This window comes from Diadema antillarum, unplaced genomic scaffold (genome assembly GCF_040938485.1).
Source record: "Diadema antillarum isolate AM-2024a unplaced genomic scaffold, OU_Dant_1.0 scf00000029, whole genome shotgun sequence".
NCBI lineage: Eukaryota > Metazoa > Echinodermata > Echinoidea > Diadematoida > Diadematidae > Diadema > Diadema antillarum.
The window spans coordinates 4112904-4184992 of NW_027270918.1; the positions used below are offsets into that span (position 1 = coordinate 4112904).

The window sequence follows — 72089 nt, forward strand, 5'->3', positions numbered from 1 at the left end:
TTTATTCCTGTCATACTTGTAATGAACTACGGCTTTGAGTTGAAGAAAGGGCTACATCTTTTCTGGAAACTTTCAGAAGTGCTCACTCGGCCGTGTAACTGCTTGAATTCATACAATTTTCCAAAGCACATTGGCTGGAATTCATGAAGGTAGTCCATGGTTTCTGCAAATTTCTTCCGAGTTAATGTGATTTATAGATCATGTACGCCAACAGACATCCAATAATAATGTTGATACTCGTGTGTAAAAGGTACACACACCTATTTTACACCTTTTTTTTTTAGTCGGTGGTGATCTTTGTGAAGAGGCATGATGCTAAGTTGACAATGATGTGATACATTATTACTACGTGTACATATTTTTATGTTCCAATTTGTCATGAACGGTGACATATGACAAAATTCTGCAAATTTAAATTCAATCATACATTATTGCTTCTGTAAACAAGACCCTGAGTAAAATGTCAGAAACCCTGTAATGTGTGGCTTTCATTAAAAAATATAAGCAAACTACCTGGTACCAAACTCTCAAAGCAATCTCAACCACACACATGCATTCTATACCACCGAAATCATGATTTACAGTTGGGGGAAAAAAAAAAAAGAACAGGTTCAGATTTAAAAACATTTGACAGCACACAAATTCAGAAAATAAGTCTCTATCTTAGCTACCCAAGAGTCATAATATATATCTTTTGGCAGATTCTACTGGAGTCTTATTGATGCAGAATTAGTTCCATGAGAACTTGTAGACAGTTGTGTGCTCATATGTTTCTCCTGGCTTCAGGATGCTGTTTGGGAAGTTGGGCTGCACCACAAAAGAAAGCAAGAAAAAGAGAAAGAAATAGCTTTGACAATTTTTTTTTTTTTTTTTTTTTTTGCATGTGGAGGTCAAGTTGGTGTAGTGTAGAAGTGAATCTTCTAACCACATTGACTTGTATATTGACTCGTGACAATCTGCTTCCATATTAACATAAATTTTCTTTGATTTGCACATTCAATATGCCCACTAATTCTTCATTTATATCATTTCAAAAAACAATAAAGGAAACAACGATACATGATGACACGGGAGCACATAAACAAATAGAATGTGACTCTCTCCGATTGTCATAACATATTCTGGGGTCTGGGCCATCATAAAATTGGTATTGCTCTAAAGCAACCTTCAGTCTAAAACAAATCCATCAGCACGTTATATGATTATAAAGTACTGTTTATGCTGTTATTTTCACATACAGATATTTTTGCGAATGAGGATGTCACAGACTTTTTCGCCAGATGTTGTTTTCGCGAATTTACACCTATGCCAATTTAAATGTACTATTACTCTAGCATCTGGCGACATTTTCGTGTGTTGCTAAATTCGCGATCCAACTGTGATTTGCGAAATTCACGAAAATAAAACCCTTGCGAAAATAACAGCTTATATAGTATATGATTATAAAGTAGTACTGGATCCAGTGAAAGGGACATCCCCCACTGAAAGTAGCCTAAATCATTGCCGTATATATAAAAGAGAGTCTGGCCAACTCGGTTTTTCGGTCTATGAGTTCTGAAGCCTGTGATTGGTCAAAACCAGTCCCGTGATCTTCATGGGGAGCCATGTTGTTACCAAAGTGTGCTCATATTATGCAGTGCCCATTGTTCACTACCCCTTATTTGGCTTGCTTTCATTATTACGTCCGAGTGTACATGCTAACCCTCTAATGTGTAATACACTGAGTAACGACATGGCGTCCAATTTAGCAGTTGTCCAGACTCTCTTTATATACGGCACCGGCCTAAATCCCCTTGCTCACCTGATTGACGGCATTGGGATAGTACTGTGATTCCAGACAGAGGGCGCCATGCTTCGGGTACGTGATCCCCTGCTTGCCCCTCGCGGTGTCGTCGAGGTAGTTTGCCGAGTAGAACTGGATGCCTGGCTTGGTGGTGAACATCTCCATGCACCGTCCACTCTCGGGATGAGTCACTCTGTCCAGTGAGGAGAACATAGATTTCATTCATTTTTTTTTTGGGGGGGGGGGGGGGGGGAGTGGAGCTTCAAGCAAATGGACATATTATATGCTCCTATATACAAACTGACTTTCTTCCCCATTTTACCAATATCCTCCAGAGCAATCAAGTGGATAATAAGATAGATTCATCGTCACATTCACCCTGCACTAAACACTATCTCAAAATACCTTGAGTGTGTATGTGTGTGTATCTGTATAAAGTGGACTCCCATTATAACGAAGTCCTCGGGACCGGCAGTTTTCTTTCGTTATATCGAAATTTCATCATAACCGAATGAATAAACAGTAAAAATACATAGAGTTGATAATGTTGCAGCCCTAAATTTTACTTCGTTGTAACCGGAATTTCATTATAACCGTGTTCGTTATAACGGGAGTGCACTGTACTCCTACAAGGTACTTCATTTTTCCAGATGTTTGAATGATCAAGAAAATTGTCTCTAAAACAATGAAGTTAATGATGATATTAACAACAATCATTAACAGCAATACCACTGGCGTATGGCCACCAATAATACCAAAGCAAATAACATACTACATGTACCGTGCAATAAAAGTAAAAACACTTTACGGCAGAAAACCATATATTTCGTTGATACAATGAAAACTTGTACAAATTATGCGAACTATAACAAAGTTCAGAAAATAATCACATATTTTTCAGTTTAATGACATATTTCTAATATACGATGAAGAAAATACAACCCAAAGATGAAAAACATACCGGTACTAGTCAACAGTCATGCCATTGACACAGTGACTGCAAGCCAAGTCATTACAGTGTACATTGCAACCCCACATTTCTAACTGCCATCTGAGCTAGTGGAATCATAGAATCACAACCCTCATGAGTGAGAAGAATATCCTGCAAACCTCGCACATGGCTCCTCCAGCGATGACTTTACGCAGAAATTGTTGTCAAATCCAAGCCCTGGTGCATCATGGATCCTATCACCGACCCTTGTGGGCTCCCTGAGGTCAAACACTGTGTCCTTTACTGGAGCTATCTCTCCTGACAAAACAGAGCAAACCAAAACTTATCATTTCAAGCTTTCAATGAGGTTAAATAGAGCAACATCATCCACAGATCAGTCTCAGAAAAATTGAAGGGGGAAAAGAAATACTTGGCAATCCTCATTATTTCAAAAATACCAGGAATTAACATTAGATAATTGGAGAGCTAGTTCCAATGCAATATTGACATATGTTCACAGCATACAGACAGCCAATGTCAAGTGCAGTGCACTACCGTTAAAACGAACACGATTATAACGAAATTCCAGTTACAATGAAGTAAAAATTCAGACTGCAACACTATCCGCTCTATGTTTTTTTATTGTTTATTTGTTCAGTTATACCGAAATTTCGATATAACGAAAGAAAACTCCTGGTCCCGAGAACGATTGTTATAACAGGAGTCCAATGTATACAAGCTATGTTCGTATTCTGAAATTCTGCATAACCCAGTATGCAGAGCACAAGCATAGTTACATATCAAACACAGATGTGCATTTTGCTGGACTTGCGTTTCACTGGACTTGCTAACCATACTCGTACTTGGTTCCAACCCACTGCCTAAAGCCTTGTGCAAGGATATCTTGCTTGGAAACCAGCACATAAGCTATTACAAGGGACTGTGACATCATCATTTCAGTACCGTTTTAGGCAATGATGGCAAAATACTGAGCTCCCAAGGATCGGAATGTGTGCCTTGAATACCAATACACAGTACACTAATATCACCAGAACAGCCATCCAAAATGATGAATACCTCACTCCCAAACTTAAATTTGCACAGCTGTTTTGACATCTAGCCTAACTTGGTAAACATTGCAAAGATCACAGACCCAGCATGAAGGTGCTTTGCCTTATGCATAAAACCAAAAGACTTCCCCCCCCCCCCCCCTTCTTTGTCAATAGTACATCCGGCATGGCTAAAACATGCAGTATTTAAGTCATATTTTCAGTAACATAGGAAGGATATCATCATGAAGGACGTAGAGAGCTCAAAGGTGCAAATGAATTACTGGATGCACTGGCAGGTTTTGTGGAGATTTTAAAAGAACTCTCATAGGGGAAAAAAAAAATCATAAAGATACCATAACTCAACAATAATTCTGCAACATTTCAATGCCATATACTTGATTTTTGTAAATTTCAATGATCTTTAAAGGCATATCAAAAGTTGCAACAGGTGTCTAGGGTCTACTGTCATACATGGCTGGACAAGAATGCTATAACTGGTACCGGTAAACTAATAATAAATAAAAATATTACAAAGTCAGATGTGTCTATATGTTTGTTTACTAATGAAAAGGTTATCAATTTGCTCATCCTAATATCTCATCATATATGTGTTTCATATCTTCCTGGACCAAAATGGAAATGTAAGAGGAGGCAGCATTGCCTTCATACCTGTTGGCACGCTGGTGTCATCCAATGGAGTATACTGCTCCGCATTGATCTGTATTATGTGGTCCAGTATGGTGCCTCCATTCTATCAGATAAAATAAAAAAACATAATATATAGTTAATGTGGGTATTAATCAGTTCCCATAACTATTTCAATACATATATGCTGTGCTTGAATAGGGACCTAATGCATATTTTTGTCAAACTCATAAAAAGGGAAGTCTGAGAAAATCAAAAGAAAATGGCATCTCAGTTTCTCAGTTAGACTTGTGAGGTCAGTAAAGGGGAATACTCTTTCCAAACCCTTCTACACCATATAGACATGTAAAGAGAAAAATAAAGAGAAGAACATAATGACCAAATATGATCAGTTTTACTCACTTGAGGAAAGTTTCCAAGAAAAAGATACCAGTACTGGCAAGGAAGAAGCTGTCATGCACATGTATAGAGAATTCCCCAACTATATATAATAGCAATATATAGGAGTGTTACAGGCCATGCAGTACAACTGCATGGATTCTCTGTATTGCATTGCAGGACTACTACAAATTCCTATGCTGAAAGGTATGGACAGAAATTGAACAGACTTTATTTAAAATGTAAATGCACATTAGACAGAAACAAAGAAGTGTACATCACAACAACAAATAAAACCAAAGCATGAATTTACATGGCCTGCCAGGTTGAAGTACGAGTGGTTGGTGAGGTTGATAGGAGTTGATTTGGTCGTTGTAGCGACAAATGAGATCACAAGCCTGTTGTCGTCAGTGAGTTGGTACGTTGCGGAGGTCGTTACCTCACCTGGGAAGCCCTCTTCCCCATCGGCACTGATGTAGGTGAACTTAACGGAGTTCTCTCCCTGGACGGATCCTGCCCACAGTTTCTACAGATTGAATCAATTGGCAGAGCTGGAATTAAATACCGGTATTTGTCATGATGTCATAGTATAGATGTAAAAGATAGACATTATAGTACAAAGGAGGATATCTTTATGATGTTCATATCCATCTAATACCACATATATTTGAAGAGCTATATGAAATCTGAATAGGATTACCTCAAAGTGTAGTGCACTTAAACACAAATGTAACTAAGAAGGCAAGGAATGAATGGCTATTGCATAAATCAGCAGCAGCATAATTGCATGAATATTACAGAGATCTACTAGCACTAACAAAGGCTCTCTACCAGCATATTACATTACTTTTTCTACTTTTGAATGACCAAGTGCTGTGTTGCATTACTACTGGACACTGCAATTGGCGAGACACTGTAACAGGGTACATACACCACTCACACACATAAACATACATGAAATTGTAAGTCATGCATGATATGTTGGACAAACAACTTTATTACTATTTAATATAATATTTACACACCACTTGCAAACAACACTTAACTACCAGATACACAGAAAACTGGGTGACGTTTGTTATTCTAAGTTTTGATCAAACCAAAAATGAAATAAGGTTAATCGTTTTAAAAGTGTATTACTCTGAAAAATTAAATAAGGTTCCCTACTCTGAAGATTTATTTATTAATCCAAAATTAAATGAGGTTCGTCATTCCATATAGGTTCATTAATCTGAAAATGAAATAAGGTCTGTTGATCCAGAAATAAAAAGGCAGTGCGTACTAACAAACTTTCGGAATCACAAACCTTATTTCATTTTTGGATTAATGAACTTTTAAAATGACAATCCTTATTTTATTTTTGGATTAACGAACCTTTGGAATGACAAACTTTATTTCATTTTCGGATCATCAAACCTTTGGGAAAATGAACCTTCTGTATAATGAACCTCATTTCATTTTCGGATTGACAAATTTTCAGAATTACAAACTCTAGCCCAGATAATTAATGGTCTCGACTCACATGGAAGAAGCCATCAATCCCACCGTGGTTGGTGTTAGGGCCATTGTTTATAGCCAGCTGATATTTGATGCCATCTACTGTAAAGCTGCCCTTGGCAATCCTATTGGCAACCCGGCCAACCACAGAGGCAAAGTAGAAGGAGTTCTTCTCGTAACCTGATGTAGAATAATGAATACATTGAATATGAATAAACAGATAACAGGCAAAGTCATAGTGATGAACATGTTAAGTTATCACTCATTCTAGATAAAAATGTTGAAGTTGCGATAAATTTTGACCTTGTGCCTATTGCACCACACAGAACAATAATAAATAACACCCCCTTGTTCATTTTATCAGCTCATGAAAGGAGTAAAACAAAACAGTTTACGAGCTACCTCCTAAAGACTTCAAATCATGTCCGACAGTCAAATTTACTGAGCTGGCACACTGGTCAAACTGCATGGCACTACACACGATCAGGCCCTACACAATTGTCTAATTTACTGATCAACATGCTACTTCACTTTTGGTGAGAGTCATTTATGACATGCTATGTTAAAGCTGAGCTTAGCTACATTGTCAGCTTTGTTGTAAATGACTTCTTCAACAAATATCTCTCTTCTCACTAAATAATTTCTGAGGCCATAAGGTCTCTGACTTCTGGATGACATGATCACAGTGAATGGAGACGAATCCATGGTGCATGATTCACGTTTGAATCATAGTTTTAATTCCATACATCTCTTGATATCTACAAATACACATTGAATCTTCACAAAACACAAATATCATTCAATCATTTGACAGCACAATCCCCACATTTGATCATGAGCAAAGAAAAACAAAGAGATCTCATTGAATTCTAATGACATACCCTTCAAGTCTGGCCAGCCGAGAACAACATCGGCTGTCTGGTTGTTCTTGTCTGGCACCCAGAGTTCCGTCAGGGAGGCACCAAAGTTGATTAATCTTGCAGTCACGCCATTCTTATTTGTGATGGTGTACTTTTCAACCAGTTGGTTGTTCTTGGTGCGGCCATATTCTTCCACAGTAACAGGCATGGTTGCGTTTTCTGTCTCTGTGTATAAAGCGTCAGGCTGCAAAGGGGAAACAGTTTCTTTAGAAATGTTTATCACCACACTACATTGTAACCAGAAATGAAATCATGCATTTTTTTTTTCTGTATCGGTGTGAAAATTTTGAATTTCATACTGTTTATTTAACATTTAACTTGGTGTTAAAGTAATTACCAAAATCTTGATCTGCAAGAGTGCTGAATGAACCATTATTGACAGACTATAATACAAATTACACACTGGTATGCTAATTTCAATTCAAGCAAAACGACATGCATCTGAAGTCTACTTCCCTAGCCCATTTCATAGCTGTAAATTATAGCACAATCATAATGTCAAAATGTCAACTGCAGCACAATTTACATTTATGAATAAATCATTGTACAGTCTTTACTGGTGCTGCATGCACAGGGGGATCTAGACCTATACAATAAAGACTGCTTTGCTTGAAGTCAACTTTTTCAATGAAAGTATGTGAATTAGGCCATGGGGTGAAGCTGAAAAAGAGGCTTAGAAAATGGGTTTCGTTCCAGCAACACTGGCACTACTTTCTGAATGCGGAAATGTGATGTTTTGTACATCCTAAATATACTGTAAAAAGTTCTCCTCGAAATATCCTGCAGTTTTTGCGAAAATCCATATTTTATAAACTGCGACCAGCAGCCCAATACACATATCGTAATGGGGCTGCGGATTGTAGCATTTAAAATTATGACAGAATAGTATCGCGGACAAATGTCAACCTTAAATCGAACAAAAATTCTTCAATTTGAAGACTAACAAGTAAGGTTGAAGTATTGACAACAGGATTCGTGCAAGGTTTGGTTCTACAAATAGTCATTTTCTGTTCGAATTGATGACTTAATATGACTAGGTCGAGAGGAATCTGGGAGAGCTACGCAGAATTGACGGTCCGCGCAGGCGCACACATCACTGCGCACAAATTTCGAATCCATTGACTGGATGTAGATGTCTGTGTGTGCATGCGCTGGCCGTCAATTCAGTGTAGCTCTGCCAGTTTCCTCTCGACCGAGTCACATTTAGTCATCAATTTGAACAGAAAGGAACTATTTGCAGAAGCAAACCTTGCACGAACTCTGTTATCAATACTTCAAATTTGTTAATAAGTTTTCAAATTTAAGATTTTTTCCCGATTTTAAGTTGATATTTGTCCGCGATAAAACATCCGTCATGATCCTGTATGCTACAGTTCACAGCCCCATGACGCTATGCGTATGGGGCTGCTGGCCGCAGTTATGCGTATGGGGCTGCTAGCCGCAGTATAGTTCCCATAGTGTTTCTAAGCTGAAATACATATGCACATTTGTAAAGCACTGCTTTTAGCCATATACCTAGAAAAAAAGTGAAGTTTTGGTTTAATTACTTGCATTATATCTCATGTTTCAGTTTTTCCTGATGCTGGCTATGCAAAGGAGGACAAGAGCAAAGTGGTTCGAGACCGTATGACAGAGAGCACTGACTGACCGTCAGAGGTCAAGGCAAATGCCTTATATTCTGTTCAAAGACATGTTAATCAAATGACTAATCATTCAAGGCAAAAAAGAAAGAAAAAAAATCAGTGCGTTTGTTTGTGTGTGTGTCCGCGTGCATGTGGGAGAATCTTATTGTACACACACACACACACACACACACACACACCCTCACATGCACACACACATACGCACATACATAGTTATGAAGATTCAATATACCCAAGTGTATTAAAATATTATTCTACATGCCTTTGCCATTTATCACATCAGCATCATAAAAAAGATTATCATAAACATGAACACACACAATGATATAATACATGTATTGATCAGTGCATTACACATACACAGGTGCATAAAAACGCTGACATATTATATACACTCACACGCACACATACAAACTCATTTACACACATGAGACATTACTATTAAACAGATCATATTGTTTATCAGTAAACATGTTTTTATTTTCTTCTTCTTCTTCTTCTTAAGAAGCTTTAATATACTTAGATCACATAGCAATCACGTTGTTCATGAAATATTATACAGTACTTTAGAAAATTTAATCTTCATAAAATTTCCTGAAGTTTTCATTGCTATTATTAGGTTACAACATGGTGGGACACTACCTCCTTTCATGTAAGATAGCTCAAAATGATAATCAGTCAAATTTTCTAGTTTTAATAAATTTCCTGGAACATTCCATGGTCCAAATATCCTTGAAAGGGTGTAAAAGTTTTGAAAAATGCCAATATATAAAATAAAGGCAAAATTATAGTTTACCCATTCATGAGTGAAACCTGTTGGATTCTGTATTGGAGGCCATGTGTACCTGAAAATCTTGGAGAGAATAAAACAGGTTTGGCATTAAAAATTATGATAACATTGCAATTAACTTCCAATATCAGAGGATCTGTGCAAACCTGACTCAACTTATGCACAATTTTCATTTGGCTGGTATTAGTTTTAGCAAACTGATTTTGTACTCACACCTACATTGTACTGACCTTTCTACATGAACATTCTGTTTCAGTATTAATAATAGTTACATTTTTTTTCCCCCAGAGTGGGAGAAACAAATTTTAATCGTAGTCATTCAGTTTTATGAAAAAACCACACTTAGGAAAACATCTTTGTTCTTAGAATAATTCAACCCTAGTCAAATCATAATAGTGGGCAGAAATGTTTGCTAAAGGGCGAACAATCACATACTGAGGCAAGGAGTCAAAACATGTTGCATAAACATTGGCATTCAAAATACAGGAAGCAATCTGTATTACAAAGACATGTTATCATGCACAACTTTGGTAAGATGTCAATTCTTGAATATCAATCACATTGACCAAAGCATTGGTGCATATACAGTACATTCTGTTGTTTCTGAACTTTGCACTGAAGTTCTTTGTGTATGTGTGTGAATGTTTCAGTGGTGTATATATATATTGCTCCATTTTATCAAGGACAACTTATAGTAACATGACAATGTTTTCATGCTTCAATATCAATCATATTAACCTATTTCCCTTGGCAAGTACCGGTAATGAGCAGGTTGACTCTGTTGCAAATGATGCATTTTACAGGCAACACAGCAGAACCTGAACAGCTTCCAGAAGAAAATCTTGATCTTGCTGTGAGCGTCTTAGGGGAGGAAACAGATGCTCCTGCTGACGGACCAGGCTCCTCCTTCAGCTTTCGTTTCCTAGCGAGATTCAGGCGTTTGCTATCTATAAACCTCTTGTAGCACGTTTCATGGAATCCTATTTAATACATAATACAATGGAGAAATGAACAGCAATGATTAGCCGTTGGATTTTGTTAGGGGGAAAAAAGGGCTAAACGCTAGAGGGAGGGGTTGAACATTACACTCAATATATCATTAAATGTACAGTAGACTATTGACTGCAAATATTATTTGAATCTTGTAATTACCAATAAGCCCTAGTACTATGCCAGGTAATCATTAACACCTCATGATCATTGTCATCATCAACTACTTCAACTTGTACTTGCAGTGCAATTACTGATTTTAAATTACATCTACAGCTTTCAGCACCTGATCACATGCAATATCAATTATCATAATTATGAATACAACTGCCTTATCATCATTAATACTAGTTAATCCTTGGCCTTTCACTATCACCACCACCCACTGCTTTATAGTTTGGCACAACATAATGGTAATCATATGTTTTAGGGAGTTTAATTGTTGAAATTTAAATGTTATTGTCATTGTTGGTTTTTTAGACCTATTTATATCAAATATTAATAAGTTAATTTAATGAGATGCTAAATGTGTGTTTTGAGGGGAGATTCGCCAATTTCGGGGTGAGAGAAACAGGATGGATATTTAATATTATTATCCATACAGAGGATTTTTAGAGCCCAAATACAAGTGTTATTTTGTCGACGCACCTCATAACCTCCGACCCACTTAGGTTTGTTGTACTCGACCAATAATTTTGGCCGAGGCGACCAATATTTAAAATATTGGAGGGCAAGAGGGGATTCCCCAAAGTTTTTTATAAACTGCACCGTGATTGGTTGAGATATATACGAGATGACCTGAAATATGAAGTAAAAACGTCTGTGATTGGTCAATCATGAATTAACTAGAATATCGTTTCTTCTAAAATTCTGTGTTTATACAAACAAATTTCCTATATCAATTAGTTGAAATTGTTTTTCACACAATTTTTCAAAATATCACTTTCATAACAGGAAGTTAAATTTAGGTTTGATGAAAACAAGTTGCATTTTTTTTTTTTGTGCATGCAGGCGCAAGGCGACGATTGATCTGCAGCTCTGCATGCTCAGCGCTACTGCTAGATAGCCCGCGCGCGATATAATGTAGCCGGTCGCCGCCGCTGCGCTTGCATTTGCATGCGCGATATGCATATTACAGTTACTGTACATTTACGTACGTGTGTACAAGTACGTTATATACAGCACAGTAGGACTAGTTGTGGTAGTAGTAGCCTAATTCGATCTTTCACGATCTACGGTAGATGTGACGTGAATTGTTTCTCAGATCTCAGATACAAATACATCTAATTCTGGTCTAAATTAGCTAGATATCGGTCTAACAGTAACATGACAGCTACCTTGGATAATAGATCACTGTTTTATCAGAGACTGAAGTGGATTAATTTGCACTGAAGAGTGTACATGTACCATACCCCATGTCAGGATCACTACACAGTAGGAACAGCACTCGGAGTCGGAGACAGAAAGGGTAGGCCTAAGTGAAAACTTCCTTTGCTAAAATCCTCTGTAGGATAATAATGATGATATTGAATGTCCTATTTTCGATTAATACAAGGAAATATTGGACTCGCTAAGCAAAATATTGGACTCGTCTTCGACTCGTCCAATATTTGTGCATAGCTCGTCCAATATTTCCTTGTATTAATCTCAAGGCCATCCAATATCATATAATTAATACTCCATGGCCATGATTATGAAAATATAAATTTACATGCAGTTTAGACCTTTTTCAATCCAGTCCTGTTAGTCAAGGTTTTTACAAAACAATATCACCGATCAGCTACATCAACCTACAACCTGGGCTGTACATAGAACAACATGTAAAATTACATCTAGGCTACATTATAACGGGGCTATGCCATGCCAAGGTGAAATTCAAGATAATTTATCTAAAATGTAACAGACACGCTAACGGCTAAGCTACTGCATTAGCGCCCATTATAACATACACAAGCAACGTTCATAACATAGCTAACGTTGTACTTGTACTGTAGTCATCATGGTCATTAACATTATGCATATGAGAGAGACTGCACTGCAGTGTCGACTGCTACGACTGTACGCACGTAAACTAACCTGTAAATTATCCTACGTAGGTTGCAGTCAGTCCCCCTGAGCAGCTGAATCACTTCGTTCTGGTCTGCGATTTCACGGTCTCCCCCACTCAATTTGATCCACTCTTTGGCACACAAAATAGGTTTCGTCTATCTTAGGTTTGTCATAGCCGTGAAATTTTCAAACTTCATCGATGTTACATGCATAATAACGCATCTTAAAAGTTTCGGCAGAGCAGACGACGTAGACGCGTCGACAGGCTCACAGGGGGCGGCCATTTTGACTCGTAAACAATAATTCTCGATTCGGATTGGATAACATACATCACATGATCGTTCGCGAATGAATATCGTACGCGGCAAAGTGTACATATTCAGCTCCTCAGTGACAAAAAAGTTCACTGTTTCCCCCTAAATTACCAAAATACTGCAGGAGGGTTTGTGTCGAACTTTTTCCTGTAGCCTTTTTGGTTATTTGTTTACATGTAGCTGTGGAGAAATTTTAGTGCCGCAGTTGTCGGAACGAAACAAGCGAAAAAACCAGCTCACCCCATGGCCTAAATGATTTCGGTGAATTTCCGCATTATTGTGGTTTCTGTCACCACTCCAGCTCGATCCATTCGCTGTCATTCAGTTCGTCAGTGCGTGCAAATGTGTGCCAACATCCCTGGCCTACATCTATGCGTATAAATCTAGGGATCCCAAACCTAGCTAGCCTAAAGCCTATTCCACACAAGCCCTCACGCATGTGTTGTTCAAGTTAGCTGCAATATCCCTCATTAACTATGGAACTATAAATTACACAGCCCAGTCGCACAGCGTCTGGTCGGGCTAGTCCCGCATTAGACAGAAAGATCCGTCTGTCCGGAGGACTCTTTTATATTTTGCCATTGACGCTGTCCTCCACGGAGGGGATCCGTGAAGCCAGACGCAGTCTCCGCGGAACATTCCCCGACGGACAGATACAGATCGATCTTTCGGTCAAGTCCCACATATGACTTGAGACGTGACATGGAGACTTGGTTCTATTCAGTAACACAGTATTCAAACTCAAAGAGCAGCAGAAAGAGAGGAAGATTTAGCATATTTTATAGTTAAGCAGGAGTTTTATCATAATACGTGTCTTTGTTGGGAACAAGGTACACATATCAATTGAAAAAATCCAAAATAGAGCTGCACGATTTGTAACCAGCAATTACAACAGAGAGACCAGCTCGTCTTCCCTGGTCCAAAGACTTGGATGGGAGACCCTTGAAGACCGTCGTATTAGAGCCAGACTTACAACCATCTACAAAGAAACCCATGGACTGATCCCAAGCAATGTAGAGAAATTCACCCACAAAGGAAACTATCATACTCGTCGACTTCATGGAGAATTTTCCTATGAGAGGCCTAAATTCAGCAAGGATTGTTTTAAGTATTCCCTCTACACTCGCACTATTCCAGAGTGGAATCTACTACCAGATAGTGTGAAAACGGCCCACAACCTTGACAAGTTTAAAGCAGATCTATTAAATATCAGTTCGGGAAACCCACTCACAAGGGGGGCCCCTCCTTACAAGTAACCCTTCCCCCTTATAAGTAACCCCGTCCCCCTTTAAGTAACCCCCGGGGCACCCCTTATAAGGAGTCTCCACGCTTTTTTGTAATGCAACGCGAAAATGAAAGGACTGCGGCAATTCGCTTGATTATGTCCATAAAGCTTCACAAGTTTCCTAGTTACTCACGAAATTTGAGCAAAATCGGTTTGAGGCATCATATCTAAAATCATGGATTTAAATGCGATGTCAAACGACCCATGCGAATGCTGAAATGCGAGCGATTACTGGCGTGAGTGTCGCCAGGCGCGGCGGCGCGGCAATGCTTGAGTGCAGACGTGGCGACGGAGTACGGAGACTTTCGTACTCAGTCGCCACGTCTGCACTCAAGCATTGCCGCGCCGCCGCGCCTGGCGACACTCACGCCAGTAATCGCTCGCATTTCAGCATTCGCATGGGTCGTTTGACATCGCATTTAAATCCATGATTTTAGATATGATGCCTCAAACCGATTTTGCTCAAATTTCATGAGTAACTAGGAAACTTGTGAAGCTTTATGGACATAATCAAGCGAATTGCCGCAGTCCTTTCATTTTCGCGTTGCATTGCAAAAAAGCGTGGAGACTCATTATAAGGGGTGCCCCGGGGGTTACTTATAAGGGGGACGGGGTTACTTATAAGGAGGACGGGTTACTTATAAGGAGGGGCCCCCCTTGTGAGTGGGTTTCCCGAACTGATAATTAGATGTGTTTAGCATAACCCAAAAAGCACACTTCAAGATTTAATTGTTGCTGCTGCAAATGACCTCGACCACTGTACCGTGATAGCCCACCAGGGCGTTGTGTGCAGTATACAACCAGAACCAGAACCAGAACCAGAACTGATACAGCATAACAACATGGCACACTCGCACTCGTCAACCAGTTGAGACACACCTCCAACACGCCCACACACTGCAGTTGCACGTGTCGGTTCGGTTACGGTCAATTCAGGTTTCCCATCCGGGGCCGAGCAGGCGTGCATCACGAGCATCGATCGGTATGTTTGCATGACCTGCCATTGCAACTCTACGCTAGTAGTACCATTGCTTTTCAAGTACAGAAATCTACTAATTACATGTACTTCCTTGCTCTTCTGACGCTGACTGAAGTATCGAAGTAGAAAGAAACATATTAAAGCAACCACTGACCTGTATCAGCTAGACCGGCCTCGAGAGATGTTCTTCGTGTTGGGAAGATCAAGGGATGGCTACGTCTCTATCGTGCACTCTCCTTAGTTGTGTCTATCACTAACAAGTGGTGGCGCAATTGTTGTTACACGTAAGCTAAACAAGAGCCTCGAGCTCGCTTTCACTGTGACACGCGTTTGATTTGCTAGCATGTCATGGGAGAATAGATAATTCTTATCTCAAAACGTCACCAAAAGTCATACATTGTGAAAATCACCAAAACTGCCTGAATCAGGCCAAGACAAGAATATGAAGATACTAGATCACTGCCAAACATATTTCATGTCCATAAATCTTATTTATTCAGATGTTCGGAAAATTGTTCTGGTACCGGTACTCACAAATTTCATGAAGAAGACTTTAGGGAAGCAATAAGATCAGAAATTGCAACTTATACCAGATTGTCTACCTCTATAGTGGTACAAGTAGCATAGTGAGCAATGTCACATGACTTCTTACCGGTACATGATTCACTCTTTATTTTTAATCATAAATGAAATTTCTACACTTGCACACACACTCTCTTTCTCTTCTCCATACCTTTACATATATGTATGTACAAAGGGATAAGTAGTCTATTTGACACAAGCATATCTCTCACCTGCAGGTTGGGGCCTAAAAGAGAATGACACACAAATACATGTGTGGATTGAGTGAGTGTAGCTATATTAGTAAAGCACATCAGTGAAAGTTTGAGGAAAGTCAGACAATCCATTGAAAAGTTATATAAAACCTTCTTTTTTTTTTTAAGTTTCAGTGCAGCCATCACTGGATAAAAAGATGACTACAGTATTGGCATCATGTATGTACAATGATAGAAAGAAAATATAACGAGGATACCACGAAATTCCATCTTTTAATGAAAATTATACATTTTTTATAGGCCTATTTTCATTACACCATTGTTCAAACTTGATCTCACAGTCCCCTCATCAGGTGATGATTGCACCAAATTTAAAGATGTATAACTTTTGAATGAATTGTCTGATATTTCTCAAACTGTACTCATGTGTTCTACTAATTTTGCTGAATGTCCTTAATTTACACACTACTAGGGCCAAGGCCCTATACTGTACTTGGGTTTCATTCCCCTTTAATGTGTCACGGCCATATCTGTCTTCCTTCATGCGCTTAATGTAGCCAGCACGGTGCAAGGGGGGGGGGGGGGGGGGGTTTGCCGGAGGGGCTCAGCCCACCTTTTTTTGTGTGCATAATACATAGGGTTTGACCTTTTTGGGCTCCCACTTTTTTTTTCCTTTTTTTACCCCAGAAGTGGCACCAGAAAAATGTGGTAAAGCTTTTTTTTTTTTTTTTTTTTTTTTTTGCTCGTCAGCTGATGAAACCTGGAAGAGGCACTCCAGAAATATTGAACTAGGACCCCCACTTTTAAAAACACAGCGCTGGCCGCGGTAGCAGCCTGCGGGTGTCCATTTTGATTGTGACAAGGTTTTATCACAACAAGAAATTTCTTACAGTCCTGACTACCTAATGCGAGAGTCGCCTGTATCTCTTACCAGTGTTATGAATTCATGTTCCATCATTACTTCAGACACATTACTGAAATTGGAGATCCTTTGTTTGTCGGTTTCTATTTCTGTTAAGACAATGAAGATTGAAGTTAAAATGTGCAACTTCCATGATGGCCCTGCCCATAAAAATTTTGTGCTGAACATACCCCCCAAAAAAATTTACAGACTCTTTCTGACACTGTGACCCAAGAAGTCGATCACTTCATCACTAGAAAATTAAAGATACTACATTTGACAAAAACATGATCAAGCAAGAATCCATGTTTATTCTTTCAAAATGTTCCAAAATGATGACTTCTTTTTGCAACAAGTGGATGCAGTATATATCTCATGAACACTTTTTTGTTTAATATGACACCAATTACTTAACTTCATGGGGAACACATAATCTTAAATTGATATTATGAATACATTTACAAATCTTTTCAGTCACAAAAAGCAATCACATAACAAAGACATTAACAAATATGCCCTACAGATACAAAATAAGGATAAAGAAACAGTGTGCAAAATTTGCTCTTGAAATAGTATCAATTATGTTCTCATTGTAATACAGGAGATGTTGATGTAAATAGGTAGACATCAGTATAGATGTGACACAATTTGCATTAACATGCCCAAGAAAATGCATTTCATTATACAGTATAGAACAATTTCAGTTTTCTGTTTCTATAATCCTAATGTAGTTTGACAAGGCATTGCTTCCATGTTGACTCTGAACGGAAATTTACAATCTTAAGGGCAACTCAAATTTCACACAAACGAACGAAACTAAAAATTCATTACAGTACTCTCATTTGTCACATGCTTGGATACCTGTATAGCATGATACACAGTATCTTCCAGAAATGGTTTGAGTATGAAAATCTGGTAACTTGGCATGAAGAGGGGAGAAAAAATTGTGGATTGACCAGTGGCATATGATAAGCTGAAATTTTTTGATTGATGAGCACTGTGGGCAAGCTATACCAGGCAAATTACGTGTATATCAATGATGGGTAAATACAAGCCTCACATACAAAACTTCTTAATTTTCATGAAATGTCTTGCTTTGTGACATGGGGAATCAGGACACAACCTACCAATATGAGGTCATAAAGACTTGTATGACAGTAAGATTAACATTATGATTAATTTCTGTGAGCTTTTAAAGAGCATTACCACTTCACCATAGGCGAACCCATGTTTACTGCAACATCGGTGTATTCATTGAATTCATGTATTGTATTCATTCAAAAAATATGAATTACAAATTTTGTGGAGTCATTGTGGCATATAAGAATCTGCAAATTATGGAAGTGGGAAATTTTAAAAAATCTTTGAATTTTTAACAAGCGACAGGTCTAGCGCTCACCCGAGTATTGCACTTAACCTGCATGGCACTCAAGCTGAGGTAAACTCCCCCCCCCCCCCCCCCCCCCCCCCCCGATACCATAATTTGTTCAGATAATGATCACCCCCATCCATTGATGATTCCTGCCAAGTTTGTCCAAAATCCAGATCACTGTTTTCCACAAAAAGATAAAAATATATCAAAGATCATGAAATGTGCTAATCCGAGGCATTTGGGCCCTTCCTATGGGCACCATTACTTGTACAAACTATGATCCCTTGCCCCCCTTCCCCCACAATTTCAGCAAAATTTGGTGAAAATCAACTCACAACTTTTCAAGTAAAAGATGAAGACGTGAAAAAATTTATGATGGCAGATACCAAACAGTGAATGATTGTAACAGCACACTTAGCCACTCCACTCAAATGAGCTAAAAGATGCGTAGCTACTAATGGATTTGGTAGTGAGACAATAATGTGTAATTTTAACTTCCTTCTGCTTTTTATTTAAAAAGTTTAGATATTTTACAGTCATTCACAGGTACTGTCAAAATGAAAGCTTTCTCACAATAGATATTTCACAATTTCAGTAAAGATCATTTATTTATAATATCGCAGACAAGAATATTTCTGTACATATTTTGATTATTCATTCCAAGAATATTAGCATATTCTCTTCTTTTGTGCGAGTTCAAAAGATTGCTAAATATGTGAAAATTTCCACACCATGAAACATTCCATGTTTCCAGTAGAGGGATGAAACTTTTTGCTAAATGATGACAACTAGAAAGAAGTAAAACATTAACTTTTGAGTTGTCAATGCCATTTCGATAACTTAATTTCCATTACAGACATCACATCTACACCCTACAAGCAATGCTTCTATGTAGATTCCTCATATTTCACATGTTTTATTGTCTTATAAGCTGTACTTGACAATTCATCCATGCTTTTGTATTGTGATGTTTATGTTTTACGTATTTGTTGAAATGTGGAATATGGAACAATAAAAAACAAACAAAACAAACATCACCCATTGTGCCATGCACACAATGACTACCAAATGTTCTGAATATGCGCAAAACATGATTTCAATGTACTGATCTACATTCAAAAGGAAGTCGACAATGTTGGTAGCAAGCAGGATTTAATATAAAGAAAAAATAATAATTCTAATATCGACATGGTGGGCACAAACTCGATCATTCTTTCATTAATTGACCACATTAACATTCCCACTATGGATAAATAATTACTGGTGAGATGAAATAATTACAGGAGGAAGTTGGATTGAATTACCTTATCATATTCAGAACTAGCTTACAAGGAATACCATCAAAATCTCCACATGACACATTTTGACTGTCACTGCGCTATATGGATAATTCGTTCTGGAGCATCTTTGGCAAACGACATTCGATTGAAGCTTAAAGGAGATCTCCAGATAATTTTCAGATTTTCACATATGAACAATGATAAATTACTTATACTGAGTACAGATTTTCAGAATTTATAGTGATTGGGATGAAGAATAAGAATGTTTTCAAAATTTATAACAAATTGCAATGAACAAGGATGATGACATGGCAGCCTCACCAAAAGAATGCATGAGTTGGGGCTCAAGAAAATAGACTAAAAGAAGAAAGTATGCATACATTCTACACAGGTGAACTCAAGTGGTATTATATGGAATTGCACTGCTACATTTCTGAAATACATGAGGCTCCTATGTCATCAACACTGTTGAATGTAATTTGTGTGAGATTTTTCAGAGTATTGGTTTCTCTGCTCAAAGACCACAATAAATTCCACAAATCTATACATGGAGCTGTCGATTTATATACTACATGATGTGAAATTATGAAAATCATCTGGAATGCCCGTTTAATGCACATTGCCACGCCAACTGCAACACTGGTCTCCTGTTGACATACAATATGTTACCATTGACATTGTAAATTATAATTTTTCTTTTTAAATGTTCTGCTGGGTAAATTGCATGACCCATCCAAGGACTTCCATGTTGTGCAGAAACCTGATGTTAACAAGAGACCTGCGGGTCTAGCGCTCACCCGAGTATCGCAAGTTTACCTTTAACGCAGTCACTAATCTAAATTACACACAGCTCTCCCAAAACTTCACCAGGCACTCTCAAGTAGAAGATGAACATGTACAATTAGGGCCCAAATTGGGACCATCCCCCCCCCCCCCCCCCCCCACTCATAGTATCAATTTTAGCTCTATCACTTCTGGTTGTTGAGAAGAAAACTTTTCTTTTTAAGATTCCTTAATTTGGGGGGCTGGGGGGGGGGGGGGGGGGCAGGAGCATAGTGCCCATTCTAAAATATTGAGATCCTAACCCCCTAGGGATGCTATCTGCCAAGTTTGGTAAAAATCCATGAGGTTTTAAAGAAGATGAAAATGTACAATTTAGGCCCCAATTTGGACCTCCCCATCCCCCACAAGGGAGGCACCCCTGGATCTGCCATGAACAAACTTGGAACTCCAGTCACTAATGTACTAACTCATAGTATTCTGATACTTCTGATTCTAGAAAATTAGATTTTTAAAGATTTCTTAATTTTGGAAGGTTTGGGTCCCTTGGGGCTCTTCAGGTGGGACACAGTGCCCATTTGAACAAATTGAGATCCTACACCCCTAGGGATGCAACCTGCCAAGTTTGGTGAAAATCGGTCTTGGGGTTTTCAAGAAGAAGATGAAAATGTAAAAAGTTTACGCACAACACACGCCGGACGCCGGACGAGCCTTCGGCTCAGGTGAGCTAAAAATCTTAAACCTGGAAAATTTATATCAGCTTAGAGTTGAACAGAAATGAAGCGGATTTGTCTAAACTTGTATAAAAAAAACCAACCAAACATCTACAAAGACTTGTTCATTCATGCTACATTCCACAATGCTGGGTCTAATCGTACTGTGACAGTTTTTATCATTTCTGCTCCTCTTCCTTTTCTCGTCAAATTATCAAAGAACAACTATCTCTCTGCATTCTTCATATTCTACAAACCAATTTACAAATAATTCATAAATCAACACTTCTTGGTCCTCATAATTAGATTTTGATATGTTCTGGGCTCAATGTCTTAAAATTTCTTTAATCTCTTACATACATTTATATCAAACAAAGCCAAAGATTTTTACTCTATACAGAATGGCAAACATGATGCAAAAAGTTCGAAGATCAAGAGTCACAGAGCTGATTTTGGGCTAGCATTTTTCTTTCCTCAGCCTCGGTCAAGATTTCAATCTCTCAGCTGCCGGACACCAAAATGACCACATAACGAAATGCTACCAGCTAAATAAATATAAAACAGACTCTACTGAATAGTCTCTGGCTGTACAAATTTGATGAAAATATCGTCTCTGTTACATTTCATTTTAGCACTTCTTTGTTCTGGGACTCACAGTTCATCAATTATAAGGGTAGAAACATGTTGTTTCATCTCCTTGAGCTAGTCCTTGCATTCGTATTCTTCATGGCATTTGATGACAACACATTGCTGGTTCCAAGGGTGCTAAAATCAATGACCGCACTCCCTGCGTTAGTGGGCGGCGCCCGCTGAGGACCAAGATTTGCACTTGTAAACTGCAGACTGGGCCTCGCGGCTCCATAAGCACTGTTTGTGGTGGTCCGCAAGATGCCCTTTAATCGCGCGTCAGGCATGATGGGAGATGGAACGTCGTGGGAGGGGACGCTGTCGATGTCTGAGGCAAAGCTGACATCCCTGATGGGAGTTCCAAAGGGCGTGCTGTGGGCACGGACAGGCATCATGGGGAAATTGCTGCCGCCGCCCCCAAGGTAGCTGGGCAAGGCGGAGGCAACAGGTTTAATAGGTGGGATACTGGGTGTGAAGTCATCCAGGGAGGACCGCGTGGTTGCTATGGTAGCGGAGACTGGGTTGATGCGGGTCCACTCATCCTTGATGATTTGGATGGTGAGGATGGAGACGAGGTGGGAGAGCTTGTTGTAGACGTGGGCAAGGACCATCTGAAATGAGGAAATGATAGAAATACAAAGTAGTCCATTAGTCAGTGTAATTAACAATTTAACATTTTGCTGCTTTCAAGTGGTAAAGAGGAAACTTCACAAGCACTAAACTGCAGAGGGCTGGAGAGGGCTATATCAAAGAGAGGTTATCAGGCCTAATTTGCAGTCGAGGGATTTCTAATTTCTTAGGAAGTCAAATTCTGAGGAGAGGACACTTTATGAGATTCCGGATATTTTTTTGTTTTTTAGTGTCAGTCTTGGTCTGATGATCAAAGGTTCTTTTGTCTTCAATTTTTCGCTGCGATTAGGTGGCAAAGATGAGAAAAACTTCCCTGCTCTTTGTAAAGCAGTGAATATTTCCACAAAACTCATCAACCAGGGAACTCAAACTCAAATTTGAGTTGGTTCTTGACATTCATAAGGAACCAAATGCAAGCACTAGTCTTATTTCAATTCTCACCTGCTCATCTGCATCTCTTCTAACCCTGACATTCAGGGACCCAACAAGCTGGCCAAAAGACATCGTCCAGAAATGCTCGTTGCGGAATTCAAGCACGCCATCTAGTGTTGAAGCCTGCAACGTGAAACAGTGACACAGTTACGGGCTTTCACTTGACATTGAGAATCATACTGAGAAAACATATTCAACATACTCATATACAGAGTTAACGCTTGTCTTCCTCCCTGCATAAATACCTTAACAAAATAATTAACATGTAGTTCACTTTGAATAAGTGAGTTTTACAGTGCAAATGCCTTATGAACAAGCACTAGCTTGTACTAACACTTTGTGGACAAGCTGATTTTGCTGTAACACGTTTCCCATAGATGCCTGCCCAAGATTAATTGGAACAAGTCTTGAACGGGCTGAAGATACACACTGCTCTCCTCTTCCTGTGGTGTGCAATGTGCAATGAATGGTCACATCAGCCTTGGGCTGAAACTATTCCAATGTGGAGAAGAAAAAAAGAGCCTACAGAATGGTAGCTAAAAACCTACCTTTGCACCATGGAAAAAACCCCAACACTCTACAGTACACTCCTGTAATAACGAACATGGTTATATCGAAATTTTATTACAATGAAGTAAAAAATTCAGGTCCAGCTTGTTCTGCTATAAAATTTCACTATACCGGAAGAAAACTGCTGGTTCCAAGTACTTCATATGACGTAAGTCTCCTGTATCGAAATGCTGACTAAAATATGTAAAACATGTCCATCTTGAATAGCAATTATATTTCCTTCATACATGATGGACATCAGGAAGAGAGGACTCCGAGTGATTACCATTGTTGCTAAAATCACTGGGTGGGGGAAATTATTTTCTTACCTCTCGCAGACACTTGTCCAACTGCCCCAGTATGTGCGCTGGAGTTGTCTGCAGCAGTATGGTGCCAGAGTACACACTCATGGGAAACATTGTGCCAATGGTCATCATAGCTATACAGAACGCCGCCACTGCGTCTGCTGCGTGAAAATTGCTAGTGACAGAAATAAGGGGAAAATGGATACTCATAATAGCATGTTGTATCAACAGAATATCTTGTTCAGTAGCTTGAACTCCCAAGTTCATTGACCCTATTTGCCAAGAGATAAAGAAAACTCCTTAAAAATTCATAAAAATTCCCAAATTGCTATCAAAATGTAATCATCTGTTCCTTGTGTCATTATCAACTTTTCCTGTAAGTTTCATCCAAATCCTTAGAAACTTTTTGAGTATTTTGCAAATAGACAAACAAACAAACACCGGCAAAAAAACATACCCTCCGTGGCAGAGGTAATAATCTATTCATTTTCAGATGTCACATATGTACTTGGTTAAAGGGGATAGCATAGTTTTGGTTGAGATGGGGATTCAGACTTAATTTCTTGAGAAATAATCAGAACCACTTATGAAATATTAAAGAGCATACAATTCTAGGAGGTATTCAAAGTTTATTTGATGAAAATCGGTTATGAAATGGCTGAAATATCCAAAAACAAAGTAAAACAAAGCGATCCTAATAAAAAGTGGGTCCCATCTTTTATTAGGACGTCTCTGTTCCTGGATATCTCAGCCATTTCAAAAGCGATTTTCATCAAATAAACTTAGAATTCCTCTCAGAATTGTACGCTCTTTCTTATTTTATTACAGGTTTTTCATCATCTCAAAAAGGTTGAAAACCTGAAGCCCCATCTCAACCAAAACCACACCATTCCTTCAAATTTTATCCTTCAGAGTACTAACTTTTTCAAGCAAAACAAAAGCAAAAAAAAAAAAAGATATATATATATATATATATATATATATATATATATATATATATATATATATATCTGTTTTTGATGGGAAGGAGGTAAATGATAATGCGGAAAATATGAAAGGTTATGAAATGTCACTAAAGTTGTGAAAGAAAAAGAAGAATTCTTACTTCATATCGACCAGGAAGTCAGTGACACATAAGGAGAGCATACTGCAGAGACCGATCAGGACGAACGGATTCACTCGAGGAAGAAGAAGATGATCAAAGCCTGGCACAACTGTGCAGAAACTGAAGACAAAATAACCAAGAAGGAAACAAGAAGCTTATCTCCTATGCACTTGATAGACTCTCTTTGTATCATTTTCAATTTTTTAAGCGTGTTTCAAATGTGGATGACGAGAAACACAGACATCCAATTCACTACATTTCTTAATAGACTCCAGAACAGTTTAACATCCAAAAATGCTATGTTCATCCTTCCTCATGTATAGACTGTAGTGCATCTTTTGCAGGACATGAATGTGACATATTGAAAAGAATTAACCAAAGGCAAACACACATACCAACATATGAGCAAAGAAATTAGTGTATATCTCATGTGTAATTACAGCATTAGCAAACCAGGGTGAAACTTTCACCAGATACTTCCTTATAACCGACTGTTCATGATGAATTCATTCAATCGGAAACGTCCCAGAAACACATAGGTTGTGAAGAATGTGTATCAACATATAAAATCGGAATAATTGCCCTGCAGTTGAGTATGTTCACAGCTACAAGAAAGACAAACCAACTATAATTTGTTACCTATGGCACCGGGGGTGTTTAATAAAACTGTTCGTAAAGTTACGAACGACTTACGAGCGACTGGTGATCAGTTCTTGTGCTGAATTATGAAAATTCTGATAAGTATAGCACATCAGAACTTGAGTTAACTTAAGTTGTTTGTAACTTTACAAACAGCTTTATGAAACAGTTTTGAGGGGGTGAATAACAGAGAGAGAGTTGTCGCATCTCACCTCCGGCAGATATCGGCAAAGTGCTCCTGCAGCCAGCTGCTCTTGGAGGCAGAGCTGACGTGGCTGAAGGCCTGGTTGCTGGAGCCATAGAGGAGCACCAAGTGGCTGAAGAGACCCAGGATGGCCCCCAGCATTAGACGCCCTGTGTGGATCTCCGGGGGCTGCAGGATGCGCTCCGTGCTGCAGTTGCCACGGAAATAATGGAGGGTAGTTTTTAACCAAAATGCCCCTGAAATATTCATATCTTTGGATTTAGCAGTGAACTGGGTTTCAAAGGAAGAAACGTGACAACTCAAGTTTTCTGTCATTGGCATCAACAGCTTTTCTTACATATTGATTTTCAATTGCACTGATAATGACAATATGTTTATGTCCATGGCAAAGAACCTACCCTTTCATTAACTAGTTGATTCCCCCCCCCCCCATGTGCATTATTAATTCTTTGAATGTTAGTCCCAATCTTAAACAACATATTTTGGGTAATTACAATACTGTGTTTGGAGTCCATAAATTCCACTGTACATTAATAATTTGCAAAATTATACACCTGTACAAACATAATCATGCATTGATGGATTGTAGTAACACATTAAGGGACAACAATGTACGAACAAAAAAAAAAGATGACATTCTTTCAAGTTATGTCGTTGGTCACTGATGTGAAACTCACCTTTCTTTCATGATGAATATTGCACCAAAGATGGCAAGCATTGTGGTTGAAAATACTGCAAGAACTTCAAATCTCTCATACCTATCATAACAAGAACAGTATGATACGATTGACACCATGTCCATTCATAATTGAGAAGTGCAAAAATAAATATGCCAGCATATAGATAGATCTATATTATATACACAAACTCTGAAGGCATTTCAGAGTAGCTGCTGCTGATGGCAGTGATATCATTACTTTAACATCATAATTATAGCCTTTTTAATAAACTTTGGTTCTTCAGCTGTAATGTCCATAGCAGTTTCCCTTCACTTACGTTTTATCTTCACTGTATAGCAGTGTTTTCCAAAAATATCCTCTGGTATGTAATTGGCTCATGTTTCACTTCAATCTATGGAGCAGTAACTCCTCTAACTGTCATTGAACATCACACAATCTTCTTACATATCATGTTGGGCATGACAAATCTAAGCTGTGTTGTGGAGACTATTTAGGGAACTAACGAAACTGGTACCAAAGTTTCTTTGTTAACAGACACATGACTACATGAACTACCGGTATCAAAGTACTTACAAAGCTGTCTAACAGTCACACTATTCATGAAACCGAACAACCATTACCTAATGCATAAGAAACCTATCAGATTAATTTTCCGCAAGTATGTGTATGTGTAGGCTCTGTATCTAAGGTGACGATTTTGGTCTCCTTACCCATATGTATAGATGCTGGAAGGTTTTTGTTTTGTCACCCAGATTGTTATGAGACACACGATGAGTGACAGCACATCGAAGAAAATTATGTAGGTGAATGCCAGGAGGGCTGCAAAGAAAAGGAAAAGTACATCAAAGTGTCAAACACCCTATACACACATTAAATCTCAAGTTGTGAAGCACCTTCCAGAATATACAACACAAATATGTATATGCTGACATTTTATAAACATCATTATGTGAGCAACTCTAGTCACGATCAATTATGATGTTATGATGACAGTGTCACACTCAAGAACAAGTCATCTTTGTACTTAAAAGGCAGCACATTGATAAATGAAAAAAGGGAGATTTCATGAACATTCAAGGAAAGGAAATGATATCACTCTGAGGGTGAATTAACTACTTCTATATCATTACAGGATGATAGCCACATGTGACATCAGATGGTCTGCCAAAATGTTTCCGCTAGTCTATTACGATACTCAACATTAACACAGGTGAGAAATTTTGATTTTGGAAGTGCTGACAGTACAATGTCCTCTTCAACAGAGCGGTTTACCACAATATGCAAATCAGAGTTACTACAGTTTCCAGCCTAGCAACAAAAAGTACCCTCCCCCGGTTTTATTTGGCACTACTGTAGTTCACATTATTTTTCTCTTTTTTCTGTAAGTGAAAAATAGAATGCTACAGGCAAGCAGGATATGCTTACTATATACTAAGCACAATGTTGGCATCAAGGTACGGGTATCAGGGGCGGATCCAGGAATTCTGTAAAGGGGGGGGGGGCAACTAATATTTCTGGTGCCACTTCTGGGTTTCATTTCATTTTTTTTCTTTTTATTTCTTTTGTTTTTAACAAAAAATAAAGGGGGGGGGGTGCGCCGGTTGCGCCCCCCTCTGGATCCGCCACTGGGTATAGACATCAAAATATTGCCTTTGCATTTTTTGTTTCCTGATGTCCTTCCAAAGTCTTGGAGCAAATTCTTACCGATACTGTTTGTGGACTGGCACCATAGCAGCAGGACCAAGAAACATAACATTCCCATGATGCCAAGTGTAACAACTCTCTTTGCCTGAAATTAAAAAAAGAGGAAAATGACAACTTCCCAGTCAGATGATACTGCCGTGTAAAGATTCCATAGATTAAGTGGAAGTCAGACTCTGCAACATATTGATCACATGATTTTTTTTAAAAATGACATTTCAGCCATTCTAATTTCACAGCCTTAACAGACATTACAGAGACTATGTCTTCTACATGGTGTGTTACAGACAGCAGCAGTCAGGACCGTCCAAGCTTGTAAATTTTCTGCAGTTTGAAGAGAGCTTGTGCTGATGATTTTGTTGTTCATTGCCCAACTTTTAAAGCTCTAGGGATATATAAGTTGTTAACTTTGGAGATATATGTTTACTTTGGAGATTTGTGACATGTTCCTTCCTCTTGTTCATGTGATGTCTTTAATTTCCACTGTCACTGAGCACTGTCCTTTCTATTTCATCTGTCTTGCACATACATCGTATCAAATTCATTATTTCTTTGAAGGCATACCCTTGGTGCCCAACCTTTCTAAATACTCCATCATCAGTTGAAAAGAAACACATATTAGGATGAATGTAGCAGCGAAAAGACATTAAAAAAAAATCTGAAGATGACAGTCCTAAATAAGAATAAGAAATCCTTCCTCTGGACTCACCTGCTGCTCTTTAAGCACAGATCGCAGCTCAGTCATCAGTCTGGTCAGGAAGCTATGCTGAGGCCTGGCAAATGGCTGTATGGTCCCGTGGATGATGTCACCGAGGCCATTAGAAGCTGATCCATGAACACCTTGATATAAAAAACACCACATATACAGTTAGGAGTTAGTAACAGGAATGGTTTATCACATTCTAATCGCTTCATACTAGTTTTCATCAATCTTCCATGTAGGGCACGCAAGAGGGAATTACTTGATAAAAATTGACTATCACCTCATGTTCAACCTACCCATTCATTACTGAACAAGGACTCTTGGAAAGCACTTCAGAAAATTGTTCAGGAATGCAAATTTTATGCATTTATACACTGGATACATTCAAAATCATTGTAAATTACCCTTTTCTTTTGATCCCCAAACATTCTACTAAAAAACAACTCATTTAAATTCTATCATTCTGTCAGCCAGCCAATTTTCTTGTTAGACCCCTCCGCAGTCCGGTGCATTGTAATAAAAAAATTCAAAATGGTGGACCTTGGAAGATGAATTTTTGGGCCCTTCTGAGAACTATGTATTTCCTTAATTTAACGTTTAACCCTCCTATTAGTACGTTTATGTAGAATTTTAGATTGATCCTTTAACGAGTGTGGTATGGTAATCACTTCTCTGTTCTGGTATAGGCCTATAGTATTTGTGAATCCACACTGCTCTGCCACTGTGTCTGACTGTGTGCTCTACCAAGTCCAAGGGTATATTTACTCCCTCAGGCTCTACAACTAGCCTAGCTAGCCTAGTAGGCCAGGCTAGTGGAGTAAATTTTACGGAATCCTTGAATCCTTATCATTTAAACTGATGTTTAGGATGTCTAGGAACTGCTGTTTAAAACCTGACAGAATCTACAAGGATCCGAAACTCAAGAGACCTATAAATCAGCAGTGTTTCATACCATGTCCAACAGTCCCATGATACTTGTGATCAGCAGAGTTGTGTGCGTGTCCATGTCCGTGGGCATGACTGTGCCCAGAAGACGCGGCCGGAAGACTCTTCCCGAAGCCGTGCGTTCTACCTCCCACGTCCACGTCCATGGAAGTGTCGAATGCATCGATGTCGATAACTTGACTGCCGTATTGCATGACTACTCTCCAAATCTAGGCATTCCAGACAAGATCAAAGGCAGGCTTACGTTGTGAGTGGACATAAATGACCGCAAAATGTGTGTCACGACGGATTGAACAAAGGAATCTACAATGAAACGAACGTTAATCACTCGGAGATTACGCTTCACGAATACACATGCATGGGGGGTTGGACAACTCGACCGCGGGATAAGTCGTCCCTGGACAACTCGTCCCTACCCCTGGACAGCTCGACCGGGTCGAGCTGTCCAGGGTCGGGTTTGCGATTGGACAACTCGACCCGACTTATTTTGTTGCATTTTTCTTCGTGAAATCAATGATTTTAGTCGTGTCCATGCTTTGATTGAGAGGAGTGATATGTGAAAAAGTGTTTTAGTGAATTCATACAACATTTTCTCGATTTTTCTGCTAATACGGGGCAATAAATTTACGGTATTTTTCCAGTTGCGAAAATCTCGGTTACCAAGCTTTTTATCGTGGTGACAGCCAGTACGAAGTGATCAATCTGTTTGGAAATCTCCGTCAAATGATGAGAAAAGATGAGCAAAAGTTGATTTTCATGGTAGATACGCATTTCTTCTACCCTCGGAGACATTTTCATATGCAGCAAAACCGTTTTAGTGACAAAAAAATGAACAAAATCCTTGCCTGTCGAGTCGCCTTAGCTCGTGATCGTACGTACGTACGTCGCGCGGTGGGCGGGTGGAGCTGCACCTCGTCCGAGGCCTCAAACCAGTGCCACATGCGCCGGCGCGCTCCCCGTGCGTAACCACGTAGAATTGAGTTAAAAGAGCAACACACGTGCACTCGATCAATTTGTTTCGAAATTTTCCGTCAAACAATGAGAAAGATCAGCATAAGTTAATTTTCGAAGTAGATACACATTTCTCCTACCCTTGGCGACATTTTGGTATGCAGTAAAACAGTTTTAGTAACAAAAAATGAACAAAATCCCTGCCTGTCGAGTCACCGTCGTCGCACGCAGTGAGCGGTTCACTCCGCAGCCGGGTCGGCACGTCACATGTGGTGGGCAGGTACAGGTGGAGGCCTCAAGCCTGTGCCACATGCGCCGGGGCGCTCCCCGTGCGGAACGAACCAACCTCGAACTGAGACAAGTTGAAGATCGACACACTCGGCACAATACGGTGAGATACATTTTGTTTGAAAATTTCGATAAAATGTTGAAAATCAACAACCGTTGCCTATTCCATATTAGTATGTTTTATGTTCTACTTTTGGAAACATTTTTATAAGTAGTGGAAACAGTTCAGCTTGAAAAATGGAACAAATTTTGGGTAGGTCCTAGGTAGGGGTAGGCCAGGCCTACTCAGGCTACTGTCCCCAGGCCCATGCCCTGTCTGTGAGACGTCTGTCGCTCGAATCTGGTAAGGTTCCTTACGCATTCGTGAACAGGAGGGTGTATCACAAAGATTTTTAGTCGAAGTTGAAATTTAACTGAATTCAAGATTGTCTGAAATCATGGTATGCTGTGTGTGCCTTCACCAATGTTGCTCAACTTTCTAATAAAAATGAAAATTTTGGAGACATTTTTTTCATGTGGCCATCAATAATCAATAAATTTAATACAAAGTAAAAATGAATAACAATGTCTCAACGGAATTAGGCCTACTGATAATTTGAAGTGGATGATGATTAGCCTAATGAAATTAAATTAGGAAACCAGTGGCAAGCCATCATTTTTAGTCAACCTTTAATTAAATTCAACTTTGTGAAACGCAGTCACAGGATGCTTGCAGCATTCCATTGCCCATCCCGTCGCTCCTCACAATCCAATGCAATGCTGATGGCAATGGGGTGGTTCTGTTGCCGCAGAGCAGGAGGGTAGGGCGTAGGCAGGGGCAAACCAAAGCTCACCTGCTCGAAATTAAACGGGGATATCAGACTCGTCAATACAAGACCCCCACCTTTTTTTTTCATATCTTCGAATGGTCAGTCAATGATTATGAACTGCTCAGGCCAGCATGGGTACAGGCACAGCTCTGCAATTTGGTGCATACCACCATTCATGTCTGCTATACATTCTTGCATTATACTTACAACTAATGTCATAGAGATCTGAGATCAAGGACTGACACCTAAGGCTGCGTTCACATAGAAGTATTTGGTATTCGCTATTCGCTATTCGGGCACAGAGTACACCATCACCCGCACCGTCAACTCACCATCCTATGCAGTGAGGATTTCTTCCTCCTACATCCCAGCAAATGTTATTAACAATTTCTAAACTGCATCAGAATGTCAGTCTACATGCTTTAACTTTTGCTAAAGGGCAAATGCAGACCAAAATTGTCATTATTTCATAAACGAGAGATGGTATACGCTGCAAGAAAATCAAACAAGCTGGATTCCCACTTTGCTATACTATTTGCAGCTATTTGGTACTTTCGAATAGTGCCCTCTTATGTGAACTGGTGTGAGGAAATCCTATTGTTCGATTCAAGCTATTCGCGTGCCCTCGCAAACGAGCCCCGAAAATATTTAGTATACTTCTATGTGAACGCAGCCTCAGAGTCTACTAGTTCTACATTTAAGTACCATGGTACCCGGTACGTAACATTAGACCTAGGCCCTACAATCTACAACTAGTTCTAACGCGGGTATGCTTGCATTTTAAATCCTCAGATATGTAACCTTTAATATATATTGTTGCCAGTCCTTTTATATAAATTTATTAACATACTGATTGCGTAAATGCAGCGTTAGATTCAGTGGTGGATCCAGGGGAGGCCGCACTGGGTGCACGCCCCCCCCCCCCCATTTTTTTTTTCTTGTTGAAATGAAAGAAACAACAACAACAAAAAAAAATAGGGAAGGGCCGCATCCCCCTCCCATTTAATTTTGTAAACGTGCCCCCTTCTTACGGTATTCCTGGATCCGCATCGTTGAAAATTTGACAATCTAATTAGTATGACTTTTCAACGTTTTGGGACTTTTAGATTGCTGTCGGTATAGGCCTATCTAAGTAGGAGATTGTGGTGCAACAAAAAGGATCGAGGTGTAGACTACAATGATTTACAGAAAATTCCATTTACCATACTTTTTTTAAAAATGAAATTAGTATGTCCCTATGAATTCCTTTGACCATTTTTCTGGTTTATGTATGACTTGTATTGTTGTTTCAATGCCTTCTGAAAGAGGTAATGGTAATACAACAGGTCTGCCAACTCTCACGCATTGAGCATAAGACTCACACATTTTGGTCCTTTCTCACTCTAAAACTTTATTTCATTTGCATGCATTTCTATTGATCTCACTCATTTTGACTCCTAAATTATAGCATTGGCCTATGGAAGTCTCACTCTCAACTAGTTTCCAGTGTTGGCAGCCCTGTAATACAATGCAATGGCTCTTTCTTAAAATGCACTAGCTTAAAAAATGTTGTTGATTTGTTTTTCTATTTTTTTTTTTATATTGCTGTAACCATGCCGCACATGTCAATATAAACTTCTTTTTAATTATCTAGAGATGTTGGCACCAAAATGTAAGAAATGTATTTCTACTTCTAAATTAAAGTAGGACAAATATAGGACCTACTTTGTCTGTTTAGTTGAACTTTTGTTTTTGCTTCCATTGTTTTTGCTGCCAAACTTTTTTAGGTGATCCGAGTATCCTCTCGGATCACCTTCTGTATCTGTACTGATTCTTTCTTTCTTTCTTTCTTTCCTTCTTTATTTATTTATTTCTCCTCAAAAGTTGTGCAGAGGTTAGCTAAGAAGAAGATGAAAACACATTTTCATTCATATCTCATTAAGGGAATGGAATTTTTCAATGAAATTTACATCACATATAGTTCAAGTTAAGCTGATTCTACTCATGTTCTCAAAATTCATCTTTACCCTTAAAACGTGCGCGTACGCACGCGTTGAAATATTTGTATGCTCAAATCGAGCTCAGATTTTTTTTGCACACGTTTCGGACCATTTGGAGCATTTTTTGAAAAATTGAAAAAAATCGGACAGGCGCATACGCGCGCGTGCATATACGCACGCACAGCTCATATGCAATAGAAATTTCCCGTTTTTTCACTTTGATTGGATGTCTGTAATGTTAAGGAATATTTCTACCAAGTTTCAAGTCAATCCGACTCAATATGACGTCATACAGGCCCGTCAAAGTTGAAATTCTGCGCGCGCGTCAATGGCGATATACAGTGCAACTATGCCAAAAAACCGCCAATTTTAAATCCGATTTTACTCGTCAGGATGGACGGTGACCCCTCATTTTCTTTACATATTTTGAAAGCTGATGAGTTGTACATGTCATTTCATGGGTTGGCGATACTGAAAAAATGATTAAAAGATATAAAATTTCTAAATAAAGTAAAAAAAGTAAATTTTCAAAATGACGTCATCAAATTTCAAGTTCATTCGAGCGTATCTCACTTATCCTTTGTCGATTATCACCCACATTTCAGTATATTGTAGCTTATTTAATGGTCTTTCAAAAATGTGATAAGACAATTTTGATCGGATGACGGTATCACCTCGTAAAAATGGATTGAAAGTAATCTTGTCAAATTTGACCAGTTTACGTGTTATCTCTATGGGAGTGCAGTTTTTTCTGGAAATGAAAATTGACATGACTATCTTTTTCGAGCACTAGCTCACTTATGCTTTAGTGAATTTCTCCTAGATTTTATTATGTTGTAGCTGAGACTTTGGTCTATCGTAAGTGTACCCTTTGTTTTTCCATACGATGTCGGTAACATCAAAAATCTTGGTTGAAATTAAAGCTTATCCTCGATGTATTGAGATATTTCTTTTTTCTGCAACTTTCTTTGCAATAACTTAAGAAAAACAGCCCCTATCATCCCCATATTTTGCACATATTTAGTTCATGTCACGTACATTATTTCATAAAGTAACAACTACTTGATCAGACACCATCTTGGGTATGTAAATTAGGGTCAAAGGTCATAAATGTTTCATCCTGTATCTTGGTGAATACATGTCTTATCTTTCCCATATTTTGCACACGCAAAGACCATGTTACAAGAATCATTTCACAAAATAACCACTCTTTGCTCAGATGCCATCTTGTCTGTGCAAAGTGGGGTCAAAAGTCTATGTACTTCTTTCTGTATCTTCGTTATGACGTGTTATCTCTATGGGAGGGAATTTTTCTAGATGTGAAAATTGACATGGTTGTCTTTATCGAGCACTACATATGTAGCTCACTTAACCTTCGGTGAATTTCTCCCAGATTTTAATATGTTGTAGCTGAAAGTTTGCGCTATCGCTTAAATGCCCTTTGTGTTATTATACGATGTCGGGATCTTGTTAAAAAACTTGGTTGAAATTAAAGCTTATCTTCGATGTATTTTTATATTTCTTTCTTTTTGCAACTTTCTTTGCAATAACTCAAGAAAAACAGGCCCTATCAGCCCAGTATTGTGCACATGTTTAGTTCATGTCAAGTACATTATTTCATAAAATAACAACTACTTGATCAGACACCATCTTGTGTAGGTAAATTAGGGTCAAAGGTCATAACATTTATTTCCAAACATATCGGATCACCTAATTTGTCAGTGTTGACAAATTCCAAATCTAGTTTTCCTTTTTTGTCTTGCCCACCGGAGGTGAAGGCGAGACTAAGGGATCCAAATGGCGTCCGTCCGTCGTCCGTCCGTCGTCCGTCCGTCGTCCGTCCGTCGTCCGTCCGTCGTCCGTCCGTCGTTCGTCGTCCGTCACAAATGTTAAAGTTTACCTGCAAGACTCTCTTATGATGCATAACTTGGCAACTGTTGCAGCAATGGCAGCCACACTTGGGTGATAGAAGCACTAGGGGTATCTTCATGTTATGGTGTTGTCAGAGGTCATGTGATGATGTCAAAGGTCATTTGAGGTCATATATTAAAGAGTATGTGCAAGACTCTCTTTTCTATGTTAAAGTTTACCTGCAAGACTCTTTTGACAAATAACTTCACATAAGTTGCTTGGATTACAACCTAACTTGGGTCATAGATGCACTGGGGGTACCTTCATGTTATGGTGCCGTTGGAGGTCACAGTATAAGGTCAAAGGTCATTTGAGGTCATACGTTAAAGTTTACTTGCAAGACTCTCTTATCACATGTAACTCGACACATGTTGCTACAATGGCAATCAAACTTGGGTGATTGATGCACTGGGGGTACCTTCATGTTATAGTGCCGTAAGAGGTCACATGATAAGGTCAAAGGTCATTTGAGGTCATACGTTAAAGTTTACTTGCAAGACTCTTATCACACGTAACTCAGCACATGTTGCTACAATGGCAATCAAACTTGGGTGATGGTAGATGTCTCTTGGGAAATTGAAGGTAACCACAAGGTCAAAGGTTGCAGACAGGGGTCAATGAACTTTTAGGGCCCAATGTTAGTTTTTAGGGTGCATTTCGTTTATGGCTCATAACTTTTGATCCCTTTGTCCGTTTGTGACCAAACTTGGATGGAAGATGTCCCTTGGGGAGGTGAAGGTCGTCACAAGGTCAAAGGTCACAGACAGGGGTCAACAAACTTTTAGGGCCCAATGTTATGTTTTTAGGGCGCGTTTTGATTGTGGCTCATAACTTTTGATCCCTATGTCCGTTTGTGACCAAACTTGGACGGTAGATGTCCCTTGGGAGTTAAAGGTCATCACAAGGTCAAAGGTCACAGAAAGGGGTCAACAAATTTTTAGGGCCCAATGTTAAGTTTTTATGGCGCGTTTCGATTATGGCTCATTACTTTTGATCCCTTCGTCCGTTTGTGACCAAACTTGGATGGTAAATGTCCCTTAGGGTATTGAAGGTCATCACAAGGTCAAAGGTCATAAGCAGGTCAATTTACTATTCTGGGAGTTATAAAAAATATTAATTCCTTGTACGCGAATGGGCGAGACACAATTTGGCGATTGCCTTGTTTTTTTCTTTGCTGGTTTCAGCCATAGTACCTCCCACATGCTCAGCCTATTGCTATTTCACTCATGTGTTTTAATGATTTGCTGCATTTGTTCAATCCACATACTATTTGAGTTTCATTCCCCTTTGACATCTTAATAAGTAATGACACAATTCAGCTGCATGGCCTGACATAAAGGTCTGCACTCACAGCATGTTGAGCATTTATTGCCAAAATTTTGTTCATGGTTAAGTTTTATGACTGACGTGAACGAGATCAAAAGATTTTTAGAGACCTCTTTTTATGTCATCCATATAGAATTTTGTTCAGTACTCTTATTTCATAAAGGTACAAAGATGCAGTTATATTAATAGTATGTAGGGCCAGGTCATGTGGTAACCAGGTGCAGTTGCCAACGGCGAGCTAACACAAAGAAAAAAAAAAGAATATCTTACCCAGTACAACATTAGCTAATTAGCTTCATTCTCATTTGGTGCTTCATAACATTGACTAACATTTAATAGTTACTGTGTTGTTTTGGTTTGTTTTGTTGTTGTTTTATGGGGTGGGGTGTTTTTTTTTTTTTATGTTAAAGAAATGATTACATGTCTACAGCTTATAATCTTTTGTGCTTTTTAAGTTCCTTTTCTGGATTTAAGGGGATCTTTACATCTAAACTGTATAATATTTCGGGGCGGGGGGGGGGGGGGGGGGGGGGGGTAGCCATCCAGGCCTGTGTGATATGTCATCCCAACACCCCAGACACATTTTTATTGTAGCATCACATCAAAATTTCGGTAAAAACAGTAATAAGGAATAAGAAAATAGGATCTGTACACTTCTAATATTTCTGTTTCATTCTTATCTGATTAATTCTGGGTGTGATTTAGTGGTCTGGTTTGTGGATCAAGGAATGTCTTTACAAAATTGTGCAATTCGCCAATCTCACATTTCATGTTGTCTTGTAATGTTTTCCTGCTCTTCCTATCTTGTTAAGTTATTCCTAGTCTTTTTTTATTTCCTCTTCAATCTTACTTCCTCTTCTATCCTCGCTCTGTCATTCCCGATTTTCTCTTCACATTATTCTCTCATCTTCTCTACCCATGCTATTATGCTATCAATAGTATTAATATGTGTAATCTTCTCTTTCATTCTCTTCCTGTCTTTTGTGTAGTTTCCATCCTGAGATATAGACTTGTGTTCGAAGTCATGTCCCTGGAAAGATACCATGCACTGCACCTTTTACGTGTTTTTCTTTCTTTATTTTGTGTTATACTTATTTCTACCTAGTGATCTGTGCTGTGACTCAACCGTTTAGCATAGATTTAAAGCCATATTATGTCATATTTTGGTTCTTCTTTATATTGCACTGGTAAGGAATAAAGGAAGAAAAGTGTACTCAAAAAGTTGCAAGTAACTTATAATGCTTTGAGCTGTGATATGTTTTCCTCGTTTGGTCCGGCATCTGGTTTACTTTGTGTGGGCGTGTATGTGAGCGTTTTTTTCTTCTTTTTTTTGTTTTTGTTTTCATGTGGGGTGTGTTTCTCTTCTTCTTCTTTTTTTTTTTTTGGAGGGGGGGGGGGAGGGGGTTGAGGGTACTCCTGTCATATCTCCACTACAGAAAATCATCTGCACCATTTTTACCTTAAAACTGTGGTCATACTTTTTTGTAATTCTTCTTTTCATGTTGAGCATGTTGTAGCATAGAACTTTGTTGTTGATATTTATCCTTTTGTTATTAACCCTCATGATTTGTCTTCCTCAATGTCTATGAAGCTTTTTGATCACAGAACTCCGATAGTGATATCTTTGCAGTTGTATTTAGTTACTAATGACTATGTTGGTTAAATGTGACATTTATTTGGTTAAGTTTGTGTGTATGTGTTTGTGTGTATGGGTTTTTTTTCAGGCTTTCATCTGTCATTGAGTCTAATGAGGTCATATTTGGATTTCACAGAAAACACACTAACAGCCACATGCCAGAAAAAGTAGAAAATAAATAATTATAGTACTTCCTCTCACACACACACACACACACACAATTGCCTAAGTGGATGTGTTTGTTGTTGTTGTTTTGTACTTTTCCACATTACAAATACATAAGCTAATTTTTCTGTCATTTTATGAATCATGACTATGTACATGTATGGAGACCAGTTTTCTCCCTTTGTATATGTATCTCTCACAGGTATTATCACACTGTTTACTTTTGACTTTTAACTGTATTGCACTGTGTTGTCATGGTACTATAGGGGAATCATGTGAAAACAAATGGAAATATGGAGGTGGCAGCTACTAGTATATCAACATTTGTTGTCTTAAAAACTTGAGTCTTTGTCGGTGTTGGCAATATAGACATCATAGAAGGTTTTTGTTTGATGGGTGTACAGCATGCATTATTTTCTCAGTTACGCCCATTCTTCACACCTCAGCACCAAGTACTCGTACTTCTTTTCATCATTCACCCTCAAGACTGTATGCATGAAATATATTCTCTTCAGACTCACATTTAAAAGACAAATCACACGACAACAAACAAGGAAAATCACACTCCAATAGTCAAGTTAATCAGAGTAGAATTGCAATCAATTCATCGATTTAATGAATGATATACATAAACAGGGACTCTCACTTTTAAAGTGAAGTATCACAGACAAATGTATTGCACATAAGTTATTTATATGCCAATGTGTTTAGACGACGCCTAATCACAAATATTTCTGTGAAACTGTACCATGTCATCTCTCTGGCTGTCACTCATGCTGTCATATCGGTTTGACAGATTTATAACAAAAACAAAAATGAAAATGTGAACTCTGGACAGAGCTCAGAAATTGCAATGTGTCACATGTCACAGGAGGGAACAACCCTTTTACTGTATTGCACGAAAGAAGGACTCATCAAAGTCTATAAGTCTGGAAGTGTTCAGTGTTACTAGGCAGGCTCCTCAGACAGTGCCCCGTGGTGCAGCTCCGTAGAGGTGGGAACATCTCCGAAGCAGCTGTGATGCGGTGACATTTCCTTGGTCGAAGTCATCCCAGTGCCGGAACAGACGTCCTTGAGCCGTTGTCGCTGCCCTCCTCTGGCGCTTTGTGAGCTTCTGCAGGCTGATGAGACGCCTTGTCATGTCCACCAGGTCTGCCTCCCGTTTCAGAAGAGCCATCAGTGCATACACACCGAGTGCCTTTCCTGCTGCCCTCCCGTTGAGCCGATGGTGCCAACCCTCCACGTCATTGTTCGTCCTCACCGCTCTGCCGTAGACAGACCAAGATGCAGCCGGGTACGAGCCATCCAGCCATGTGTCTTGGATGTACTCGTAGACCTGTAATGAAAAGATTAATGATCGGATAAAGACTTATTTTTTTGTGCTGAGTGCTCTCATTGTACCTTGTCCCATATGTACCTCCACATCCCCTCCAGTGGCAGATCCAGAGGGGGCACACGGGGTGCCTTCCCCCACTTTATATATATTTTTCTTTTATCAAAAGAAACTGGAACTATCACTCGATTAATACCCCAACCAAACACTGAAGGAGTTGACTTAACTTGCAATGTTTACTCTGTTTCCAATGCTTCTTATCAAAAAACTAAAGCAGTAAATCCCCGGCAATGCTTTTTTTTTCAACATTGAACAAATGTATATTTTGTTTGACAATAGTCATATTTGCCATCTCCAGTCAAGTGTTCAAAACCTGAGTGAGTAAGGTACGTAAATTGGCACCTTCTATAATTTCCAAATTTCCAAATATACTGCTTCCATGGCAATGCATTGTTCACCAATCATGAAAGATTGTGCATCTTTGTACTCTAGCGGTTGCATGTGGCAAATTTCAAGTCACATGCTCAAAGACTGAGGGACTTAACTGAATCCACAGTATTTTTTGTATGATTTTCATTCAAAATATGCTGTTTACACGGCAACACATTGTCCAACAATGACATCAAAATAAATTTGCACATGTACATACTATAGCAGTCAAATCTTCCAAATTGTCAGCCAAATGCTCATACTCGGGGAGTTAGCTAAACCCACAGTATATTTGTATGATTTTCATTCCAAATACGCTGTTACCATGGCAACACGTTGCTCAACAATGATTTAAGTTGAAGTTTGCTCATCTTTACTAAAGTGGTCATATGTGCCAAATTCCAAGCAATATAGGCATGAAACAATAGATTCAATGGAATTTTTTTTTCAGATTTTTCCTAACAAACACAAAAGGCTTTTCATAGAAATTTACTACATATCTTCAAACATACCAAATGTTACCTTGTATCTTAAATGCTTATAAAGTTTCCAAACAGAATAGTCTATTTTTTTTAAATAGAAAAATGCAATAGCCACGGCAATATTGTATAGGCCTATAGTACAAACATAAAGAGTGTACATTGGATACATTTAAACTACACCAGACATCAAGCTGGGGACACCAATCAGGCACAATTAATCATTTGAATTGCCATTTGAATGCATGCAAAGCAAGAATGCCTGTTTATTGGAGGAAGTGTGCCAAACTTTGTCATCTGTCACACTGAGTACTTAAGAAAAATTTGCAGTGCATTTTGGTTGATTTTATTGAAAAGAAATCAGTGTTTCAGATCTGTGTCACATTTCCCGTTTTCATATTTCACATTTTCTTTTTTTTTTCTTCTTCCTTTTTTTTTTTGCCATACATGTGTGCCTCCCTTGTGCCTGCGTATTGAGCTTAAAAACTTAACTTGGTAAAGGCAGTTAGTGTATCGTTTGCATGTATTTGAACACCTGATTTGTTAGTCTGTATATGACACATTGAAAGCCTGAAAACATCACTTTCATTACCTCATTCAGTCTGGCAGTGTTGTTGCGCTGCTGTAACTGCTGGAACGCAGGGGGGATCTGGTTCGCAGGCAGGAAAGGGAGGGCCATGATCTCCTTCAGCAGTTGTTGCATCTCCTCATCCCGTGTGTAGGCATCTGCGAGGCCCACTCTTTGCAGCTTCCGCCATACCGCTTGCTTCCAATGGAACACACAGCCCAGGATGCGAATCTGCAGATGTGACAAGTACAAGTTGTATATGGTTATTATTATCTCACTCACTCTTATTATTTCTGATGTCCTTTCAAACAGAATGTCTTCTTTTTTTTTCAGAAAAATGCAATAACCATGGCAATGTTGTATTGAGTACAAACATAAAGGGTGTACTGGATATATTTAAGCTACACCAGACATCAAGTTGTGGACACCAATCAAGCACAATTAATCATTTAAATTGTCATTTGAATACATGAAAGCAAGAATGCCTGTTTATTGGAGGAAGTGTGCCAAATTTTTTTATCTGTCACACTGAGTAGCTATGAAAACTTTGCCAGGGCACATACAGCATGCTATTAGCATGAATACACAGATAGCTGCTAAAAGAGTTCCATCATATAGCAGTTCAAATCTAACAATAAGTCCTGGATACTGTTTTATGAAGAGTTAAAATAATTTAGATAGTTGATTTCAACTGTAAGTCTATGGCAGCCTGTGTGGGAAGAAAATTTTAAATTATTTTATCATTTGATAAAATGGGGCCCTGGGCAGTCATGTTTCGTGTCTTCTTATCAGTTAACCTGTGAGATATATGTAGACAGTATCACTTGTGATCTCATTGAGACTAGAAAAAGTTTTCGTGAGGCTAATTCAGATATTGATAACTTTATTAGAACAAAGGAGTTTTTCATTACCCCTGGAAACACTTTTGGCAGGGCCTTCCAGATGGCCTTCTCGAAGTCCACCACGACCTCCCTGACGCTCGGTGGCTGTGGCATAGCCTCCTTCAGTGCACGAAGTGCCGCGATGTATTCTCCTGACCGCTTACCACACATCAAGATATACGCTAAAGGCACCTGCTTGCAGCAGGTCCCCTCCTTCACGAATGCGTGCACCGTGAGCAGCTGGTACATCGGTTGTCTGACGACCTGGAGTGGGAAGGATGGAGAAGGAGAACAAGATAGAGAAGAAGGAAAGAAATGTGATTACAATCTGGTCCTCTGGAAGTAGATCATCGTCACTGGGTGATATATTTGCAGGTTTGCTATGCTTTAATTAGACTTGACCAAGGCTAAATACATTTGTGTGTGATTGATATGCTATTGATTATTTTTACACATGAGTATAGCAGACAGCCAGTTGCATGCTGTCTAAAAAGGGAGCTACAAAATGTTTATTGAATCATGTTAATGATTGACTGACATGGACAGCACTGCTTTCTTTGTTACACAAAATGATTATGAGTAGGTGTGTTTCATGCATTCAATGAATAGGTAATCCTGTTCAAAAGACAAATTTAACAGTGAAATGTAGGGGGCCATCAGCGTGAGCATTTGTTTGATGAGGATAATGGCCTCAAACGTCAACATGATGTTACACAATGATTAGTGTTTGCCAGCTACACTCAACTTGAAAGAGTATGTAAGCTCAATATATGCAGTGTTAGGCCTAATGTACACATATTTCTTTCATGTGCACCTTGACTCCAATATGGCAATGTCTTCTCAAATTGCAGCGTAGACATTTTTATTATGAGTTATAATTTGTTATATCATTTTGAGTTATTTTGAACATAGACAAATCGATGCCAATTAAAACATAACCCGAGGAGATAATAAAGGCATGATACTTTTGATTGTACTGCTTCTTGTCGTAAGTTCACAATCTTTGCCTTGCAATAGAATACTGACATGTTCTTTATAATTAAAGTACCTTGAATGTCCCATCCATGTACCATGTCCTGGCCCTGGCGAGGACTCGCAACTGGTCCGGTGTCGCCAGGACCAGTGTCCTCCGATGGTGTGACCGCAGATCAGCCACCAGGAAGTCTGTATGAACAAATAAGTCAATGAAGAAAAACCAGTGAATTGATAAGTGTTTGTATAATTGGCAATAACTTTGTGTGGTGGTGGTGAGGGGGGGGGGGGGGGGGGAGGGGAGGGGGGTGACAAAGCAAAATCATTCGAGGCTCAGCAAACAGAGTGTACATTTGACTGTGATATCACATTATTCAGACAATGTGACATTCTATAGAATTCAAAAGCTGCACATTCATACGATCTGCAGCACCTTAATGTTGGATATGTTATATCTTCCATCTTCAGGCCAATGCCATATAGTCATGAATAATTACAGTAAAACAGTTCTTATACATGGTGACACAATTGCAGAGCTTTCCATTTGTACTGAAACCTATTCCCTTCCATTTCTCACCTTCGGGAACAAAGCTGTCCTGTAGGTCGAAATGCAGGTTCCTCGGCTCCTTGGGACGTTGCTGTGCCCGCAAACGGTTGGCCAGTCTGGTCATGCTGTCAGGTTTCGCAGAGTGCATGTTGACACCGCGGCTGAGAAGGACGTCCTCGGCTATGGCTGCCCCCGATCTGAACGGATGTCGCTTTGCCTCTCTCTTCAGCTGCTTGCGAAGGATCAGACCATGTAGCTCACCGGGAGTCGGCTGATGCAGATGGGGACGAGGGCCGGCCTGGTAAGTTCCTCCTTGCTGCCTGACCGTTGCCATGCAGGTCAGCTGTCTGTTCCTAACAGAACACCTAATGAAAGAACAATGGACACAAGTACGAACATGCATGCATCAGTCACCAATACTTGGCATAATACAATTTACAGCTTTACAATGAAATCATGACCTCATGTGGGATAATTAAAGGCACACTACAAGACTACTGCTCATTTTGTTAATTTTGTATTTAGTCTGTTGCCCTGCTTGAAAAAAGCAAAGCATAACCTTCTCATCACTTCAATAAATTTCTAATAAACCTTCTCATCACTTCAAAGCCAATTTTCTAAAATCCTATGTGTAATTATTTTGCCGTAATCGCTTGATTTTTTTTTGCATATACTTAAATGATGCCTCGCTCGGATGACCTCACCAGTTTGATTAACTTGCCACTTTTTTAAGCATTTATACCATAAGTTAATCATAAAACATTATATACTATACTTTGTACATCCCGTAAACATTGTAATATTCTCGATATTTTGAATTTTGCATGTTACGTCACTTCTGACTTTGATATACTGTACTAAAACCCTATGTTATATTTTTGGAACCCACACCCTACATGCTTTGCTTTTGAGTGGGTTCCTCATATTACACGTTAATTATATGTCCTTATGCATTTGTGCATTATTGGTTCAAACTGACCATTGTGTGAAAAACATTTCTGCTTCAAATCAAATGGAATATAAAACTTGTACGAAATGTGGAATATGGAACGTGAATAAAAAAATTATTAAAAAAATCAGTTCAATCAATGACTTCCTTTGGTTCAACTTTTTCCACTCAAATTCATTATCTAGTTGTGATTCCTGTCTGCACTTACAGTGCTCTTAAACTACTCACATTTGAATAAATCAGTTCAATCAATGACTTTGTTTGGTTCAACCATTTTACACCCAAATTCATTATCTAGTTGTGATTCCTGTCTGCACTTACAGTGCTCTTAAACTACTCACATTTGAATAAATCAGTTCAATCAATGACTTTGTTAGGTTCAACCTCTTTATACCCAAATTCATTATCTAGTTGTGCTCTTAAACTGCTCACATTTGGATGAATCATAGTTTGCATGCAACCAAACGCAACCTTCTGTTCGCACTTTTTCATTGTTGTTACCATGCCAGATTTATTGTACTACATTTGGGTATTAAAAAACGTCTGATTTCTGTGTTTCAACTGATTAAGAAACACTGTAAGCATGGGATCTTTGATACCACAAATGTATTTATCATGTACTCTATGACATCTACGTCCATCACACATTGTTACCTCCATATTATGCTGTTCTGTCCTCTGCTCCTGACTCCGTAGGTGTATCCTCGGCTGTCAACCAGCTTGTGATGTCCCCGTTGAGACCCTCTCCTGATCTCCTGGTACGTAACAGGCTCAGGCTCGTCGACATCAGATGAGGATTCCTCCTCCATGTGGTCACTGGTACTGTTGCCGTCACTCTCGTCGTCGTGCTCAGCAGACGTCTCTGCTCCGTCAGGCTCCTGGGGAACTGCATCCGCCTGATGCACCGACGTCTCGTCCCTCAGGGCTGATTGCTGCTCAATGTCGTCATCCACGGCTTCAGAGATCCTCGTACTCTCTCCAACAGGCTGGGGCTAAAGAGATAGGACAGAGAGCAAGTGTGGGGGGGGGGGTTCAGAAAAATGACAAACCATGCATATCATATCTGTTTATGTGTTTCTTTTTTAATTTCTGTGTTTGTTTGCTTCTTTTCCATACTTGTGTCTTTGCTCACTGTTCACAAGTTTTAGATTTGTTTGGGTAGTTGTGTGGCAACCATCGCTAACTTCACAGGACAAATGATTAGGCAGTCACATTGCAAGTCCCTGAAACAATGTTTTGAATAGGAGTTGTTGGCCATGTTCAAACACTTCATGAGGAAATGTGTCCCACACTCATATAGAAAGGCTTTTAAAAGTACCACCAATGATATGAAAACATCAAATGCAGCATTTTAGTCACAGTATCATCCCAATGCATTCTGGCCCTACTTCCATCCTTCATTCTCATCGATTCTCAGTTGTCTCCAATAAAGGGCTCAATACACAACATAATCTTTAACGATGTGAATGTGTCACACTTCAAGACAAGTACCTGGTCAGCAAGACAGCCATCGCAGTTCCAGTCGATGCCATGTGACACTGCTCGCCTATATTCCCCAAGTGTGACTCCTGTTGGAAGAAGGGAGGATGTGGGAGAAAAAAGTCAGTCTCACTCCACTGCAGACTCGACATAACTGTGCAGTTGTCACTGGACTATTTCCCAAGCAGATCAACACTGATATGCAAACCAATTGATGGATATGTGAACCACATTTGAATCAGTATAACAGTGGACTCCCGTTATAATGAAGTTCTTGAGACTGGTAGTTATCTCCTTTCATATTTATGTGTTATTATTAATGAATAATTAAACAATAAGATGCAAAAATTGGATATTGTTATGGTCTGAATTTTCACTTTGTTATAACCAGAATTTCATTATAATTGCATTTGTTACCACTGTGATTTGTGACAAAATTTCATGAGAAACCACTCTTGCATATCCCTTCCACAAAAACTGTGTAAGGGGATATGCAAGATTTGCTCTGAGTCTAGTGGTTGGACTGTCACTTTGTTGTAAATCTTGTGAATTCAAATTAATCTTGGTATTTGAGCAATCAACCTTCAGAAACTGGACACATGAGACTGGTACCATCAGTACTCCCATAATCAGTTTTTAAACCAATACAAACTTATTCTCTTCACATGATAAATGTCAAGTAGAAGGCATGCTGATCAAAACTACTCCAGTCTACAAGCCATCAAAACAAAGTTTGTCATCTGGTTCAAGGTCAATGTAAGATTGCACACAGCGTGTTCTGAATCATGCCACACTGCAAGGGAAATAATAAATTTTGACCATCATAATCTGAAAATTTGGTAGTGGATATTGTTCAATATTCTCGTGCATGAAAATTACTCCAGCTTTTCAGTAATTTATAGGTTTATTGCTTGACATTGAATCTTATAGGAGCTCTTTTTTCTTCTGGATTCATTTCTCAAGATTATTTGAAAGGTAGCTGCACATTGAGGTCTTCAATACCATTTGAAAGGCCCAACACATCCAACCTCTTCTCCAGTTTATATGTTCAAAAATATTTGCATACACAGTGTATGGGAGAAAATGCAAAGTTGTGCTAGGCATGTTTGTCAATGTTATTGGGAAATGTGTTTCCTTGGTTATATCACATTGTGGCCCTCAAAATCAAGAAAAATGCTTGCAGAATAATCTACAGGTATTGGTTCACTTTTGCATTTGTTCTAACAAATTTGACAAATTTCTTCAAGTTAACAGCTGTACGATGGACAAATAATCTTTACGGATGTAGTAAAGCACACTTTCCAACAATTTCGGAAGCTATGAAACCATGGGAATAGTGTGTTATTACCAGCAATATCAGATGTATGGTTTGGGAACCTATCTATTCTCCCAGATTTTCATGGTCACACCGCTCGTTTTCAAGCAAGTCACAAGAATACTGGCACACATGGATAACCAGATAAGAAGTTTTGAATGCAGCTCATAGCAACCGGTTCAGAAAGTATGTTTTCATGGCAATAGAAGATTGCGACTCGCAAAATCAAGGGTAAGATTTGTGCATGAAACTACATTTACTTGCAGATATGACTACTCATTTTCTGATTCTGAGGAATATTTGCACTCATAATAATTGCAGACACGATATTTTATCATATTTCATATTTCATAATCTAATGTTTGTAACATGCCTTCAAAATAAAAGATTGGAAGTACTTGCAAGTTTGCAGGACAAGATTTTGCTGTAGAGTTCAATTTACACTTGTGCAATCCCCATTTGCCAAGAGAGACGAAAAATACATTGCCATGATAACAGTGCATTTCCAACGTGTAATTTGGGATAATCGAAACAAAATTTGCTGGACACATTAACAACAAATAAATTTGTAAGACGTCAACATCAGCAGAAAGTCCATCTATCCAGCGTGATTTTCAAGTCATTCATGTATGTATTCTGTAACATTCAGGAGTTAACATACACACAAGTGCCCCCCCCCCCCCACACACACACACAGATACAGACACACGCAGGGATGCCAAGTTCAAAAAAATTTTTATGAGTGAGATTTTCATGACTCGGCATCTCGGCGAGCGAATGTGCACGCGAGCGAGGGTGTTGGAGGGGTTTTCCCCCCCTGTGGCCTCCCACGGTAAGGAGCTTTTTCAATTCTTGGCTCTTAGTGGTGCGATCAGGTGCATATATCTCTGTACTTATTTTGAAAGACAAAAGGAAAATAATCTACCTTCAATTGCAACTATCACTCTAATCTTTTGAGCTATGCGCCTTATTATAGGCCCAAGTTGCAGACTTTGCCCGATGCGTGAGAGAAATGGGTGCTATGCGTGAGATCGTGAGACGGTCCCTAAATGCTTGAGTCTCACGCAGAATGCGTGAGACTTGGTAGCTCTGCACACGCACAAGCAATGCCAGTACACACTGATACAAACATACGTACTGTCTCGCATACGAAAACAATGACAAATGATTTGTAGGCAAACGTGATTAAAGACAAAATTTGAAGTGTAGAATTGTAGCCTGTTTCATGTCAAAGAATGGATAACATAATTATGTTTGCTGCTTTCCAGGGTACAAAATTTAAAGTTTGCTTCATGCATAATGAGAGAAAGTAAAAATTTGTCGGCTTAAACTTTGTTCATCCTCAAAGCAAAGAATCAAAAACATCTGACTAATTTGAATGACAAATTCATGAAATTGTGTGAACAAAGACGAATTTGATCTTCACATTCTGCGATCCGCCAGCGAGAGGGATGAATTTGAATGACAGTTGATGATTGGGAATGCTATGTCTTCAAAAATGTTTGACGAAAAAGGAATTGCGATGACAATTGATGAAATTGAAGTTAGGATTTGTGTTGCATGTGCTTTTCGGGACAAAATTCAATAATAAATTTTTGAAATTGAACGACAAAAGTGCAAAAATGGATGGGAAAACCTATACATGTAATTCCTTATAAATGATGGTCACGGCATTTTCTTAATCATTTTTCTTATCATTCTCTTTATTTTTCTTGACCTTTAATCGCAAATACATGTATCTCCATTTGGCAAATATGGACTTATCGGTTTCTGCAAACAAACTCTTCAAGCGTTTCAAATATTTTGCAGACAGACAGACACACGGACAGAGACACACACACACAGACACAGAGTTTAGCGAGGTGCATGTAACAACATGGGCAAAGAGTGTGTTGCCATGGTAACAACACATTATGATACCCTCCAAAGAACAAACAAAAGAGGAGAAAAATCAAAGTTCAAGACCAGTGGGTCAGGTTACTTGCGAATCAAACTATTTGAGACTTTCAGCGATTCGAGAGGATGTTGGCACACAATAACAGAATACATATACTTGCAAAAATGTGTGGAATATTAAAGTCCATACACTTGTCACAGTTATAAGTTTCAATTGTATTGTCATGTTGGAATAGGTGGTGATGTCTTTACCTACTACTACAAGTTTTTGTATTGATCTTCAAAAACGTGATGTGATAACTTCATTTTGCCTTCATAACAACATTGCACACACCTGTCAACGGAATAGTAGTACCAAAAACACTAACCTGTTCCACAGGTTCGGTGTTGCCACGCTTGACAGATGTCACATTGGAGAGCATGCTGTCTCGATGTCACTTCCTTTCGGCATCGCAGGCAGGGAAACTGGACTGGGCCTGGATCCAGACGTCGAATTCCACGGGTGTTAACAGGCATCAGGAAGGTGATCGAAAGAACAAACGATGTAAACAAACAGAAGTAGAAGTCGGAGTGGATCGAGATATTAAGTCGCAAATTGGAAGAGCTATCGAGAGAACGGTGAATATCAGGAATGTAATGATCTTGTGGAATATTTCTCGTCCATATATAGGCCCTCGAAACCTGAACTATTGTCCGCATCCCATGCACACCTTTGAATAGGAAAACTGTCTTCACCCACTTTGAGGATCACATTAACCGACAATTACAATGATCACTCCTTGTTACGGGCGAGTTGAGAAGTCGGCGGGGGTATCTCGTTCTATTGTTACGCTTCCATTGTTGGGGCTGTCGGATTGAAGCGCCGACACCGTAGCGACGCTGGTGATTGGCTAGACTTATGGCCTAACTAGTGGCCAATCAGAATCCGGCGTCTTAATCTTGTCCGGCTTTATCGGTGTTGCAGCCGAAAGTGATTTAACCCTCGTATTGTTTGAAAGCGGCTCTTTATTTGAACTTATAAATCTGCTGATGACTGAAGACAAGTCACTTCGCGTGATTTTAGGGAATGTGTCAATCACTTTCGGCTACAACTCGTGAGTGAGACACTACCATATTGATGGCCAAATTCTATGAACCTTCGTGACATACGAGAAGGGCCTATTGAAGTACCTCTTCCCTCTTTCAATATTTCTCTTCGTTTTGATTATTTGTTCCGACAAATGATTGTAGGGCAGTACACGAATGATTTAATGTTAAAACACATTTCTTTTCTACTACGTCTGTCCATTCTGTCTGTAAACGGCGCTCAAAAGATAGTATCAACTGGGGTTGGGGGGGGGGCTACAATAGTTGATGGCGATATTGATGAGAATTTGGACAAAGTCTGCGCTCAATCACAGTCTACAACACAACTTCATGACTTGTAGAAGCATGAAATGGCATGAGTGGTATTATAATTCATGTATGTAGGTCCTATTGCCCTGCCCCCCCCCCCCGATCTCCGCCTGCGATCGCACTATCGCCATGGAAATTGGCGCAAACATTACTTGCAGCGTGGATGCCGTCGAAATAAAAAGGAAAAGTAAAATGTGTTGTTTTTTTAATGTTCTATATAACATAACTACGTTTTCCGGCCAGATTTCATATAAGATTTACACGCCTAACGACGCCATCATTCAACTAGCGAATTTGAATGATCATTGAAATCAACATTCGAAAGGCCAAATATAGTACATTCAATTTCATTTCATCAGCATACATCTCCATACGTCTTTTTTGTTTTCCGCACGGACAGTGTGAATGCGTGTTCAAATTGAAATTTCATATTGCTTATATATATATATACATATTCGCGCAACAAAGAGTCGCACAGTTGTAGTAGCAGTAGGCCTATTGTCAATTCATCTAATCTTTAAAGTGTCGCTGATTCCAATAAGTGACGACGTCAGGGCATGACTATTTCCCGGGGTTATTTACAACACATAGATATAGGTAATCAGACAAAAAACAAACAAACAAACAAACAAACAACTATCTCTCGATAACCTCACCAGCGCTTCACATGTAGTAACGCAAGTACAGGCAAAGTTTTTCGTTTTTTTGGTTTTTGTTTTTTTCTGGGAGACATTGACAATTTTCAACGAGCTGTCAGAAATGATATTACAAGTGTATTTGTCGAGAAGAGTATAAATGCACCAGTATACAGTATATTATGTTAAAAAAAAAACTAGTAGCCTTGTATATGACATGCTTGTATAGGAAACGTAAGCACTATTGTAAATAGTGTACAATCTTTGATCGTTCTGACTAACGTCAACAAGGCTAACATTGAAATTATGGATGTTTGTGATGTGTAAGTGTATGTGATGTTGTTGCATGGTCACGTCTGTCTGCCCACTACAACGCAAAAGTCGATATGAAGGAAAAAAACAAACAAACCTTTGTCAAAGTTTATAAATATCCTCACAAACATCAACTTTCTGATTTGGAGCAGATCATAATGCTTTTACTCATACTGACTATTATAAACCATAAAAATAAGGGAGAACTTCAAGTACTACATTTTACTATCATTTCCCTTCCTTTCAGTTTTGTTGAAACGCCACAAATTAATGTTTGTGTCAATTTCCATGGCGATGTGCCAGCGACGGCGGGCATCGGGAGCGGGGAATGGGAGAGGGAATTATGGGTTCATTCAAGGAGCTTCTCCTTGGTTGATTCAACACTTCCCCCGGTCACAAAACAAAAAACAAAAACAAAACAAAACAAAGAAAAAAACGAAAAAAGAAACTGAAAAAGAAGACGACGGCCTGGTTAGGTTTCGGATAGAAAGACAAGTTGAATTGTGGATGGTGGCGAATGCCTTCATAGCAATTCCTTTTTTTAACTGTGTTACCATACTATGGTGTATCAACATTAATCGAAACACGGGATGACGAAGCCTAGATGAACAGGACATGTGCGGTGTGCATGTAATCATTGATCACTATAAGACAGGATGTAGTACAGAGTACGTGTATATTAGCATGAAGGAGATGGGTGTTTTTTATAATTATAGTTGTACAATTAACCAGTGTCTATCAGATCAGAGAGTGAAGAAAAATACTAGAAGAGGGATATACAATAGATATAAAATATCTCATGATGTCACCGAATTTGGTCATTAATATGGCCTCTTTTTCGAAGCACTTTTACATGCAGTCTCTTGAGTCAAGCAAAACGACCTGTCATAAGTCATCGATGAAATTGTGAGTTTGCAAAGAGCCGCTTTCGAACACAATATAGGAGTTAATCACTTTCGGCTGCAACACTGATATGGCCGGACAGGATTAGGACGTGTGATGACTCTGATTGGCCACTAGTTAGGCCATAAGTCTAGCCAATCATCAGCTTCGCTATACGATGTCGGCGCTTCAATCCAACAGCTCTAATCATGGAAGCGTATACCATACAATAGAACGAGACGCCCCAGCCCACTCCTAACTCGTCCCAACAAAGGGTCGTAGCAGTAATTTGCGGTTCATCTGATCTTCATTCAAATACGCGACCACGTCAGTGCACGCGTGGCTATTTTCCGGGGCTATTCTTCTCCTTCTTCTTTATCTCCTTCTTCTTCTTCCTTTACTGTGCAGAACCTCCTAGAAGTATACTTGCACATTCGGGTATACTCTTAGGAGGTTCTTCGTGTACAGTAAAGGAGGAGGAGGAAGAAGTAGAAGATAGCCTCATGAAACTCGAGCTGCCATAAAAATTCAAAATATATACATGTTTAAAAAAATGCAATGCTAAAATCCTTCTGCGTTGCCCTGGGTGTTTAGATAAGTTTACATCTTATAGATCTTTGATTTGAAGCACAAACAGATCTGGAACAAACAGATCTCGATAACCTCATCATAGCTTCATATAGTTCGAATTCAATATAAGCACACTTTTTTAGAGGAATTCTCACTATTCAATGGTGCGTCAGAAATGAGTACAATCTTGACAAGAAGACTAGGGAATCAGTATGCAGTGCTAGCTTATTATTCAAATTAGCGGTACATGTTGCGCTGAAACACGGTTTGCAATTTCGTGCCAAGCGCCAATATCAATTCATTTTCAGGAACAAAACTTCAAACTGTAAGCATTGACAGTGAATCAACATGAGCACGCTGTGCTATGATCAATACTGCATTTAGCGTCAAATTTCCATTTTTACTGTTTGAATTATTTGACTATTATGTAACTCGTCTTTATCCATGTATTTAAACAGTTGATTTCAGTAAGGATCTACCCACACCTTATAATTATATATATATATATATATATATATATATATATATATATACATGTATATAAGCGTGGATATGCCGAATCTTCTAATTTAACTTCATTCCCCACACCAGTCGAAGTAGGAAGAACCGAATATTCATGTTTCAAATTTTACACTTCCATCAGATCCATTATGTACATTAATTTTTTCACCCTTGGGAGTCCTTCATCGATTAATTAAAATTTAGAAAGAAAAAGAAAGGAAAACCCCTTCCTCTGTTGCTCGATCCAGGAGTGTAATGTGTGTTTTCTTTATAAGAGTATGCATCTGTAATTACATATAATAATCTTGCTTGTCAAATGTTTCACCAACTACAGTCCTGCCTACTATTTTCATTTTATGGAACCTTTCCCCGCGCAGCCATAAAGTTGTGCGAAGTGTTTGTAGGCTAGATGATGTTTATGCGTATATATATATATATATATATACATGTATGTATGTATATATATATATATATATATATATATATATATATATATCACATGTTATTCCTTTTAATGAAGGTTTGTCGAAGATTGAAAATGTAATATCAGTCAAAATTCACATATCAAAGTAAAATAAGATGGCATTTTTTAGCAATACAATGATCTGCTACACGGAATAATAGCAGTAACGAAGAACCTCTGCTCAGTGATGCTATTGGTGTTCGTCATAAAAAGTTTGACGCGTTTCTAATGTAATTTTAATTTGAGCGCGCTTTTAAGCGTTAATGAGAAAAAGATATATGGAAATGTATGCTGATAAAACGAAATTGAATGTGCTATATTTGGCCTTTCAAATGTTGATTCAGGTGATCATTGAAATACGCTCAAAGTTGAATGATGGCGTCGTTAGGTGTGCAAATCAGATGAAATTTGGCCGAAAAACCTACAGTCGTGCTATTATAGACCATAAAAACACATTTTCCTTTTTCTTTTTGCTTCTACGGTAGATTACCCTGCAAAATCAAAACGGTGTGGTTGGAATTACGATGCAAAAACAAATGCAACAAGTTGAACGGATGGGGTAAATGCTTTAACAATATTTCATTTGTGTACTACATCACTTTTGTATCAGCTTTTATTGGATCACAGGTGGACGATGAGAAATATTTGAAGAACAGCTAGGGCATGTGCGACTTCATCTTTGATAACTGAAAGACATGATGTAGCAGCATGAATGGGGAGGAGTGTTTTCATAATTCCAAGAAATGTACTGCAATTAAATCAGTATATCAGATCGGTGAGTGAAGAAAAATGCTAATAGATACAATAGATATGACATCTCATCACGTCACTGAATTTGGTCGTTAATATGGCTCATTTCGAAGCACTTGTTACATGCAGGAAAGACTTAGTGATTGACACAGTCTCAAGGTGACGCAAAGCCACCTGTCATAAGTCATGGATGAATTTGTAACTTTGTAAAGAGCTGTTTCCAAACACAATACACGTATAGGGCCCTATTGTTGATCACTTTCGGCTGAAACACCGATAAAGCCGGACAGGATTAGGACGTGTGACGATTCTGATTGGCCACTAGTTAGGCCATAAGCCTATAGCCAATCATCAGCGTCGCTACGGTGTCGGCGCTTCGCCGACAGCTCCAATCATGGAAGGGTATAACAATAGAACAAGACGCCCCAGCCGACTTCTTACTCGTCGCAACAAAGGGTCGTAGTGGTAATTTGCGGTTCATCTGATCTTCATTCAAATACGTGACCACGTCAGTGCACGCGTGGCTATTTCTCGGGGCTATTAACAAACAAACAGATCTGGAAAATCAGAATAAAGTCTTTCGATAACCTCATCACCACTTCATAGTTCCGATTTAGCAGGGCACACTCTTTTGGAGAGGCGTTCTCACTATTCAATGGTCCTTTAGAAATGGTTTAATCTTGACAAGAAGAGTTAATTGGGAATCGGTATAGGCCTCCAGTACTAATTCATGTAGTTCACTACGTAAATTACTGGTGCATGAGGCACTGCAGCCCGTTTTGCACATAAATGTTTGTAGTGCGTATATAATTATGTGTGTGTGATCCAAGTTGTCGTTTTGTTGAGTGGTCACGTCTGTCTATGCCCATTTACGCCAAATATATATATATAAGAACAACAAACAACATTCCTACTTCAAATTGCAATGAATATCGTTAGAAACAATTAACTTCAGATTAAAAGCTTGTTTGCTTCCACGCGCATTGTCCGTACATTTTATTATTGTATTGTTTTATACGTTTTCCCGCCAACTTTCATCAGATTTGCACTCGAAGGCGTTCAAATTCCAGCGATTTTTGTCAAGGCTCTGCTCTCACGGTTCACTTTGATCCTTTTTTTCCATTCAAATTCTTTTGAAGTCATTCACTTCAGATTCAACTTCATTTGATTTAGAGGAAAATTAATTCCATTTAACGACGCAAAGTGGAATTCAATTTTACGCCAAAGGGATAAAGCGTCCCGAGCGCCAATACAGTGAATAATTTACAGAAACAGAACTTCGAACTGTAAGCATTGAAATTGAATCAATATCAACAAGCTCTGCTGTTTGCGATCAATACTGCATTAAGCGTTACATTCCCATTTTCACTGTTTGACGATATATAATGGGGCGTCTATCAAGAAGTCCTATATAAACAGTAAATTTCAGTAAGGATCTACACATACACACACACACACACACACACACACGTATGGATATATATATATATATATATATATATATATATATATATAGGTACAGACACTGTAAATAAATATAAGCAATATGCAATTTCAATTTGAACGCGCTTTCACACTTTCATGTGAAAAAAAAAGATGTATGGAGATGTATGCTGTTGAAATGAAATTGAATGTACTATATTTGGCCTTTCGAATGTTGATTTCAATGATCATTCAAATTCGCTAGTTGAATGACGGCGTCTTTAGGCGTGCAAATCTTATGAAATCTGGCCGGAAAACGTACAGTCATGTTTTATAGAACATTAAAAAAAAACCAACACATTTTACTTTTCCTTTTTATTTCGACGGTATCCACGCTGCAAGTAATGTTTGCGCCAATTTCCATGGCGATAGTGCGATCTCAGGCGGAGATCGGGGGGGGGGGGGCAGGGCAATAGGACCTACATACATGAATTATGAAACCACTCATGCCATTTCATGCTGCTACATGAAGTTGTCTTGTAGACAGTGATTGAGCGCAGACGTAGGATTGGCTCCAATCATCAGCCAAACGAGCACCCATACATGAGCATAAACACCCAGTAACTCCTCGTTGAAATGTTACTTTTACACTTTATACTGTACGAGTTCTGCAACAGATATGTTCATTCGCAATATATTTATGCCTCACACTATCCGACAAGAATTAACTTTTTGATGGCACAATCCGAATGGAAAATGAACTTTCACTCGTGGGTAAACACGCTTGTTTGTTTAGTCATGGCCCTTACAGGAAATGAATATACAATGTACATTCATTTTTATATATTGTCTGACCATATGGTATCAGAATATCGCTATCAATGAACAAAAACAAAAAAAAACTGCTCAACGAAAAAAACTACAGAACGAAAAAACAGTTCTGCTGTAATGGCAATTTCACGTACACGATGTACTTCTTTGTAGGGAGCCTATGCCTACTCCTCATACCTCCAGGGGTTGCGCGTTTAAACCCGAGAAGCAGAGTAACGCGAGTCAGGTCACAATTATGAGCAATTCGACAATGGTAACTGACAGAAATACACAGATTCAGTGTGGTACACTACATCATCCTACTGGAACCCTACCTAGAAAAAAAAAATATGCACATATCCTTTATTCCAACTCTGAGTTACGCGACCACATCAGTGCGTGATGACGTTTTACAACAAACACTATGATAATGTGTAGTGTGTTTCATTGTTACCGCCGTTGTTGCATGATCCCGTCAGTCTACATCAAAAATAATATCTACAAAATGATACATAACATCCCTTCGTCCAAATTCTCACCAATATCGCCATCAACTATTGTAGCCCCCCAACCCCAGTTGATACTATCTTTTGAGCGCCGTTTACAGGTACAGAATGGACAGACGTAGTAGAAAAGAAATGTGTTTTAACAGTAAATCATGCGTGTACTGCCCTGCAATCATTTGTCGGAACAAATAATCAAAACGAAGAGAAATATTGGAAGAGGGAAGAGGTACTTCAATAGGCCCTTCTCGTATGTCCCGAAGGTTCATAGAATTTGGCCATCAATATGGTCTTGTCTCTCTCACGAGTTGTAGCCGAAAGTGATTGACACATTCCCTGAAATCACGCAAAGTGACTTGTCTTCAGTCATCAGCAGATTTATAAGTTCAAATAAAGAGCCGCTTTCAAACAATACGAGGGTTAAATCACTTTCGGCTGCAACACCGATAAAGCCGGACAAGATTAAGACGCCGGATTCTGATTGGCCACTAGTTAGGCCATAAGTCTAGCCAATCACCAGCGTCGCTACGGTGTCGGCGCTTCAATCCGACAGCCCCAACAATGGAAGCGTAACAATAGAACGAGATACCCCCGCCGACTTCTCAACTCGCCCGTAACAAGGAGTGATCATTGTAATTGTCAGTTAATGTGATCCTCAAAGTGGGTGAAGACAGTTTTCCTATTCAAAGGTGTGCATGGGATGCGGACAATAGTTCAGGTTTCGAGGGCCTATATATGGACGAGAAATATTCCACAAGATCATTACATTCCTGATATTCACCGTTCTCTCGATAGCTCTTCCAATTTGCGACTTAATATCTCGATCCACTCCGACTTCTACTTCTGTTTGTTTACATCGTTTGTTCTTTCGATCACCTTCCTGATGCCTGTTAACACCCGTGGAATTCGACGTCTGGATCCAGGCCCAGTCCAGTTTCCCTGCCTGCGATGCCGAAAGGAAGTGACATCGAGACAGCATGCTCTCCAATGTGACATCTGTCAAGCGTGGCAACACCGAACCTGTGGAACAGGTTAGTGTTTTTGGTACTACTATTCCGTTGACAGGTGTGTGCAATGTTGTTATGAAGGCAAAATGAAGTTATCACATCACGTTTTTGAAGATCAATACAAAAACTTGTAGTAGTAGGTAAAGACATCACCACCTATTCCAACATGACAATACAATTGAAACTTATAACTGTGACAAGTGTATGGACTTTAATATTCCACACATTTTTGCAAGTATATGTATTCTGTCATTGTGTGCCAACATCCTCTCGAATCGCTGAAAGTCTCAAATAGTTTGATTCGCAAGTAACCTGACCCACTGGTCTTGAACTTTGATTTTTCTCCTCTTTTGTTTGTTCTTTGGAGGATATCATAATGTGTTGTTACCATGGCAACACACTCTTTGCCCATGTTGTTACATGCACCTCGCTAAACTCTGTGTCTGTGTGTGTGTGTCTCTGTCCGTGTGTCTGTCTGTCTGCAAAACATTTGAAACACTTGAAGAGTTTGTTCGCAGAAACCGATAAGTCCATATTTGCCACATGGAGATACATGTATTTGCGATTAAAGGTCAAGAAATATAAAGAGAATGATAAGAAAAATGATTAAGAAAATGTCGTGACCATCATTTATAAGGTATTACATGTATAGGTTTTCCCATCCATTTTCGCACTTTTGTCATTCAATTTCAAAAATGTATTATTCAATTTTGTCCCGAAAAGCACATGCACCGCAATTCCTAACTTCAATTTCATCAATTGTCATCGCAATTCGTTTTTCGTCAAACATTTTTGAAGACATAGCATTCCCAATCATCAATTGTCATTCAAATTCATCCCTCCCGCTGGCGGATCGCAGAATGTGAAGATCAAATTTGTTTTTGCTCACACAATTTCATGAATTTGTCATTCAAATTAGTCAGATGTTTTCGATTCTTTGCTTTGAGGATGAACAAAGTTTTAGCCGACATATTATTTTACTCATAATGCATGAAGCAAACTTTAAATTTTGTACCCTGGAAAGCAGCAAACATAATTATGTTATCCATTCTTTGACATGAAACAGGCTACAATTCTACACTTAAAATTATGTCTTTAATCACGTTTGCCTACAAATCATTTGTCATTGTTTTCGTATGCGAGACAGTACGTATGTTTGTATCAGTGTGTACTCGCATTGCTTGTGTGTGTGTCTGTATCGGGGGGGGGGGGCACTTGTGTGAATGTTAACTCCTGAATGTTACAGAATACATACATGAATGACTTGGAAATCACGCTGGATAGAGATATGAGACGAATATGAATGAAAGTGTAACGAAAATGATTGACAAAAGATGAAATTGATCCTGCTGTATTGAGTGCTGCGAGTGAGACTGACGAATTTGAACTGTAAATGACGAAAATGTATGCCAAATGACTAAATTGAATGGACTTTCTTTGTAAATGAACGACGAAAGATGAACTTGAAAGTAAGATTGGCCTATTCCCGTCATCCCGCCACGAAATTGAAGTAAAAAATTTGTGAAATTGATTGAAAAAAGTTTGAAAATGGATGGGAGAACCGATATTTTGTACTTTATGACAGAGACCGTACTTCGAAATCGTCACAAATGGACTTATCAGTTTTTGCGAACACTTGAAACCAAATCAAGTCTTTCACCTGCAGATGGAACCTTTAAATGTACTGTGGAGCCTACTGTTATTATGGAAATGTGCTTGGTGTCTCTCTGGTGAGAGTCACAATCTTCTATTGCCATGAAAACATACTTTCTGAACCGGTTGCTATGAGCTGCATTCAAAACTTCTTATCTGGTTATCCATGTGTGCCAGTACTCTTGTGACTTGCTTGAAAACGAGCGGTGTGACCATGAAAATCTGGGAGAATAGATAGGTTCCCACACCATACATCTGATATTGCTGGTAATAACACACTATTCCCATGGTATCACAACTTCTGCAATGGTTGGAAAGTGTGTTGTACTACATTCGTAGAGATTATATGTCCATCGTACAGCTGTTAACTTTAAGAAATTGGTCAAATTTGTTAGAACAAATGCGAAAGTGTACCAATATCTGTAGATTTTTCTTGATTTTGAGGGCCACAATGTGATATAACCATGGTAACACATTTCCCAATAACATTGACAAACATACCTAGCACAACTTTGCATTTTCTCCCATACACTGTATATGCAAATATTTTTGTACATAACATAATAAATAAACTGGAGAAGAGGTTTTATGTGCTGGGCCTTTCAAATGATATTGAAGACCTCAATGTGCAGCTACCTTTCAAATAATCTTGAGAAATGAATCCAGAAAAAAAAAAAGAGCTCCTGTAAGATTCAATGTCAAGCAATAAACCTATAAATTACTGAAAAGCTGGAGTAATTTTCATGCACAAGAATAATGAGCAATATCCATTACCAAATTTTCGGATTATGATGGTCAAAATTTATTATTTCCCTTGCAATGTGGCATGATTCAGAACACGCTGTGTGCAATCTTACATTGACCTTGAACCAGATGACAAACTTTGTTTTGATGGCTTGTAGACTGGAGTAGTTTTGATCAGCATGCCTTCTACTTGACATTTATCATGTGAAGAGAATAAGTTTGTATTGGTTTAAAAACTGATTATGAGAGTACTGATGGTACCAGTCTCATGTGCCCAGTTTCTGAAGGTTGATTGCTCAAATACCAAGATTAATTTGAATTCACAAGATTTACAACAAAGTGACAGTCCAACCACTAGACTCAGAGCAAATCTTGCATATCCCCTTACACAGTTTTTGTGGAAGGGATATGCAAGAGTGGTTTCTCATGAAATTTTGTCACAAATCACAGTGGTAGCAAACGCGGTTATAATGAAATTCCGGTTATAACAAAGTCAAAATTCAGACCGTAACAATATCCAATTTTTGCATCTTTATTGTTTAATTATTCATTTATAATAACACATAAATATGAAAGGAGATAACTACCAGTCTCGAGAACTTCATTATAATGGGAGTCCACTGTTATACTGATTCAAATGTGGTTCACATATTCATCAATTGGTTTGCATATCAGTGTTGATCTGCTTGGGAAATAGTCCAGTGACAACTGCACAGTTATGTCGAGTCTGCAGTGGAGTGAGACTGACTTTTTTCTCCCACATCCTCCCTTCTTCCAACAGGAGTCACACTTGCGGAATATAGGCGAGCAGTGTCACATGGCATCGACTGGAACTGCGATGGCTGTCTTGCTGACCAGGTACTTGTCTTGAAGTGTGACACATTCACATCGTTAAAGATTATGTTGTGTATTGAGCCCTTTATTGGAGACAACTGTGAATCGATGAGAATGAAGGATGGAAGTAGGGCCAGAATGCATTGGGATGATACTGTGACTTATGCTGCATTTGATGTTTTCATATTATTGGTGGTACTTTTAAAAGCCTTTCTATATGAGTGTGGGACACATTTCCTCATGAAGTGTTTGAACATGACCAACCACTCCTATTCAAAACATTGTTTCAGGGACTTGCGGTGTGACTGCCTATTCATTTGTCCTGTGAAGTTAGCGATGGTTGCCACACAACTACCCAAACAAATCTAAAACTTGTGAACAGTGAGCAAAGACACAAGTATGGAAAAGAAGCAAACAAACACAGAAATTAAAAAAGAAACACATAAACAGATATGATATGCATGGCTTGTCATTTTTCTGAACCCCCCCCCCACACTTGCTCTCTGTCCTATCTCTTTAGCCCCAGCCTGTTGGAGAGAGTACGAGGATCTCTGAAGCCGTGGATGACGACATTGAGCAGCAATCAGCCCTGAGGGACGAGACGTTGGTGCATCAGGCGGATGCAGTTCCCCAGGAGCCTGACGGAGCAGAGACGTCTGCTGAGCACGACGAGGAGAGTGACGGCAACAGCACCAGTGACCACATGGAGGAGGAATCCTCATCTGATGTCGACGAGCCTGAGCCTGTTACGTACCAGGAGATCAGGAGAGGGTCTCAACGGGGACATCACAAGCTGGTTGACAGCCGAGGATACACCTACGGAGTCAGGAGCAGAGGACAGAACAGCATAATATGGAGGTAACAATGTGTGATGGACGTAGATGTCATAGAGTACATGATAAATACATTTGTGGTATCAAAGATCCCATGCTTACAGCGTTTCTTAATCAGTTGAAACACAGAAATCAGAAGTTTTTTAATACCCAAATGTAGTACAATAAATCTGGCACGGTAACAACAATGAAAAAGTGCGAACAGAAGGTTGCGTTTGGTTGCATGCAAACTATGATTCATCCAAATGTGAGCAGTTTAAGAGCACAACTAGATAATGAATTTGGGTGTAAAAAAGTTGAACCAAACAAAGTCATTGATTTATTCAAATGTGAGTAGTTTAAGAGCACTGTAAGTGCAGACAGGAATCACAACTAGATAATGAATTTGGGTGTAAAAAGGTTGAACCAAATAAAGTTGTCGATTGAACTGATTTATTCAAATGTGAGTAGTTTAAGAGCACTGTAAGTGCAGACAGGAATCACAACTAGATAATGAATTTGGGTGTAAAATGGTTGAACCAAACAAAGTCATTGATTGAACTGATTTATTGAACTGATGAGCAGTAGTCTTGTAGTGTGCCTTTATCCCACATGAGGTCATGATTTCACGGTAAAGCTGTTAATTGTATTATGCCAAGTATTGCTGACTGATGCATGCGTGTTCGTACTTGTGTCCATTGTTCTTTCATTAGGTGTTCTGTTAGGAACAGACAGCTGACCTGCATGGCAACGGTCAGGCAGCAAGGAGGAACTTACCAGGCCGGCCCTCGTCCCCATCTGCATCAGCCGACTCCCGGTGAGCTACATGGTCTGATCCTTCGCAAGCAGCTGAAGAGAGAGGCAAAGCGACATCCGTTCAGATCGGGGGCAGCCATAGCCGAGGACGTCCTTCTCAGCCGCGGTGTCAACATGCACTCTGCGAAACCTGACAGCATGACCAGACTGGCCAACCGTTTGCGGGCACAGCAACGTCCCAAGGAGCCGAGGAACCTGCATTTCGACCTACAGGACAGCTTTGTTCCCGAAGGTGAGAAATGGAAGGGAATAGGTTTCAGTACAAATGGAAAGCTCTGCAATTGTGTCACCATGTATAAGAACTGTTTTACTGTAATTATTCATGACTATATGGCATTGGCCTGAAGATGGAAGATATAACATATCCAACATTAAGGTGCTGCAGATCGTATGAATGTGCAGCTATTGAATTCTATAGAATGTCACATTGTCTGAATAATGTGATATCACAGTCAAATGTACACTCTGTTTGCTGAGCCTCGAATGATTTTGCTTTGTCACCCCCCTCCCCCCCCCCCCCCCCCCCCCCCCCCCCCACCACCACCACACAAAGTTATTGCCAATTATACAAACACTTATCAATTCACTGGTTTTTCTTCATTGACTTATTTGTTCATACAGACTTCCTGGTGGCTGATCTGCGGTCACACCATCGGAGGACACTGGTCCTGGCGACACCGGACCAGTTGCGAGTCCTCGCCAGGGCCAGGACATGGTACATGGATGGGACATTCAAGGTACTTTAATTATAAAGAACACGTCAGTATTCTATTGCAAGGCAAAGATTGTGAACTTAAGACAAGAAGCAGTACAATCAAAAGTATCATGCCTTTATTATCTCCTCGGGTTATGTTTTAATTGGCATCGATTTGTCTATGTTCAAAATAACTCAAAATGATATAACTAATTATAACTCATAATAAAAATGTCTACGCTGCAATTTGAGAAGACATTGCCATATTGGAGTCAAGGTGCACATGAAAGAAATAGGTGTACATTAGGCCTAACACTGCATATATTGAGCTTACATACTCTTTCAAGTTGAGTGTTGCTGGCAAACACTAATCATTGTGTAACATCATGTTGACGTTTGAGGCCATTATCCTCATCAAACATATGCTCACGCTGATGGCCCCCTACATTTCACTGTTAAATTTGTCTTTTGAACAGGATTACCTATTCATTGAATGCATGAAACACTCCTACTCATAATCATTTTGTATAACAAAGAAAGCAGTGCTGTCCATGTCAGTCAATCACTAACATGATTCAATAAACATTTTGTAGTTCCCTTTTTAGACAGCATGCAACTGGCTGTCTGCTATACTCATGTGTAAAAATAATCAATAGCATATCAATCACACACAAATGTATTTAGCCTTGGTCAAGTCTAATTAAAGCATAGCAAACCTGCAAATATATCACCCAGTGACGATGATCTACTTCCAGAGGACCAGATTGTAATCACATTTCTTTCCTTCTTCTCTATCTTGTTCTCCTTCTCCATCCTTCCCACTCCAGGTCGTCAGACAACCGATGTACCAGCTGCTCACGGTGCACGCATTCGTGAAGGAAGGGACCTGCTGCAAGCAGGTGCCTTTAGCGTATATCTTGATGTGTGGTAAGCGGTCAGGAGAATACATCGCGGCACTTCGTGCACTGAAGGAGGCTATGCCACAGCCACCGAGCGTCAGGGAGGTCGTGGTGGACTTCGAGAAGGCCATCTGGAAGGCCCTGCCAAAAGTGTTTCCAGGGGTAATGAAAAACTCCTTTGTTCTAATAAAGTTATCAATATCTGAATTAGCCTCACGAAAACTTTTTCTAGTCTCAATGAGATCACAAGTGATACTGTCTACATATATCTCACAGGTTAACTGATAAGAAGACACGAAACATGACTGCCCAGGGCCCCATTTTATCAAATGATAAAATAATTTAAAATTTTCTTCCCACACAGGCTGCCATAGACTTACAATTGAAATCAACTATCTAAATTATTTTAACTCTTCATAAAACAGTATCCAGGACTTATTGTTAGATTTGAACTGCTATATGATGGAACTCTTTTAGCAGCTATCTGTGTATTCATGCTAATAGCATGCTGTATGTGCCATGGCAAAGTTTTCATAGCTACTCAGTGTGACAGATAAAAAATTTTGGCACACTTCCTCCAATAAACAGGCATTCTTGCTTTGCATGTATTCAAATGACAATTTAAATGATTAATTGTGCTTGATTGGTGTCCACAACTTGATGTCTGGTGTAGCTTAAATATATCCAGTACACCCTTTATGTTTGTACTCAATACAACATTGCCATGGTTATTGCATTTTTCTGAAAAAAAAAGAAGACATTCTGTTTGAAAGGACATCGGAAATAATAAGAGTGAGTGAGATAATAATAACCATATACAACTTGTACTTGTCACATCTGCAGATTCGCATCCTGGGCTGTGTGTTCCATTGGAAGCAAGCGGTATGGCGGAAGCTGCAAAGAGTGGGCCTCGCAGATGCCTACACACGGGATGAGGAGATGCAACAACTGCTGAAGGAGATCATGGCCCTCCCTTTCCTGCCTGCGAACCAGATCCCCCCTGCGTTCCAGCAGTTACAGCAGCGCAACAACACTGCCAGACTGAATGAGGTAATGAAAGTGATGTTATCAGGATTTCAATGTGTCATATACAGACTAACAACTCAGGTGTTCAAATACATGCACAAGATACACTAACTGCCTTTACCAAGTTAAGTTTTTAAGCTCAATCCGCAGGCACAAGGGAGGCACACATGTATGGCACAAAAAAAAAAAAGAAAAAGGAAAAAAAAAGAAAATGTGAAATATGAAAACGGAAAATGTGACACGGTTCTGAAACATTGATTTCTTTTCAATAAAATCAACCAAAATGCACTGCAAATTTTTCATAAGTACTCAGTGTGACAGATGACAAAGTTTGGCACACTTCCTCCAATAAACAGGCATTCTTGCTTTGCATGCATTCAAATGGCAATTTAAATGATTAATTGTGCCTGATTGGTGTCCCCAGCTTGATGTCTGGTGTAGTTTAACTGTATCCAATAAACACTCTTTATGTTTGTACTATATACAATATTGCAATGGCTATTGCATTTTTCTGAAAAAGAAATAGACTTTTCTGTTTGGAAACTTTATAAGCATTTACAATATTAAGGTAACATTTGGTATGTTTGAAGATATGTAGTGGATTTCTATGAAAAGCCTTTTGTGTTTGTGAGGAAAAATCTGCAAAAAAAAAAATCAGTTGAATCTAATGTTTCATACCTATATAACATAAAAACAAAGACCATAATAACAACAAAAAAGCACAACCATAATCACATGTACTTTGCCAATTTGTACCACAAAACTTATCACCATATAAAATTTTTTCCAAAAAACAAAATTTTGCAAAGTCTAAATTTGCAATGATGTCATGGCAATGTCATTTTTTTTCTAAATCTTAGAAAACTGTTTTGGATCGAATTACTCTCTACTTTTTTTAGCAATTGACCCCAAATTTGGCATGCTTGCCCGCTATCAAAGGAAGATTTTTATTACACCTGTTTCATTTAGTAATTCATCACGCGTTGCCATGGCAATGCCATATTCTCGTAAAAGCTTTGAGCATTTTGCTTGGAATTTAGCACATATGACCACTTTAGTAAAGATGAGCAAACTTCAACTTTAATCACTGTTGAGCAACGTGTTGCCATGGTAACAGCATATTTGGAATGAAAATCATACAAATATACTGTGGGTTTAGCTAACTCCCCGAGTATGAGCATTTGGCTTACAATTTGGTAGATGTGACTGCTATAGTATGTACATGTGCAAATTTATTTTGATGTCATTGTTGGACAATGTGTTGCCGTGTAAACAGCATATTTTGAATGAAAATCATACAAAAAATACTGTGGATTCAGTTAAGTCCCTCAGTCTTTGAGCATGTGACTTGAAATTTGCCACATGCGACCGCTAGAGTACAAAGATGCACAATCTTTCATGATTGGTGAACAATGCATTGCCATGGAAGCAGTATATTTGGAAATTTGGAAATTATAGAAGTTGCCAATTTACATACCTTACTCACTCAGGTTTTGAACACTTGACTGGAGATGGCAAATATGACTTTTGTCAAACAAAATATACATTTGTTCAATGTTGAAAAAAAAAAGCATTGCCAGGGATTTACTGCTTTAGTTTTTTGATAAGAAGCATTGGAAACAGAGTAAACATTGCAAGTTAAGTCAACTCCTTCAGTGTTTGGTAGGGGTATTAATCGAGTGATAGTTCCAGTTTCTTTTGATAAAAGAAAAATATATATAAAGTGGGGGAAGGCACCCCGTGTGCCCCCTCTGGATCTGCCACTGGAGGGGATGTGGAGGTACATATGGGACAAGGTACAATGAGAGCACTCAGCACAAAAAAATAAGTCTTTATCCGATCATTAATCTTTTCATTACAGGTCTACGAGTACATCCAAGACACATGGCTGGATGGCTCGTACCCGGCTGCATCTTGGTCTGTCTACGGCAGAGCGGTGAGGACGAACAATGACGTGGAGGGTTGGCACCATCGGCTCAACGGGAGGGCAGCAGGAAAGGCACTCGGTGTGTATGCACTGATGGCTCTTCTGAAACGGGAGGCAGACCTGGTGGACATGACAAGGCGTCTCATCAGCCTGCAGAAGCTCACAAAGCGCCAGAGGAGGGCAGCGACAACGGCTCAAGGACGTCTGTTCCGGCACTGGGATGACTTCGACCAAGGAAATGTCACCGCATCACAGCTGCTTCGGAGATGTTCCCACCTCTACGGAGCTGCACCACGGGGCACTGTTTGAGGGGCCTGCCTAGTAACACTGAACACTTCCAGACTTATAGACTTTGAAGAGTCCTTCTTTCGTGCAATACAGTAAAAGGGTTGTTCCCTCCTGTGACATGTGACACATTGCAATCTCTGAGCTCTGTCCAGAGTTCACATTTTCATTTTTGTTTTTGTTATAAATCTGTCAAACCGATATGACAGCATGAGTGACAGCCAGAGAGATGACATGGTACAGTTTCACAGAAATATTCGTGATTAGGTGTCGTCTAAACACATTGGCATATAAATAACTTATGTGCAATACATTTGTCTGTGATACTTCACTTTAAAAGTGAGAGTCCCTGTTTATGTATATCATTCATTAAATCGATGAATTGATTGCAATTCTACTCTGATTAACTTGACTATTGGAGTGTGATTTTCCTTGTTTGTTGTCGTGTGATTTGTCTTTTAAATGTGAGTCTGAAGAGAATATATTTCATGCATACAGTCTTGAGGGTGAATGATGAAAAGAAGTACGAGTACTTGGTGCTGAGGTGTGAAGAATGGGCGTAACTGAGAAAAAAATGCATGCTGTACACCATAAAACAAAAACCTTCTATGATGTCTAATTATTGCCAACACCGACAAAGACTCAAGTTTTTAAAGGACAAGTTCACCTTCATAGACATGTGGGTTGAGTGAATGCAGCAATATTAGTAGAACACATCAGTGAGAGTTTGAGCAAAATCGGACAATCCGTTAAAAAGTTATGAATTTTTGAAGTTTCTGCTCAGTCACAGCTGGATGAAAAGACTGCTATAGCTTGTGATGTCACATGAGTACAACGATATAAAGAAAGAATAAAGAAAATTCAACATATTTCTATTTTTCTCGCATAACAAAAGAACACTTGACTTCTCTCTTTCTGAAGGCAGGAGGAATAATATTACCCTTAACATACGTCAGTAGCAAGTCGAAGAAATGTGCACTTTATTCAAAAAGTAAAGTTTTGTGAAATTCTCTTTTTATTTTCCTTATATAGTTGTACGCATGTGACATCATACACTGTAGTAGTCTTCTCTTTCAGCAGTGACTGCGCAGATACTTAAAATATTCGTAACTTTTGAACGGATTGTCCAATTTTCCTCATGTGTTCTACTAATAATGCTGCACTTTTTGAATCCTTATGTATATGAAGGTGGACTTGTCCTTTAAGACAACAAATGTTGATATACTAGTAGCTGCAACCTACATATTTCCATATTGTTTTCACATGATTCCCCTATAGTACCATGACAACACAGTGCAATACATATAAAAGTCAAAAGTAAACAGTGTGATATTACCTGTGAGAGATACATGTACATCAAAGGGAGAAAACCGGTCTCCATACATGTACACAGTCGTGATTCATGAAATGATAGAAAAATTAGCACATGCATGTAGTAATGTGGAAAATTTCAAAACAACAACATGTCCACTTAGGCAATTTGTGTGTGTGTGTGTATGTGTGAGGGAGTACTATAATTATTATTTTAGAACTACTTTTTCTAGCATGTGGCTCTTAGTGTATTTTCTGTAAAATCCAAATATGACCTCATTAGACTCCATGACAGCTGAAAGCCTGAAAACACACACACACACACACACACACTTAACAAAATAAATGTCACATTTAGGACATTTACTGTGTCTGCTTCAAAGCACTGGAACAATTTACCACTTACCGTTAGACAGTCTCCATCAGTCAGTGTGTTCAAAAAAGCCTTGAAAACACATCTTTTCAGTAGCAACTAGTTCGTAGCTGTAACATTTATCCATTATTTTACATACTGTCGTACATGTTTTGAATTGATTGTAAGCGCTTTGGGCCTTGTGGGAAAAGCGCACTATAAATAATAGTAGTAGAAATAATAATAATGATAATAATAATAATAATTTAACCAACATAGTCATTACTAATCAAATACAACTGCAAAGATATCACAATCGGAGTTCTGCGATCAAAAAGCTTCATAAACATTGAGAAAGAAAAATCATGAGGGTTAATAACAAAAGGATAAATATCAACAACAAAGTTCTATGCTACAATATGCTCAACATGAAAAGAAGAATTACAAAACAGCATGACCACAGTTTTAAGGTAAAAATGGTGCAGATGATTTTCTGTAAGAGATATGACAGGAGGACTTTCAACCCCATCCCCCCCCCCCAAAAAAAAAAGAAGAAAAGAAACACACCCCACATGGAAAAAAAAAGAAGAAAAATTGCTCACATAACACGCCCACACAAAGTAAACCAAATGCCACATCAAACGAGGAAAACATATCACAGCTCAAAGCATTATGCACAAAAGATTGTAAGTTGCAGACATGCAATCATTTCTCTAATGTCAAAAAAAAACATACAAAAACACCCCACCACAAAAAACAACAACAAAACAAAACAAAACAGAATGTGTTAAATGTTAGTCAATGATATGAAGCACCAAATGAGATTGAAGCTATTGGTAATTAGCTAATGTTGTACTGGGTAAGATATTCTTTTTTTTTTTCTTTGTGTTAGCTCGCCGTTGGCAACTGCACCTGGTTACCACATAACCTGGCCCTACATACTATTAATATAACTGCATCTTTGTACCTTTATGAAATAAGAGTACCGGTACTGAACAAAATTCTATATGGATGACATAAAAAGAGGTCTCTAAAAATCTTTTGATCTTGTTCACGTCAGTCATAAAACTTAAAGGGACTGTACGGTACTGGTTGAGGTAGGGATTCATGTTTTGAAAATTCCTAAGTGAGATAATGAAAAGCCTCTTATGAAATATGAAAAAGCATGTAATTTTAAGAAGGATTCAACGTTTATTTGATGAAAATTGGTTTTCTAATGGCTGAGATATCCAAAAAAGTGCTAATAATAAAAGGCGACATGCCCCAACTTTATTAGTATCTCCTTGTTTCACCTTGTTTTTGGATATCTCAGCCATTCCAAAAACGATTTCCATCGAATAAACTTTTGATACCCCTTAGAACTGCATGCTCTTTGACATCTCATAGAGTGGTTTCGGAATATCTCACAAAACGTTAAAAGCTAAATCTTCACCTCGACCAGAACTGTACACACCCTTTAACCATGAACAAAATTTTGGCAATAAATGCTCAACATGCTGTGATACCTTTTTTGGCATACCTTTTTTGTCAGGCCATGCAGCTGAATTGCGTCATTACTTATCAAGATGTGAAAGGGGAATGAAACTCAAATAGTATGTGGATTGAACAAATGCAGCAAATCATTAAAACACATGAGCGAAATAGCAATAGGCTCAGCATTGTGGGAGGTACTGTGGCTGAAACCCGCAAAGAAAAAAAAAGAAAAAAAAAGTTTGGCAGCAAAAACAATGGAAGCGAATACAAAAGTTCAACTAAACAGACAAAGTAGGTCCTATATTTGTCCTACTTTCATTTAGAAGTAGAAATACATTTTTTACGTTTTGGTGCCAACATCTCTGGATATCTAAAAAGAAGTTTATATTGACATGTGTGGCATGGTTACAGCAATATTAAAAAAGAAAAATACAAAAACAAATCAACAAATCAAGAAAACTCTAATTTTCTAAGCTAGTGCATTTTAAGAAAGAGCCATTG

The 72089-nt window shown here is 38.9% G+C and overlaps 3 protein-coding genes and 1 long non-coding RNA gene across 5 annotated transcripts; 1 reads left to right on the forward strand and 3 right to left on the reverse strand.

The window, feature by feature from the left end:
* Nucleotides 1-729: 729 nt before the first annotated feature.
* Nucleotides 730-7354, reverse strand: LOC139738284 (galactose mutarotase-like). The gene is made up of 7 exons (XM_071648932.1): nucleotides 7168-7354; nucleotides 6312-6466; nucleotides 5103-5315; nucleotides 4436-4517; nucleotides 2894-3032; nucleotides 1802-1976; nucleotides 730-807 (listed from the first exon to the last, which is right to left on the reverse strand). The coding sequence occupies exons 1-7, from the start codon at nucleotides 7352-7354 to the stop codon at nucleotides 730-732; spliced, it is 1029 nt and encodes a 342-aa protein (XP_071505033.1).
* A 14227-nt stretch (nucleotides 7355-21581) lies between these two features.
* Nucleotides 21582-29862, reverse strand: LOC139738293 (zinc transporter 6-like). The gene is made up of 10 exons (XM_071648937.1): nucleotides 29607-29862; nucleotides 28661-28791; nucleotides 27955-28039; nucleotides 26961-27069; nucleotides 26248-26328; nucleotides 25578-25757; nucleotides 24727-24846; nucleotides 23646-23796; nucleotides 22777-22890; nucleotides 21582-22316 (listed from the first exon to the last, which is right to left on the reverse strand). The coding sequence occupies exons 1-10, from the start codon at nucleotides 29791-29793 to the stop codon at nucleotides 21768-21770; spliced, it is 1707 nt and encodes a 568-aa protein (XP_071505038.1). The 5' UTR covers nucleotides 29794-29862; the 3' UTR covers nucleotides 21582-21767.
* A 9496-nt stretch (nucleotides 29863-39358) lies between these two features.
* LOC139738302 (uncharacterized) lies at nucleotides 39359-41608 on the reverse strand. Its single transcript, XM_071648946.1, has 2 exons — nucleotides 41498-41608; nucleotides 39359-40000 (listed from the first exon to the last, which is right to left on the reverse strand). The coding sequence occupies exons 1-2, from the start codon at nucleotides 41606-41608 to the stop codon at nucleotides 39626-39628; spliced, it is 486 nt and encodes a 161-aa protein (XP_071505047.1). The 3' UTR covers nucleotides 39359-39625.
* LOC139738313 (uncharacterized) lies at nucleotides 39835-42588 on the forward strand. 2 transcript variants are annotated; one of them, XR_011711434.1, is made up of 3 exons: nucleotides 39835-39958; nucleotides 41507-41735; nucleotides 42406-42588. It is a non-coding gene; the product is annotated as an uncharacterized lncRNA (long non-coding RNA). The 2 variants fall into 2 exon arrangements; XR_011711435.1 differs by having other exon boundaries at nucleotides 41507-41719.
* The last annotated feature ends 29501 nt before the right edge of the window (nucleotides 42589-72089 follow it).

Bases quoted from the DNA above. Each gene is read 5' to 3' on its own strand.
- LOC139738284 (XM_071648932.1), bottom strand. From the start codon at position 7,354: ATGCCTGTTACTGTGGAAGAATATGGCCGCACCAAGAACAACCAACTG. The intron at 1,977-2,893 runs GTTTGCAGGATA...CTCACTGGACAG, and splicing joins CTGGAGGAGCCATGTGCGAG to AGTGACTCATCCCGAGAGTG. The intron at 808-1,801 runs GTGAGCAAGGGG...TTTGTGGTGCAG, and splicing joins ATCCCAATGCCGTCAATCAG to CCCAACTTCCCAAACAGCAT.
- LOC139738293 (XM_071648937.1), bottom strand. From the start codon at position 29,793: ATGCAATACGGCAGTCAAGTTATCGACATCGATGCATTCGACACTTCC. The intron at 26,329-26,960 runs GTAAGGAGACCA...TTGTTATGATAG, and splicing joins TCCAGCATCTATACATATGG to GTATGAGAGATTTGAAGTTC. The intron at 25,758-26,247 runs GTGAGTTTCACA...TGGCAACTGCAG, and splicing joins ATATTCATCATGAAAGAAAG to CACGGAGCGCATCCTGCAGC.
- LOC139738302 (XM_071648946.1), bottom strand. From the start codon at position 41,608: ATGCAACAACTGCTGAAGGAGATCATGGCCCTCCCTTTCCTGCCTGCG. The intron at 40,001-41,497 runs GTAATGAAAGTG...TTTTCATTACAG, and splicing joins ACACTGCCAGACTGAATGAG to GTCTACGAGTACATCCAAGA.